This window comes from Trematomus bernacchii, unplaced genomic scaffold (assembly GCF_902827165.1).
Source record: "Trematomus bernacchii unplaced genomic scaffold, fTreBer1.1, whole genome shotgun sequence".
Classification (NCBI taxonomy): domain Eukaryota; kingdom Metazoa; phylum Chordata; class Actinopteri; order Perciformes; family Nototheniidae; genus Trematomus; species Trematomus bernacchii.
The window spans coordinates 16,066-87,858 of record NW_022988098.1 but is presented as its reverse complement, the minus strand read 5'-3'; the positions used below and the strand labels follow the sequence as shown (position 1 = coordinate 87,858).

At 40.4% G+C, this 71,793-nt stretch overlaps 4 protein-coding genes across 6 annotated transcripts; all 4 read right to left on the bottom strand.

Annotated features, from left to right (window-relative positions):
* Positions 1 to 41,016: 41,016 nt before the first annotated feature.
* On the bottom strand, positions 41,017 to 47,527 carry myorg (myogenesis regulating glycosidase (putative)). The gene is made up of 3 exons (XM_034122012.1): positions 47,477 to 47,527; positions 44,741 to 45,119; positions 41,017 to 44,589 (listed from the first exon to the last, which is right to left on the bottom strand). The coding sequence occupies exons 2-3, from the start codon at positions 45,001 to 45,003 to the stop codon at positions 42,798 to 42,800; spliced, it is 2,055 nt and encodes a 684-aa protein (XP_033977903.1). The 5' UTR covers positions 45,004 to 45,119; positions 47,477 to 47,527; the 3' UTR covers positions 41,017 to 42,797.
* Positions 47,528 to 47,924: 397 nt separating this feature from the next.
* LOC117475647 lies at positions 47,925 to 50,064 on the bottom strand. The gene is made up of 5 exons (XM_034121965.1): positions 49,927 to 50,064; positions 48,747 to 49,054; positions 48,620 to 48,652; positions 48,423 to 48,512; positions 47,925 to 48,339 (listed from the first exon to the last, which is right to left on the bottom strand). Exons 1-5 carry the CDS (start codon positions 50,044 to 50,046, stop codon positions 48,249 to 48,251), a joined length of 642 nt encoding a protein of 213 aa, XP_033977856.1. The 5' UTR covers positions 50,047 to 50,064; the 3' UTR covers positions 47,925 to 48,248.
* Positions 50,065 to 51,221: 1,157 nt separating this feature from the next.
* Positions 51,222 to 56,008, bottom strand: zgc:109965 (uncharacterized protein LOC619266 homolog). Its single transcript, XM_034121950.1, has 15 exons — positions 55,867 to 56,008; positions 54,830 to 55,020; positions 54,486 to 54,630; positions 54,303 to 54,400; positions 54,099 to 54,176; positions 53,298 to 53,401; positions 53,061 to 53,149; positions 52,836 to 52,975; positions 52,570 to 52,748; positions 52,389 to 52,476; positions 52,249 to 52,287; positions 51,736 to 51,908; positions 51,590 to 51,643; positions 51,430 to 51,508; positions 51,222 to 51,297 (listed from the first exon to the last, which is right to left on the bottom strand). Exons 1-15 carry the CDS (start codon positions 56,006 to 56,008, stop codon positions 51,241 to 51,243), a joined length of 1,656 nt encoding a protein of 551 aa, XP_033977841.1. The 3' UTR covers positions 51,222 to 51,240.
* A 1,024-nt stretch (positions 56,009 to 57,032) lies between these two features.
* On the bottom strand, positions 57,033 to 68,663 carry fam219aa (family with sequence similarity 219 member Aa). 3 transcript variants are annotated; one of them, XM_034121936.1, is made up of 6 exons: positions 68,439 to 68,663; positions 63,179 to 63,275; positions 62,464 to 62,557; positions 61,802 to 61,882; positions 60,263 to 60,338; positions 57,033 to 59,799 (listed from the first exon to the last, which is right to left on the bottom strand). In XM_034121936.1, exons 1-6 carry the CDS (start codon positions 68,496 to 68,498, stop codon positions 59,641 to 59,643), a joined length of 567 nt encoding a protein of 188 aa, XP_033977827.1. In that variant the 5' UTR covers positions 68,499 to 68,663; the 3' UTR covers positions 57,033 to 59,640. The 3 variants fall into 3 exon arrangements, with proteins under 3 accessions (XP_033977827.1, XP_033977828.1, XP_033977829.1); XM_034121937.1 differs by having other exon boundaries at positions 60,284 to 60,338; XM_034121938.1 differs by having other exon boundaries at positions 57,033 to 59,796; positions 60,284 to 60,338.
* Between the last annotated feature and the right edge of the window lie 3,130 nt (positions 68,664 to 71,793).

The following is a 71,793-nucleotide window of genomic DNA, read 5'->3' as shown; positions in this document are numbered from 1 at the left end:
GCAGATTTAATTGGAAATATAAATCCCAATGCACACACCATTACGGGCAGCTTTGATATACACCTTGCCGATTGATGCATGATGGCACCTTGCAAATGTGGAGGGTCACCCGTGTCACTTTTAAATATCACGGCACCCTGGGAAACCTGATTGGAGCGCCAACAACACATTTAAATAGCTGTCCTCGCATATTGCTGAGCGAAATTACCTCTATAACTGTCTCTTTCTGCTGCAGATTAGATTGGCTTAATTTTTTTTCTGTGGTCATTTTTTCCATTTGACAGAGCATGGCACGGCTCATGTTGTTGTTGCTGTTGTTTTTTTGCATTAATTCCACTAATACAGCCAGCGCCCTGTATTTCAACATTTCATTCTTGTATATGGGGTATGTGATAGCGTTATTATATCATTATGATATTTCATCTTGCAGTGGGGGAGCCTGTGCTGTGGTCCACCTGAAATGGCTGTAGTCTCCCTGTACATCTCCATACAGTATTGCAGCGGGGTGTAATGCTTTATCAATAAACCACTGGACCGTTTTCTGTTTTCATAATGGAGTTGTGAAAGCACGCTCTGGCTCCTAATTACCGAGGCAAACAGAGCTTGGCAGCAATTCAGAGGAAAAAGTGGAGGAGAAAGGGGTGGGAGGAAAGGAAGGGGAAGGACACGAGAAGAAAAGAGCTTAAAAGAAAACTGTTTGGCAGTTCATCCCAAACCCAAAGCTAATTATATCTGCTGAAGCAGGAGGAAGGTCTTGTTATGCCCAGTAGACCCACGTTAGAGCTGCTATCAAGATCCTATCACTGCCTTATGTCTGCAGGTCTGATAACTCTAGCCCAGTTTACATTTGCCCTCTAAAATCTCCCTTTAACGCCAGAGTAACTTTATCAGAGACATAAGTAATGTTGAATTCACTAAACAGAATCATAGATGTAGGGCTACTGTACAGCGCCCTGGCCTACAACTTAAAGTCACTTGGAAATCAGACCAAAAAATCTAAACTAAACACATTTGCAATGCTGCTAGCATGTTAGGTATATGCCTCAACATTGCCCTGACACTGCAAGCCTTCACCTATTTCCTCTTCCAGCATCTCTGCATTAAATGTCACTTAGAAGTAAAAGTAAATCAAGCAACAACCAAGCTTTGTAGACATTGTTGTTAGCTTGTTTGACCATGAACTTGTTCACAAAGTAACTTTTTATTCACCAGGAGCTATGATCATTTTGAGCTGCAGAAAAAGTGGTGTGAATACATGCGTCCACATGTATTGAGGCTGACAGCAGAGTTGGACAGCTTTTAACCCAGGGCCAGCGGCCAGCTCTAATGACTATCGACAACAACCTGAGCCTCTTTGACTTTCAACCTAATTCACTTTTGGAAAGAGGGAATCACTGCCGTAAGACCGCCAGCAACAAAAAAACGTAGGAGAAGCAAACATCCCAGCTTCGATTCCAAAATTCAGTTTGGAAATAGCTATCAGTCTACCGTATCTTTCTAAAGCCTGCCATGCTTTTCTCCTCTTACTTCTCTTTAATTATTCATGTGTCTTAAGGCCTAGTTAGAGGTCACTAAAATATTTTGACCGAGCAAACTTCTCAGATGATTTGATAGTAGTTTCAAAACAGATATGAGGTGTAATCTTTATTATAACTTCCATAACACCTCTCGTAAAGCCCCTGCACTCAGGTGGACATTGTGTTAAAAGCATATTGATCCACTAATGAAAGCACTTTACCCTATAACAACAATAAAAACTTCAGAACACTTATAAACTCAGGTGTTACTCAGGTGTTACACCAAATGACTGCAGAATAACCTCGGATTAAAACTAATACAAACAACAACTCTGGAAGAAATATTTAGTTTTTGCACTTTTAAATGGCTTTGAAGTTACGTTTTTAAAGTTTTATTTACATTAAGCCTTTCCAACCCATAGCCATAGCATTAAAACAAATAGTCATTGTTTTGTCAAAACCTTAATTGTGATGTTATGTGAAGGAAACTGTTTGATTGTTGACAAAAGTTTGAAGTTTTTATTTATTTTTTCACTGTTATATATGTGTTTTACTCCACAACTAAACCCGGCACACCACAGCACCTCAACCGTTTTCCTTGGCTAGAATGTTTCAGAAGTTGCAGAGGAGGGAAGCCAAGAATCTGAGGGGTGTGCACAGCGGCAAAGATGCTGGCACCTTGGATAATTAGGCAGCGAGGGGAGACTGACAGACAGAATGAGAGACAGACAGAGACCAGCTGCTCACATGCTCGCAGGAAGCAGCAGCAGCCAGCAGCCGTCGCACCACAAACATCTGAGGAAACCTTTTTCCAGGCAAATGAGATCAGAGTTTCGTCTCCTCCGTAGCAAAGGGAAGGGGGGGCTTTACGAAAGGCATAATCAAAGTCGCCCCAGACCGAGCACAAAGTTTCCCTTAGTCTTTGAGTGAGCGTCAATTCTCTGAAGTTTGTCCCTGCCGGCTAAACACTCAGAACACGGGCATGTTAAAGTAACCTCCTTTTATCATAATGATCATAACCCATAGCTAATGGAGCACCAAACGCCGGGTAAAATGACTCAAAAAGTGGCTTGAATATATTCAATTATAATGATAGAGTTAGCAATGGCGTCGCCGAGGCCATGGTGACTTTCCAAGCCCTAATTATGCTGCGGTCATCAAGATCATTATTTTTCACAAGTGTCTCAGGAGATGGATAACAGGACATAATGAGGATCAAATGCACACATAGAGCATGCAAAGTTTCATGCACCATTGACACACATCAGACACTTTAAACTTGACATGCAGCTCCAATGGCATCCAGAGTTTACAGGATTCTCAACGCAAAGATTTTTATCTGAATAAGATGGTGTATTTTTAACCTGTGAATCTCATTTGTTTGCTTGGCATTTCACCATGAAGATCTAAAAATGGAAATGAAAAAAACACCCGAAAGCAAAATGGAACTGTGACAACATTTAAATTGGCTTTCTTTTCTTTTTATATCTAACTTTAAATTAGAGGGATTTGGATTTGGGGAAGGGGTGTGAATGCAGGAAATGAAATGCCCTGTTTATGCCAAGGAAAAATGATATTTTCATGGGGGAAATGGCACAGAAAGTAAATAAATGCTTGATGAATTCCCTAATACTGCCGACAAGACCAAGCGAATGACATTGTAACAGATGATGATGATTATTACAATTATTCAGGAGTTTCTGATAATGTTGCAATATCATCTTTTTCGGACTACATGCAGAGATACTAAATGGTGCTAAGAAACAAACATTGGTTCAAGTCAGTGACTTTGTGTTTAATCTAATATATGTTTGATCCGGGAGTTTGTTTTTATTCTCCTACGCATGTGTATATTGCAAAGCACAGGGTGTATGTGTGTTTTCTTCAAGGGCTAACACATGGGCGGGCTGATGGTTCCCATTTTTAATTGCCATGATTGCTGTTGCCTGGTTGCCTGGAGGAGGGAGCAGGAAGGGTGCCGACACAAATATTCTCTAATGAGTATTAATCTAATCACTGTCTGATAAAAACAAGGCCTCTGTTATGGTGTCAGACCCCCACCGCCATCACTACGATAGTCTGACATTTAGGACCAAGGCATTTGCATTTCTCAAAAATTGACAAATTGAAGGACATTCTTGAGGCGAGAAGGGGTAATGATGGGCATTCAAATTACCTTTTTCAAGAAAGTATGTGTTTTTTTAAATAGTGTCTCCTTGGGAACTGAATTTGCCTGGCACCACTGTCTTCGTCATATTTAGAGTCTTGTCAGTTTAGCAACGGAAGAAAGTACATTCCCTTCAGAGCGTCTGCGTAAATGTTGATGAAGTTACTAGATGGAGCTCAAGGAAAATGTGTGTGTTTGAAAATATTTTGGCATTGAGCTTGAAAGAATACTTATCTGTTGATGTCTTACACACAATAACAACGACACTCTAACACCAGTGGGAAATATAGCTTCTTGTGTGCTTGCCTTAACAAAGAAAACAGTGAAAATTGCACCCCTGTCTGTCTTGTTTACCTCAGTAGATTGAGAGGGTTACCTCCAAGGGCAAGGGGACATGAATAATGCCCACCACCTGCACCTGTTTCCTCTGGATGCTGCGGCTTTAATTACCTCAATTAGCATTTGGGAGATTGTTTGTAAGGATCTGTATCTACAGTGATGGAGCATACGCTCGGAGGGGATGCTAACTCATTGGAAAACACAGACAAATTGTCTTCCAACATAACCTTCTGCAGTAGTTGTGACTCCGAGCGCACTTAGAATGAGTTCTGTGCCGTGCCAAGATGGAGAGATGGTGATAATGTGCTGACACGTGATCAAATAAGACGCTGGGCTGCTAAACCTTAGTGTGTCATGTGGAAGGTGTCAGCGCAATGAAAAAGTAAGCAAGGGAGCCGTAATCTCGGATCTGCAGCACAACACAACAGCATCATTTGTAGAAACAAGATGACACAAATGTGAACTAATGGAATTTTCCATCTGTCGTCCTCAATGTGTTAGTTCATAAGAAGCCTGCAATGGGAACTGTGCAGGTTTCAGCCTTTTGTTGAGCCTAGCCGGACAAAGTATACTGCACCATGATTTTGTTCCTGCTTCACCCAGTGATCTGTATCGTGTGATGTGTCCCCTTTCATTTCCATAATGGCTTCCTGAGCTCCCTCATGGAAACATATGGAGACCCCTTCTCACTGTATAGGATTTGTCCTGCGCTAATGGAGCTGAGATTGGATTCTGGCACTTATATGTGCCTAGATGATTCCTCCTTTTTAGTTCTGTTCTCCTTTGCCTCATACATAAAACATAGGGTTAAAGCAGTATTGCTTTGCAGGAGATCTCATTTATTAACATAGGAGTCTCACGGGGATCAGGAAGCTCAGCTTCAAAGTTTGCCTCAGCGCTGCTCTCTTCAACACCAGGAAGCACTTGGGATTTCCACCAACAGGTGTGAATATTATCAGGATTCAATCAGTGTATTAATTTAAATGAATTGTCTGACTGTTTTTACCAAGACATTCGCAATTTCATCTTCAAATTAGGACACCTTTTGTCAGCATTGCAAAAATAATACAGTACCATTATTTTATAGTTGGGAAAACAACATTTCTAATTGTTTTCTTTTAACCAGCCTCACTGTGGCACGTTGCTCCATGTCCAAAAACTATTAAAAACACAATCAGTGAGTCAACCATTGCACAGTGTTAGTTCATTATGATGAACACTACAGTCTATGACTCAATCCTACACACATCATGCTGCTTAATACTTAGATTAGAGCACCAAATGTGTATTAATCCACAGCTCAAAGTAGTCCCCAGCAAAAGCACTATTTAGTCCTGTTTGGGTAACCATTAGAAAGTTCCAAGCTGTTTCAGGAGATTACTGAGATCTGAGTTTTTTTTTATAAAAGTTGATTTGTGATATATGTCATATATTCTTCAAACAAATAATACAAATATAGAATAATTTCAAACATATCCTTTAATTGTAGAAGTATAAGAAGATGGTACATTTTGGAAATCTCTAACAAATAATTTCTTCCTGCCATGTTGGTTATATTTGACAAACTGAACATAGGACTCCTTTGTCTACTTCCTTAACATAGTGACATCACTACGTAACACTGCCTCTTCTATCGGCTAGCGCTCCAACACTTTGTACGTGATAGGCTAAGGGGCCCCTTTAAGTCAGTGTTTTGATCTCTCTAAGACTTTAAGGTGTGCAAGTGTGTTGTAGTCCTTGTTATCGCTTAACAAAAAATCACTTTGTGCAAGGAGCTGTTTTTTTTCTTCATCTCAGAAGTTTGAGCTGGACACTTCGACCACACACGATTTAATTTGTAATTACACGAAGACTCAGACACAAATTGAATATCTAACTGAAGCAGAAAATCCCTAACTTCCCCATTGCGTTCCGGAAGTAATGGCCTCAATCTCGTCTATATTTTCCCCAACCTGTGTCCAACAGGAGTTCTTATAAAACATCCCTTGCCCTCAGTCCGACCTGAACTCAAGATAGAACGAGCCCAGAGCAATTACCTCACTCCCTCTATACCTCCCTCGCTCACTCGCTCTCTCTCCCCAAGAGGGAGGCACATCTCCATAAGTTATTTCATTATCTCACATGCTCTGCCTTCTCCCTCTCTGCTTTGTTTTTCTATCTCCCTGTGTGTATTGCTTCCTTTGGGAGGTCACACAGAAGGGTATGGGATTATCTACTAAATAGAGGGCACTCCAGAAGTGATTTTGCTTATTTGTTTGATATAATAATCCAGGCTGCCACACGTCCGCATCATTTACAGACTATTTGCTAAATGAGTTTTAGTCATTGCTCTTTCATTTATGGTGTAGACATACTGTACCCTTGATTTTCTTCTTTGTTTCTTTTATTTATGCCTTTGTTAAACTTCTAACTCAAATCTGGAGACTAAATATGTTGGAAGGACGTTTAGTTCAAGGTTGTAGAAAAGGTTAATGCCTGCTTCAATAATGCGTTAACACAGGCAAGAAGTGAAATATGTTCAAGTGTGAAATGGTCAATGACACAATGGGAGTTTTGTAAAAATATATTCATGTATTCCTGATAGGGCTCCAGATATGTATCTACTTTTTTATTTCCTAGCAAAATCATCTGCAGGACTGGTTAGTGGGAGATGGTTTAATGACTTTGAGTGTCATTATGATGTAAAGAGTACAAATTCCTAGAAAGTGTGAAGAGCTACACAAAATCATCTTTATCTCTTGATTGTGTTATAATGTAGCGTAGGTGTTGTAATTGTGTTGTAATTATCAGTATTCGTAATACTGATAGCTGAGTGTCTCTCAATGCAGCCTCGTAGCGAGCATTACTGTGACAGCTCCAGAGGTGTTTTAAAAATAATACTTACAGCTTAACTCAAATAGAAATTACTCTCTTTTTTATAGAGCAAAACTGCCTGTGACTGTGACCGTGTTGCCTGTGTAACATGTATTTAGACGCATTTGTGGCTTTGATCACACAGGTTCAATTAAAATGATAGTCTGATGGCCCAATGAGGTGGCTTGTGGGCCTCTGTGGATTTTTTTAAAGTGTGTTTGAGAGTGTGTGTGCATACAGTATGCCTGTGAGTGTTTAAAAGTGTGTGTTCCCGCATGTCTCTGCTCTCTCTTGGTCTGACTCTGTAGTGCTTTGATTTGAGCGCGGTGATCCAGCTAAGACTCGGAGCAAATACACGGATTAGGCCGCAGCGGTGCAGATAACCCTCTGATCAAAGTGGCCCTGCTGCTCCGACAGGCACAGAGAGGAAAATATGTTAAAGGAAGAGGCACTGGGCGCACACACTGCCCGAGTCACACATTTATTTTATCTCACCTAACAGACAGACAGACAGACAGACAGGAGGAGATTGTCCCGCTTTATTTTGCTATTTTCCGACAGCTGTGCTGTCGATAGCTCGCCAGAAAATTCACTCCAGTCAGTCCGGGTATGGGTTCATCCTCATTGCTGAGGCCAATAAGAAAATGCTTTTCTTCTTTAATGGGGCACATTCAATCACTCTACTCTCTTTTCTTACTGACTGTCTTTCTTCCACACAGTCATTCTTCAGTTCTGACCAACAGCCAACGACCAGTTTGAAAACCCTAATTTTTTCAAAAACGGAAACACATCATATTATATACACAGTATATAACATTATAATCCAGGTTCTCCCAAGTGGAACTTCCTAGTCTGTTAACAAAGATATTCATTGAAATATATCATTTTTCTGCTAGAAGAAATAAAACCTCTCACCACAACTTTTATGTTGGCTTTGTTTCATCTATTAACACATAATACTATTTTTGGCATTTTTCACAGCAGATATTTGTACCTGTCAGGGCAGGTTCACACATGTGCTAATGCATGCGAAGGAACATCGCCTGCATAGGTGAGATCTGGATGAAAGTTCACCAAAGTTTAAATCAAAGCAATTCAAAGATGCAAATTTTCTCCACAGCAGGATTTTTTGCTCCTTTTCTCGCGTAGAATGGGGAATGTTTTGCTCTTGTGTGACCATCCCTTCAAAGAAGGAAATGCACAGATGTTACTAATAACGTCAACGATGAAATCTAAAAGCCAAACCGAATCCAGCCATCATTCATAATTGTATTTCTTACCTTTAATTTTCCAGTGAAAAAGTCCTTTTTATTATCAGCACATAGTTTGATGACATCACAGAATAACCAGGAAACATTGGCCCCTCACATCTTTCTTCTGACTAATCAGCAGGTAACTGAAAACAATTGATCAGAAACTCATTATCTGTGAAAGTCTTTACTTCAGGTTTACACCCTTGAAACTTAGTTGGCTTTCATAGATAAATAAAAGTCTCATTAGTAATTTGAGTAGAGATTCTACTGGCATGATTGAAAGATGGATGACAGCTCGATCAATATGTGTCGGCTTCTCCAAACTGATTATGACATGTTTTTGTTTTTTCATCTTAAAAGCATCACTTAAGTTTGTTTTAAATCCCAACAATGTCGTAATGCTGATACATGTTTTTATCACAAGTTGTTACTGTTACTACTGCAATTATCTTCTTTATTGGGATACTAAAAATAAAATGACAGCAAATTCCCAACGCTGCACACAGTGTATTGCCTACAAAAATGCTGGGTTTTTACTGATTCCTATTGTTTGTCCTAAGTGTTATTTTGATATTGTTTTAATTCTGTGGTAGGCACTTCGTTTACTATCAATTACTATACAATTTAAGTTATTTGTTTCTCATTAGTTGTACAAAACTAAAGTTATTATATATTATATATTTGTTTTACTGTAATCATTGTATTACTCTTGTGTTACAACCTAAAGGGGCACTCACTAAATGGCATCGCTGATGTGAGCGTAACAGAAAAAAGAACTTGTCTCTCATATGAAAACTGAGTGTTCTTCCAATTCAACTGAGAGGATGATGTCTATCATAACTGATGCATTTCACACAACTTGATAATGTAATAGTGGGTGTCATGCCACCAGCTAACACGACCCCGTATTTCCATTCATTACAGTGACACTCAGTCCTGCTGCCATGGGCCGCTACAGTCCCAATCACCATAGTAACTCCAGAAGGAGTCTTGCTGCAGTCCAGACTACAAGGCTTGAAGTGCTCTCCCTCCGTCGGCAGCAGCTCATTACTTATCCATGAAGGACTGTTAACCACACTGAAATGGAATCAGATCTATTCACAACAATGGTTTTAATTAGATCTGTGTGTGAGTCTGGCTGTACACCACAGTGTCTGTTTGTATGTGTACTTGTCAGTGGACAGCAGCAACCTTGAAACCTGGGAATCCCATGTGAAACGTGATGGTACGCTCCGAGTGTTTATCACCTAAGACTAATTGATTAATGTGTTTCACCGCTGATGTCGTCTAGAAAACAAATGGCCTTCCTCACACACACACACACACATGCGCGCTAAGACACACACATCGCTGAACTTTATGTAATTAACGCCTGAATGGGCCATGTTTTTCAGATGCGCCAGTGCTGATGTGGAAAATAAGGGGATTAATGCAGCCCTCTGTTAATTCCACTGCCTGCTCCAACACAAGAGGCTGACCTGATATAGACAGTGAATTCTATGTAGTTAATAGGGTAATTAATACTTAAGTCTTCTTAACACTGTACCATTTTCCATGCTAGCGTGACGCTACACCTTTTGCCCACCAAGGGTGTCCAGGGATTTTGCTACAAATCTCCTCTTAACCATTCAATTAAGAAGCTCATCTACACTTAAACTGCATTTTTCTGTTTGGCGTGGCAGCTCTTTAGAAAAGCGATATTCCAAATCAAATGTATTATTACGATTATTACACTTGTTATCACTATATCACTGCAGCGTTTATGAGTCATTGTCAGCAGTGAAAGTGTCTGTAAACATTGTCCAAGATGAATCCAAGCCTGTAAATATTTCACATTTATGCCGCCACCATAACATACTTCATTCTTCTAATGTCCAGTCAGTTTGATCTTTGAGAAACGCAAAATGTGACATGTCAAGGACTTACGTAAAGAAAAAGGAGGTAAAAGTCTCCCTGTTGGCTGCAAAAGGATCAGAGGGATGGATGACAAAGGAAATGGGGAGTGGAGAGGAGAGGGGAAGAGTAGCAGGGAGGGAAGGTGAGAGAGAGAGAGAGAGAGTATGGTGTGATTTCCTGTACGACAGAGCCCCACAGCAGGCAAAGGAGGAACAGCAGGTAACATGGAGAGAGGCTTAGAGAAACTGATACACTTTGGTTTTGTCACAACATTTGATTCAGTGTGCCGCATCAAAATATTCTTTTAATCTCCCGATTCGTGTTTGAGGTCATTATTCTGGAGAATAGCAAGGCAAACAATCCGACAGGTAAATGATATTCTAACTACATTCTAATGATAATGAGCTGACACTTCCTGCTGAAATCCCTCAGACACTCTGCTGCGAGCAGTGGGAGCATACTGCAGCTGGGCCAACACTTAATGCTAAATTATGAATCAGTGCTAAGCATTAACAAACTGCTCATCAATGGAAATAAAGCCACTGGGAAGGGAAAAACATAATTTGACTATTTTTCTTCTAAAATAATCAGAGGAGGCGGCTAGGTAATAAAGCTAAGCCTTTAGTAATACTTGAAATCCCGTTTGGTTTAAACTGTTAGCAACTCTCTTGATGACTTGTCTTTTTTGGCTCTTTTACGCTCTTTTCAAATCCCACAATGCCGTGCAAACTGAGTGTCCTGGCTCCTAACTCACATACGCAGTGTCTATTTCAAAGTATTCATGAATATTGCATCGTGTATTGTTCTTTTGTTTCTAATCCCCACAGGTGAACGGTTAAATATTCATCACTAAATCAGATCATGTAAAACTCATAGATGTGTAACAGGAAGTCACCAATGTGCTACTGTACCTTTTATATTTGATACATTATTAGATATATAACTGACTGAAAGCCATGTGATGCATGTGATGTAAGATCATATGATTTAATTGAATCATGCAGCAAGTTCCATTTTTCTTCTACTGTACATTTGCGATTGGTTACATGGAGGGATGTTCAGTCCTAATCAATCACAAAAGAAATAAATCACTTATAAGAGAAGATGCTATTTAGAAAGGCAGCCATAGATGTATGGCCATGACTGCATGTGTTTTGCAGTGTGAACTTAAATTCATCTCTCAAACGGTTCACTCTTTGTTAATGCTTCCCTTTGATTAGATTGCTTTTGCAAACGCTGGAGGCTGCAACCAGCAAAGCCAAAGATCATGTGACACATGGGCAAATACAAAAAACCTCTCTTTTCTGCTTGCATTGTAAACAGTGAAGAAACAGATATCACAACTGTCCTTGAAAAATGTATAAAATGTTCCACAAGAAAGGGAAAACACATTTAAGCCTGTTAATCAACCTGCTGTGTTTCTTTATTTTATAATCTTCCATTTAGTTTTGGCAAATCGTAATTGGAACCATGCAGAACATTTCAAAGGGAAAAACGATGATGAGAGAAAAACTAAATATGACATTAGGTCCATAATGAACAAATCAAAATGAGATTTAAAAAAAACACAGTCTCTCTTTTATAATTGTCTTTCAGATTCTTTAAAAGTGCGGGTCTGTGTTGCCCTGCAAGATATCCGAAGCTGTGTGGAGAAATATCTGATGATGGAAAGTACAAAATAATGAATACTTACTGAAATGTGTCCACATTTCACTTTTCAACACCTTAGCTCTCACAGCAAACGGTGTTCAGCCAATTAGCAGATTAGCTGTGTAGTGCTAAACTTTCTTGGTTCCCTATCTCCACCACTCTGTATTTGTATGTAATTTACCGACTGCAATACAAGTCAATTCATGCCTACAGTTTACTTTTTAGGTGCATTTTCCTAACATCTCTTACAGTAATCCGATAAAGCAGGTGAGCACAAGTTTAGTTAAAGTAAACTTAGAGGTAAATGTGACCTGCCATGTGGTTACAGTGCAGAGAGACTGAGCTCATTGTGTGCTGATGATGTAATACTGATATAGCACGCAGCACAGGAAAGTAAACAGAGGCATTGAACAACAACAAAATTAAATCAATTATATTTCACCAAACCCTATTTTGATTACTAAAATAAGGAAAGGTTTTTATTTCAGTAACATTTTAGATTGTCCTATTTCGTCAATGATATTGAATGTTGACATCACAGTTGGTGTTGTATCCTCTTGTCCTTGTCATGGAAATATAAGTTGTTGTAGGAATAAACAGTCATAGTTTTCAGTAACGAAATAAACTCTGCACAACATAAATATTCAGTTTTTTCTGGCTTTGTCATTCCAGCAGCAGACAATTCTTATCACAGTGTACACACATATACGATGAATCACTTATAAAGGTTGTTCTTGTGACTTTTCACCTTTTCACAATTGTCGATAATGTCATTTCCCTTTTGTGCATCAAAGACAGAACTTGCAATGCAAATTAGTCAGAAAAAGCAATTATGGTGAACATGTGATATCTAACTGACCTGAACAAAAGCTACTGTCTGATGAAAGTAACATCCAAATTGGTGCAGTTCACAATAAAAGTCAACTGATATGAGCGCAGACTTCAATGACACGATGCGTCCATTTAACTCAAAACTATAAAAGCTCTAAAAGGTCAGTGCGGTCCACAGAGCGGCCACAATACTCACAGACTGTGCTACATACTCCGTATCTTTGGAACAAGAGCATTTTCAACCTTTAAATATGACACGTCCAGGGAAAAGCCTATGAGACAAGTGTGACCACTCTCAATTGTGTGCCTCCTCTAAATGTGATGACTACACACAACGATGCGGCACAATAGTAAGTGGCATAGCCGGGTCCAAATAATCAGCTGAATGAATGCATTTTTCAGAAACCATTATTCGGATGTGGCGATGCGCGCACAACAAACGTAGCCCACAACAAACGGAGGCATCTGGAGGAGGGAAAAAAAGTTCCTTTCACTGAGCTGGCATGATAAGAGCGTCTGTATTTCCACTCCCTTTATCACTTCCCGTCCCAGACAATGGATTGCATTTCAAAAGCCAATAAACAAGGGAGATGTCCATTCTGCATGGCAGTTATCACAAGCCAGCGTCCCACTCTCATTTGCTCACCCTCCCTCCCTGCTTCTTTTCCTCCCTGAAATGAGTGGGAAAACGGAGATGAAAATTAAAAGTGGGGAGGGAGAGTTGTGCGAGAAGAAAAGGAGCCGGGGAGATGAGACGCCTTCATGCTCTGGCTCTCCTTTCATTGGGCTGATAAAGGAAAGCACCAAGGCCAGGAGTGGATGTGTTTTTTCTGTTAACTGAATGAGGCTTTTGAGGGTGATAGTGAGGAGCCGCTCCCCTGAGAGATGTTTGGAGGAACGGGGAGTGGTGAGCCAACATAATAAATATTCTTATCTGTTATTGTCATTGTAATGGGACAGGGCAGAGGGAGGGAGGATGCGACAGCGGATAGCTCTGTCGGTGCCAAGGGACCTGACTGTGTTGACATGCAGAGGAGAGAAAATCAAAGGAGAGACGGAAAGTGAGGAAGGAAAGAGAGAGCCAGAAAGATTTTAAGCCAGAGGGAGTTTGCGTGTAATTATTAATGGGTCGTCCTGGTGGGAAAGAGGATATAAACAAGAAAAGGTGACAATGAGGCTTTTCTCCTGCAGCCTATTGCTTTACTGTATCACTCACTGCCAGGTGTTCTCAACAGGAAGGAGGGAGTGTGGTTAGGATCGGAGGCATATCATAAATGGGCAATTATGTTGTTTTTTCTTTGAACATCACTTTGAATGAGGAAACATCAGCTTAACAACTGCGTTTAGGCTAAGAGCCAGAGTTTGTAACAGCACATTTTACATACAAATGTAGGTTTCTTTGATTCCTTCAAGAAGGGTATTGAAAAGGAGCATGATTTCAACTTTGAGACACAGCTGGTCTCCAGTTACAAACCAACAGTGCTCAACTCTGGAAAAAACGAGACACAGAGAGTCCAACATAAAGAAAACTATAACTTCATCTGTATCACACTATACTCTATAGTGGAGTGGACTGTACAAATGTGTACCCTTGAATTTAACTGTGATATCAAGTTGTTAGCAATCAAGCAACCCTGTTCCCTAAAGGTTTTAGCATCAAACGCACAATGGTTAATGTCAGGGAAAGATGTGGTTTTGGTAAATGTTTCTACACATATTTTGTTGATTAAACCAGACAATGATATGTTATAATGTAACTTTTCTTTCTACAGATGTGCATGGTACAGTATGGTTAGAGTTACGGAAAGACGAACATTAGCGTTGAGAAGTCAGAGTTCAATGAGATTGATACCACTGCCACGGGTGTGCCGTAAACATGAAGCTAGCAGCCAGTTAGCTTAGCTTTGCATGAAGACTCGAAACAAAGTAGGTCTTATAATACAATTCAATTGAAAAGAATCACCCACTCAGTTTTTTATCAAACTGTTGAACACCCGAGGAGATTTACTATGAGGAGCAATTAGTAGACAGTACGAGGGTCAGGGGGCTTATGTATTGAGCACCCATCCATCTGCAGGCCTTGACGAATGCCGCCCAATTTCTCTTGCCTGTGAAAGACCTTGCTGATGGCCCCCTAATGGAGCGTCATTTTGCACACAACTCCTCCCCTTTATATATTATCATCCAATATATTGATTCATCATCCGTACAAACTGTGCTTCGAGACTCCCATCTCCCTCGCCCTGTTAAATGGTCTGCTGTGAACAGTTAATGTGAGTTATCATGGTAAGGATCCGCCTATAGGCTTCACAGAATATGGTCTCCAATGCCCAGTGGACAATTACGGTGTCCAGTGTGCAACATTGTATTTTCAGCTAAATGTACTTTCTGTAACATATCACTTTAGCCCTGGGACTTATATATACATTCCCTTAACAAGTTATGGATGTATGTGATGTATATTCCATTTAAAGCACGCCCTAACTCTCTTCTTTATAGACAAAACGTCACGTGGAGCTTTTAAAACATGAAATAGTCGGTGTTCTGCAGGTCTCGCAACCCAATACACTGACACGTCAAAGCTCCTCTCAGGGACTGCCTGGCTTTCACTCGCTCTGTAAAGAGAGACTGAGGGTGTCTGTGTTGTGAGGCGGTGAAAAAGACTTTGGTACCTTTACTTTGTATGTGTTTGGATGTGCTTTCAAGCGTACATGTTGCTTTTAAATTTGTATTACAAAAATCCACCAACGTTATTGATTTTTGCGATAAAGCTGCACAAGAAATATACACAAACTCATGCACAAACACACAAGCAAACACAGACATGTAGTGTTCTCTATCTTATTGTGATTTCCTTGTATATTAGGCAAGCTGGCTGCCAGGCTGCATGCTCAGTCTGATCAATTATTTAAGCTACCTTGAGCTCTCTGGGTTTTCCAGGATTTATTGGGTCCAGCTGCTGGAAGTTTGGCACAACGAAAAAACATGATGCATGGAGAGAGTGAGACAAATACCACAGAGACTCGTCAGCCATGTGCCACTTAATGCGGAGCCGGGAACGTGAGAAGTGTAGCATCTGATTTTCAAAGCAGCGAATGGGATGATGTCTTTGCTTCTCAGAGGACAGCATGCTGCACGGGGACAGTTGGGCGAGTTGAGTAGCCACTTCTGTTGTGTGGGACGGCGCAAATGACATGATAGCAAACTGTGCCTGAGATATGTTGCTTTTAACTGGAAAGAATGAGAAATGGGAGAGAGACAGTGTGTGTGTGACAGTTTTAGGCCTATGTGTGGGTGTACGTGTACATGTTTCCCCCCGTGCAGTGGCTGCCTGCAGCAGTAATGAATGGGGCCTGGGGATAGCTGAGAGGATGGGAGGTGGCAGATCATAAATAATCATTTATCCCACCGTTTCCCCTGCCTCGCTGCCTGACAGACCGCTGGGTACCGGCAGGGAGAAGCCAGCAGCGCGAGCCGAGACGCAGCTGCACCGGCCACAACGCACATGTGGCCTCAATGCTGCGGGGCAGATTTTCTTCACAGCAGGTCTATCTTGCTGATACACCAGTGAAATAAGCAAAACTGTGAAGATACAGGATGAGTTGTGATCTGTGAAAATGGAAGGAAGAAAGCCAAGTGGATGAAAACACATGCGATAGGCTGCCATGAAAAAAGAGGGATGGGTATGAAGTAATGAAAAGGTAAATGAAAATCAAAAGCTGGCCTGTATTGTTATGCGTGTTATTTATTTTAAAATCAATAGCCACCTTACCCATTAACTTTTAATGTGTACCTCCAATTGCATCCTGAAATTAAACCGTGCTAGAGGAAATCAGCAGCACCTAATAGCAGAGCCCTTGGGGGAAAATTCACTCATAAACAGAGGTTGGCCGTTCCCGCAGAGGATGAGTATTGGCTTGTGAGTGGCGAAAATCTGTTCTGAACACAGGGGTGATAAACTGAAGATCTATGCTACACTTAAGACCATTGTCAAAAAGCTTAGTGCTATTAGTCAAGCGACATGAAGCATTCACAATCATTCTCAGTAGTGTAGCCTATTGAAGTGCAATGGCTTGTGCATCATAGCAGCGTGAGGCTGATGAAAGGAGATGCAGAGAAAGAGACATTGTTCTCTCAGTATCCAAAGTCCCGGAGCTCCTGATTTTGTATTGCATTTACATTTGATGAAGGGAGTTTTCTCAGACAGCAAAAACACAGGATTGAAACAGAATTTCTGAAGAAAAAGCACACTTGATTTTTATAAATTTTTTTGCTCTCTTTTTAAGCTTCTGTCAGTCCGACAGTCTGACCACACGCAGGCATATGTGTGAGCTCTAACTTAGATGAATACCATGACTGTGCTCAACTCTCAAAGAGCAGCATTAATCAGTGCTCCAACACCTCAGCCTCTCCAGCCAAGCAGAGTAAATCAGGAAGAAGTTGGACGGAGAGAAAAGAGGAAATGGCTTTGATTTAATTTATGGCTTCCGCTTTCATGTCGCCACACGCCTGACTAAGTGTCAAAGTGGCATTTATGATGTATGAAATTAAATTACGGAGGAACACCACCACACACAAAGCACAACACACCTGCAATGTGTTCCCACCTCAGCGGCTTCACTGAAAAGGGTCCCTTCATTTCTCTGTTTAAGTCTCTCTCAATTTATCTTTTTGCCTATTTCTTCACTGTCTGCAGAACACACAGAGGAAGCTAATTAAATTAGGCTTGTAATCAAATAGAGACCTATTTTGGGCTCTTCATTTGATGTGGATCAACATTAGCTTCTGATTACTTTCAGTGAGTACTATCAACATACCTTTGGCCAGCATCAAAAGTTGAGAGAAGTTCAACTTGATTTGTTGGAATTATGCAAATAAAATCAAGGTTATGTTGAACAGATGTCCAAGAAGAAACCAAACAGATGTATTGATAACCAGAGTTGGGTGTAACGCGTTACTGTAATAATATTACTTTTGTCGGTAACGGAGTAGTGTAACGCGTTACTTTTATAATTCAGTAATCACACTACAGTTACTAACATTGCCCCGACACGCGTTACTTCGTTACTTTTATAAAATCAGTCATAATCACACTGACAGACAAGAGGGGTTTCCGCCGCAGGTTTATATGTACGTAATCTGCGCGATTTGCGCGTCCACATCTCCACGTGCAGTGCTGCATAAACATGGCAGAGTCAGCGATAACTTTCGAGGGGTGGAGGTATGCCCATTATTTTGAGTTTGTCCGAAGAATAGACAGGAATGTGACGGTGAGGTGCAAACTGTGTCCAGGCCAGAAGCTGTTATCCACTGCTGCAAACACCACGTCAAACCTCAACAAACACCTGCAAAGAACACATGCTAAGGTGAAGCTAATAGCTAAGGACCCCCGAACCCAGAGTGAGGATGTTGTGAGTGCGCCGCCGCCGACTCCGAAGCAGCACAAATTAGAATTTGGAGGACCGGTAACCAAAGCAGAGATGGACAGGCTTGTAGCATCCTTCATAGTAGAGGTAATGTTGCCCATTTGCACAGTGGAATCACCATCGCATCGTTCAGAGATATACTGCGCAAAATACAGATAGCAGGAGACAGAGGACAGCCATAGTCAGAGCTATCTGGATCAGTCTTATGCGATGGAAACTGAACTAAAGAGAACATTTGAAACTTTAGCAGTCTGCGTGATCTGCCTGTAGGGAGGGGCGGGCCGGCCCTGCGAGTAAAGTAACGAGTAAAGTAACGAGTAAAGTAACGAGTTACTTTATGTAGAGAGTAACGAAGTAGTGTAATATATTACTTTTTTTTAAAGTAATATGTAATATGTAATATATTACTTTTTTTTAGTAACGACCCCATCTCTGTTGATAACTGATTATTTACTCATCTGTTGACATTGATTTGAAAATACTTTGACAAACTACTCTTGGCAATGGCCGGTGCAACAGTGATCAGAGGGGGAACTTGCCGTAAAGAACTTCTACAAGAAATAATGATGTGACACTTTATGGTTCCCAACTGAGACATTTGCTTTATGCCCTCTTCTTCCAGGTGGTTCAGAGCAGAGGGTCAGATACAGTTCAGTGCCACTGCAGCTGTAAATAGTTGGGTCATCTCCAGAAATCCCATGACTGTGTAAAGTAGAAGTTTGTCTCTCAGTGGATTTGTCATCTATGAAGTTTAAGAAACAATGCCTCTCGCGCAAATGGAGCTAACTTGAAAGCCGCCAATCCATAATGGCTACTGCAGCCATGATAGAAAAATGTTGCCATCTGGTTTGGCCTACGATGATGCATGGTTTTGGGGCATTATGGGTAAATTAATTCCTATTTTATGTTGTTTTGAATATTTGTCCTAGTTTTTAACCTAAATCTTGGGTGGCACATGTTAGCATGCTAACACTCTAAGCTGGTTACATGCATACAGAAATTAGCATTTGGCCAAAAGCACCACAATTCCTACTATTTGTACAATTTGCTGCAGACTCTTGATCGTGTTACAATTCAATTCATGTAAGAGGTTTATCTTTCTCCCCAATTAACTTTACTACATAGGCTACTACATCTGTTTACAGCATGTGGGATATATTTATGAGAGTGATGCACATGGTACTAGCATCAATCGTAATTACATCTATGAAATGTTCATGTTACCTGTGTTGCAGAGTGGATGATCATAAAGCCACAGGCTGTTGCACTTCCCTCAGTTGTGAAGTTGTTGTGGCATTTATTTACCTAACTCTCTTTTTCAGTGATTTTACAATGAAAAAAAACGGAAATTACACGAATGTAGTCCAGCTGATATCCTACCTTTAACACTGATGCTTCTGTCTGTAGCTGAACCAGCTCTAGTAGAACAAAATGTGTCCTTGTTTACGTCGGCCAGGCTTAATTATTACTTGCAAAGTCCCACGTTTACGACAAGCACATGAAGCCACAACTTGCCTCTCATATGCTGAGCTGACAGTGACAGACTGCTTCTGCCTGGCATAAATTGTGACAGTTAAACTAACAAATGAACACATGCTGCCTTCAGTTCCCTGTTGGAAATAACAAAATTAGGAGTTATGGGGTGAAGATGAGGAGAGTCTGGGTTGTTTCCACAAGCTCACAGTCATAGTTTTATTTGAAACATTTGAAGCTGCTTGCTGGGTATCTACGGACTGGTAGCAATGGGTCAAATTCTCCATGCCATGTTTTTTTACCTGCTTCCAGCCTGCATATACAGTATGATATGATATTTATTATTTATTATATATTCGTATGTCAGGTAAGTTTGGTAGAAATTCTGTATTTTTGGCATACCCTCGAGTTTGGAAACTTGGCCTAAACTTAAGGGGCTGAGTCTGTGCAGACTTTTGAATATATAGTGAGGATACAGGTTAGGTTTAGTCTTAACATATAGATATCACTATTAGGAAGTGTTGCTTTAAACATTGAGTATAGAGTAACAACAAGGGGGAAAATGTTTTCTGAAAGTTTTCTCCCAATGAAGACCTTAAAATAGAAGACAGGAGTCTCAAACCTACGAAACTACTGCTGCAGAGTGAGAGCAGCTGCGGTCCTCCATCAGTGTCTACTATGCAATGTATCACAAGTGTTTTCATAAAAAAACACATCCCAGTATGGTATCTATATAGCTACATGAACTTTGGAAGAAAATAGACTTGAAGTTTTAAAAGGCACTGCTGACAATTATCCACAAAAGGTTCCAGGTGTCAATGCCGACAGCTGCACTAATTAAAACGGCAGCGTATTTATTATAATGACTATGAAATAAAACTTTACTGGATTTTTTTAATAAGTGTATATTGTTAAATAATGTTGGTTTACATAATAATGGAAAAATGTTGAACTTGGCCTATATTGTTGCTTGTGATTTAATTGACTTTCAAGTACAATTCATCTGCAGATAATATCTTACAGCAGATATACACCTACATGTATTTGTATCAAACATATTGTTCACTTCCCTCTCTATGGTGCACTTGGTATAAACTCCAATAAACATATATTCATTGTCATTGTGAATCTAAATGCTGGTGGAAAAGCTGCATTTTTTTAACTTTGTATTATAACTTTTACTATTCCAACAGGTACCTGAACCTCTACTTAAGGCAGTTTGACCTAGCATTTTAGATTTTATGAATTACTTAGGTGTGACCATAGGCGTTAATCTTTGGCTGAATTTCATCCTGGCCCTTCCAGTCTGAATAATGAGGCTTCATCTAATCCCCCACCTTCTAATGCGTCCCCTCGTTTCCTCTGCGCTTGGACTCTTCCCACTTCAATTTACCATCCTTAATCTTGTGTCTGCTTCTTCTCACTGGCAGTGGCCACCTATTTTACAGGGCTGAAAATCTGCTGAGTAACTTCCACCTCTCCCCCTCCTCCTTCTTACTTTCTCCTCACACCACTCTCCCACACACACACAGACACACACACACACAAACACACACACAGACACACACACACACCCACTGGGCACCTAGAAAGTGATGGGAGGAAGAGGGGAGGAGAAGGTGAAGGGGGGTTGCTGCTGCTGCTGACGTTACGCGGCTCACAGGACTTGCCCGTAAATGAACTCATTTTTCATCCTGCCTCTCTCCCTCCTCCCCCTCCTGTTAATGACTGGCACTTTCCTCATACGGAGCGCCGGCCCTCTGAAGAGCCTGGCGAGTGACAGAGCACCATTCATCTCCTCATGACGGAGGATGGGGGGGGTAAGGTGAGAGCGGGAGGTAGGGCTGGCAGACGGACACGCAGACAGATGCGGGGGAAGAAAGAGACAGAGACAGGTTGCAAGCAAGGCTAGATTAAGGAACACTTCTAACAGTGGGAGCAGGTAGGAGATAAAAGAGTAGGGGAAAGAGAAACTGGTTACCACAGATGGGACAAGCACATGTCCTTCCTCTCTTTCTGATGTGCCAAACAACTCCAATGCCAGATGAACCATCAAGTAAACCAATAATCAGCATGTTTTGATATAGATTTTTTACTACTTTAATCAGAAGGACATTCATCCAGCCCCCAGTGGGTTTGATACTATTGTGGAAATAAAGTATGAACACATCCATAGAAACTATTACAACCACTGCAGTTCAGCCCACTTGTCAATCCCTTGCTTAGTCCTGGCCAAAAACAACTACTTGTTAACAACTGATGCTACAAGGCAGGATCATGCTGCTAGTGGAATAGGTTCTAGCTGGATTAGTTTGGCTCCCTACTGGGCTCTCCCTATTACCTCCTGGGACATTCACTTCGCCCTTGGTGGCGTTTGGTCAACCTAGTCTGACTGGATTGACATACAGAGCTTTACAATAGTGAATCACTGTTTATGGCTAGCATGTGCAGCAGTATTAAGGCTGTATTGTTGCTTTAAAGTGGACCTATCATGCTATATTATAATAATATAGTGTAGGACCATACCTATATAAGGCATATTTATACTTGTTTTTTTTCAAAATACCAAACAGATCATGCATTTTAGCCATGCCTCATTTCGCTCAATTTGCACTTTTTTACCCCTGTTTTTGCAAGGGCTGATTCTGTGAGAACAGCACCATCTACTGGCCTGGCATATGTACTACAGCGTCTCCAGCGCTTTCGAACGGTAATGGCCGTGGCTGTCTCCTCCTGATTGGCGGAGTTGGCCCAATAGCCGTAGCGCCACTGTCCTGACGTCAGGAAAGTGTTCAAATCTGGATCAGTTTTTATCAGATCCGTTGCAGCCCCTTTTTTAGAGATTTGGGTATGGAGGAAAATAGAGAGGGTTGTGTTTTCTGACACTTGGTGAGTTCCCTGGAACACCGGGGACACATATTCATGTATAAAAGACGTACAAAAGTGCATTTTGCATGATAGGTCCCCTTTAAGCTAAATGCTAACATGCTTACTGTGGCAATGCTAACATGATGTTAACCAGGTAATATTTACCAGCTTCACATCTTGTTTTATCCTAATTACAGGCCAAATGCAGCTGAGGTCATAAAGCAACGTTTAGGGCAAGCTGAAACATTGACATGATTTTAGATCAGAAAACCAGCAGTCATTAGGATTCATCTTCTGGGAGAAATAAATGTGTCTACAAAATCCTGTGCCAGTTCACATTACATGTAAAGCTATTTCAGGGAAAAACTATTTGACTCAACTACCTCTCTTTATTCCAGTACTTGTACATAGATGTTTCAGTTATGGCAGTTTCATGTCAGATTTTCTGCAAGTCTCACCTCCAACAGATAATAATATACTGGCATTTTTTTGTTGTCAATTTTGGAGACATTCAGCTAATTGTAAGCAAGCTAGAATATGTGGTGATTTAGCATTGAATTAAAACATCACAAACCCTGATTGTGCACGATTTCATGCACCAATTATTTTTTTTAAAGCCAATAGGCCATTTAAAATATACATACTGCACCATAATTTAATGTAAAAAACTGGAGTTTCATTATATTTATGAGGCTCCTAGGAGGAAATCTGAGCAGTTACTCCCACATAAGCTCCAATTCTACATCTCAAATATCAAATTACCATAATCGCTTGGAAGAGGTCTGCCTTTGGTAGACTAGAAAATCATCCCGAGCTCTTGATTAAGAGCACTGTGCAGATCAAATACACCCTCTCATTACATATAATGAAATAAAGTATAAATATGCATGAGCCAGTGATGAGCATCTCCATCTTTTGATCACTTTTAGGTGTCGACCTTTTGCTCTTTGGCAGAGTCTGGAACGCTGCGTCAAGGCAGGTGTTTTCCAAAATAGAACTGTTATTAAAAATTCAAGCATGCGGTGGAGAAAAACACGCCCCACTGTTCAACACAAATCTAATTGCGCTGCCTGTTTCCTCTACTATCGTATTACCTGTTGGTGGGATGACGGATCGCTGAGCCTAAACAATGCTATTAAGATAGGACGCATGCGACTCCGATGCCAGGTTTGGTTTTACAAGTAAACAACATTATTGGGATACTGGAGAACGTGATTAATTATGATTATACAATTATGATTATAAAACAGGCAATGCTGTTCCAATACCTCCGAGAACTTGTGGTATCTTGAATCTTGAAGTAAAGTTATACAATCTAAATAATTATTTGAAATCAGTACTTTTTCTTTCAGTGAAGCTAAATAAAAGGGACAGATGGATATGAAGCTGGTTCACCAAGAATAATGATCGAAATAGATCAACCAACAAAGACACAACAAAGAACGGTATGCAATCAAATAGCTGAGATCATTCTTAAGTTGCAGAATTCAATTGAAGGAATATAAAAGCAACCAAGAAAAGAAAAAAGAAAGAAAGGACAATTTAAAAAAAGAGTAACAATAACAAACATATTGTGGATGTATGTGTTTGCATGTAGAGCAACCCGATGTGATATGATGAAAAAATTAAATATATCATGAATATTTCTATCTATTTGCACATTCCACGTTTGTTTCGGGGTTTTCTTTTGCCTGCTGAGTGTGGCAGATGGAGTCAGGCTCAAAGTGACACAGCTATAAAGCAACACCTGGTGGAGATGGGCTGGTCACCGCTACATCTGTGGCCATCAGGACTGAGTGTGTGTGTGTGTGTGTGTGTGTGTGTGTGTGTGTGTGTGTGTGTGTGTGTGTGTGTGTGTGTGTGTGTGTGTGTGTGTGGTGTGTGTGTGTGTGTGTGTGTGTGTGTGTGTGTGTGTGTGTGTGTGTGTGTGTGTGTGTCTGTGTGTGTGTGTGTGTGTGTGTGTGTGTGTGTGTGTGTGTGTGTGTCCTACGGCCAACAGAAGTGTTGGCACACCATGGCCAGTGTGTGAGATGGTGCCAACCTGAATTCTCTGTGAGATGCGCCAAAAAAACAGGAAGACACATCAGCTTGAAGATGCAAAAGCAAAGAAAAGATTCGGGCAGCTGTGGAAATATTTGCTGTCTGCACTGCCAGATTATACTCTATTTAAAAAGTTGCTTTATTGCCCTTTATTTTGTTTCCAAATAGAATTTGTAACTCTTGCATGTTTTTGCATAAGAACCTAAATTACACTGCTGTTAGAATAGGAGATGAACCAGCTCATCATACTTGTGATGTGAGATGTGACGGAGCTCAAATATCTGAACTCCTGCCATGACTTATTTACCTAGTGCAATAATCTCACTAAGAGGAAATGTCTAGTTTGCCATCTAGTGTCTGCAACATTAATATTTCATGTCATCTTTGCTGGAAACACGGGGCAATGGAGAAGGAAGCAGGCTGTAGAAGTGTTCTATTTCAGTGTAAACGTTTTAATGTTTCATCATCAGCCAACTGTCGAACAACAGATTTCATATTACAGAAAATGTTTCTGATGTGGGCTTTGCGGGAGAGGTTGCAGCAAACAGAACCGCAAACTGACTATATGATAATAAGATAGGATACATCTTTCTTTTTTCATTACAAATGATCAATGGACCTATTAAACCTCACACATAAACACATATATAGTACATGCACGATCAAATAAATATATACTGCTATAGTAAAATCAGATAAGAGTAGGAAACATATATGCATTAATAATAAAAGAGGTTCCGAGTAAGAATGATTGGGCAGTGTATTTTTTTAAATGTAGGGTGCTACTTACTACTATATTAATTACAAGCAATTAAAAGTGCAGTGCTTTGTTAACTTTACAAACTATTGCGCTAGAATCTAGCGCAATAGTTTGTGAAGTTAACAAAGACCTTTTGCTTCACTGGCATGTTTAAGCTTCTAGCGGCTAGAAGCTTAAACATGCCATAGAATAAAGACGTTTTATTGTACTTATTGCTTACTCTACCTTACAAAACATATTCTGTACATGTAAATAAGCAAATGCCTGCCAACTTGTATGTATGTAGTATCAGCAGAAATGGGTTATTTATTCTGTATTTGTTTCCACATCGCTTCAGGAAAGGGGCAAGAAATTAACATATCCACCTGGTTGTCATGTTTCCATCACTGCCAATCAGAGCGGGAGCCTACACCTGTGACTACTAGAGTTATTTCTCCAAGGAAAGAATGCGATTGTAATCTTTCTAAATAAAGACAAAACCAGAGTGCTGTTAGTGGGGCATTTGTCCAGTAGGAAAGGGGTTTAACTATAAAAACCAACTGCATCTGAGTCTTACAGAACTCCACATGCAGCAGGAATAGTATCCACAGGCTAACAAGCATTCAGTCTACTGTAATGGTATTTCTTCAACAAAGGTTGCAGTTGGGAGTCAGTTGAGGTCAAGGGCAGCAAGTATGTATGAAAACAGAAGCGAACCAAGTTGCATTAAGGGCGCATTGTGAGAGTAACTTTACCTGTACTGCAAGAGGCCCTCCGAGGTCTGTTGGGGGAGTGTTAGTACTGTATGTACTGTTTTTCTTGGTTAAATGTACTGTTCGTCAACTGAAAAAACATTGTTTAGCTCTGAATTTTTGTGGATGTTGTTCTCCTGCTTGTTCCAAACTTTCAAATCCACAAAGATGATAATATATATCACAAAAAGCTGTTGACATATGTAAAACATAGGTCTTTTGTAAATACATTGTGCTTTTTTGGGAGAAATAGCCCACATTTGAATCGCAGAGTGAAGTTTTTCTGAATTGTTTTTGAGAAGTGAGTCAAGTTTCCTCTGCTCCGTCACCCGCACAGTGTTTCCCTACATGCCTCTGCCCACCTTGCTCCACAGTCAGCCATTCAGAGCCTTCCCGGTCCCAGCAGCCCACAGCCCAGCCAGTCAGAAGTCATTACACCCGCTATTAACTCCTGCTCAGCTTCATTAGGCATGCAAATTGAGGAGGGACAAAGACTTGAAAAACTTTACTCTGTCTGACGCCCTCCTCCTCCTCTTCCCTCTCTTTCTTTCGCTTTCTCCCTGCTGTTAAACTGTCACCTGTGTTCAATTTAGCCTGAATAGTCTGATGTGTCGCATCTCCAAGCATGGAGACTCTAATTGACAAAAATACACAAAGACTACTGGCTCAGTAGCATGACCTTAAAGTCTTAAAACAAAAGCGGGTGTGATTGCCATGAATGTTTTGCTTTCACTATCAGTTGTATTATCGGACAGCATACATAAATACATGTGAATTCTTCTCCGACTACACAGCTTCACCTGGCATCCTTTCAATGATTCATCAATGTTTAGTTTTATACGGGTATAGGTGCCACTTTGTTCCGAAGGCAGATACTACAATTATCCTCTTAAAATATTCATGAAGATTACTCTGGTAACCCAAACGGTGGTAATGGAATTTCAGTGGCTTATTATGTATGATCACGCAGGCCTGAAAACGAACGTGGAGATCTACGATTTATTAACTGCACCGTCTTGTCATAATTTTAAATGGAGGAAGTTTCTCTTTTCACACTCTGACCCCCATCTCTCTTAACCCTCTCTTTGTCCCTGCTGTCTAAAGCCACCAACATCAGAGGCAAGGCCAGCACGGGTCAGGGCCAATCCCTTGCTCTGACGGAGCATAAATGTATTACCAGAGGGCTGAATTACCAGGGGATAACACGGTGTGTCGCGCTGTGCCACTGTGCATCAGACAACAGGTTCAAACAGGTGGAAAATGTATTCAGAAGAGAGGAATAAAATCAGCCTGGCAGTTTGCACAAAAAACACACCTTTAATGTTATCTGAATTGAACTGTACTGTGAGAAAAGATTTGAAGTGTGGTTTTAAAATTGGGAACAATTCTTAATTTCCAATGTTAAATAATAGGAATTGTACATTTGATGAGCAGTAGTGTACAGTATGATACATGACGTCTGAACAAGTTTGAAGACTGTTACAGATGATGGTCGTTAATTTAAAATCTTTAAATGTTAATATCTTTATGCATTAGTAATATGGTGATGCTGTGATAATAAGAAAAGTCACTAAATCAATTCACATTTGTCATCTTAGCAGAAGTATTGGTAGCAACGGCTGTGCAGACGTCAGCTCAGCTATACTGTAGAGCTTCAGAGCAGGTATTCTGTAGTAAACAGTGCCTTCCACTGATTCATAAAAGAACTACACTGCAATGACATGTAGTGTAGTTTTAGATGGCATTCATTCTAAAACTGAAGGAACTCAAGGTGATTGTTACTAAGATTATCAATGTGATGTGTAGTTTTGTTTTTGAATTTTTGTATAGTTAGATTTTTGCTCAAACTTTGCATTTTTGGACGTGAATCTATAAACTTAAAGAATGACAAACACTGTTTTTCAGATGAAAAATATGTGAACAAAAGAGTGAACATTTTACATTGCTTTAACTGTTCACAATGCATGAATCCATTAAAACATTTTGAGACTTTCTTTCTATCAGCTCCACAGTGATGAAGCGTGTCTCGGTGAAAATCTTGCTAGTGCTAAATGGTGCCGTGACGCGCGGGGCCCGGAGGCCAAGGGCCAGCCGGAGGACAGGTGGCAAGCTAATCATGTGGAAAATGAGAGCCTGGAAGGCAAGTGTAGGGGTGTGGACGGGGGCTGATGAGGGGTGTCCACCTCATGCTCACAGGTCCTGGCCCGACTGGGAACAAGACCAGCGCCATGGTCCTCCACTCTGTATGCCAGCTTGCCCCCGTTCCACTCAACATTCCTACAACTCTATTTCCATGCAGTTTCTCGCAGCTCCTCCTGAAGGCCAACCTGTTGCTCCCACAGCCTTTTCTTATCCTAATTAACCAAATTCAGAAGACACTATCTCATTAAGTCATTATACTGAAATAAAGAGGATAAATGATGTCAACAGACCTGTTTGGTCAATGTTCTAATACAGTATTCTCCCTTTGTTCATTTTGTAAAACAAATCAACAAGTCATTATACAAAGCCCACACAGCACAATGACAGACTGATCCGCATTGATGCTTGACCTTCACAATTCAGCTAATTGTTACTGAACTGTTTGGTCAGAGCTTTGTCACTGTCTAATAGAGAGGTGTTGTGCTAGCAGTGGTGTTAAAGCGAGACAATGTAAAAGAGAAAAGCAATAATGTGTTTTGTTATATTGGAGGTAGGGTTTTTTTTTTCTGGTTTTCTGAGAGTAATGCTCTTTTTTTTAGTAACGCTCTGATCACATTCACTCCTGGAAGCTTTCCAGGACAATCACAGTGTGATCTGATGGCCCCTGAGCAATTAGAGTTTCAGTTAAAGCTAAAGGCCTTGCTCAAGGCGCCTCAATGGTGGAGGGGCGTTTGAATGCTTATGAATTCAATTTGTCAAAGGAGAAGAGGGGTTGCAGTAGCTGGTACTGCTGTTATCACTAAGCTTCAACCCCAACCCATGATGCAATAATTGTTCTGTTACAGTAAAATAAAATGCTCAAACTAGTGTCAGTTTGTATAAAATGATGTATTCTTAATTGCAGCCTACAAGTACTGATAGACAACACACCAAGGTTTGGTTCTGACCCAATACCAAGTATTACCAGTATATTTATTGCCAATGGTGGTGATACAAGACAGGATCTTAAAGCTATGGTTCAGAGTCAGTTATATAAAAATAACATGATGCCATCAGCGATGTTTTCCCAATGACTTATATTGGGAAAGAGATGTCTGAAAGGTTGAGGTATTTAAACCTCCCAGCATGAACACTGAAATAGCCCTTATTTAAACCAGTATATCCTAAAAGTAATTTTCTCATGAAGTGTTGTTCATGAGACAGAGCAATCAAACATTGTCTTTGGTTTCATGGGCCACTGAGCAACTTTGATAGGAATAAACAGGGCCCCACCTCCTACGCTGTATGCAGTTCTCTTCATACATCCATGCTTCAGACATGTGGATGACACATGGGTGGTAAGAAAACCTGCAAGGTAGTGACTTTCCAAAATCATATCAACTGAATGAATGATAGCATCAATTTTAAAGCAGAGGACATGTCAAACAACAAACAGGCTTTCCTAAATGTGTGTCATCTACCTGAGTCTGGAAATGGAGTACCATTGCCACCAACAACTTGATAAATTAGGTGTTACTCAAACTTTGCACCACCAAGCAGAAACAAATACTGACTTCAGCTCTCACATAACTAAAATGTGAGCTAACAAATCCAATGTAACCTCAACAACTTGCCATCCAGGTGTTAATGAAGCACAGAGGGTTGGCATCCATTAGTGAAATATGTTTGTATCTCTGACACTTCTTTTTCCTTGTTTGCTTTTGCTGCAGGCAAGTCATCTGTATGTTCAATCTCGAGATCTATTTCTGATATGTTTAAACTGTATTTTGGTATTACCACTGCCTCTGAGCACTGGGTATTGTTTTAAGGAAGTTGTGAGAGGAAAGCAGTTTGGTTAAGCAAGATACAATGGAACAGCTAATACCTTCTTTGACTATAATGTGCTTGTAATTATGTGATTCTGTAACGATTAAGCAGTAACTGGAATGGGATCAGTGTTTTTCGGGGTAAAACAGAGACAGCCCTTTATATATTTACCATATTGATCCCACTCTTTTGAAAATCAATAGTTTGCTAAATGACAGATATTACAGGATCAATAGTTTAGGTATTGATCTGTTCATCACTGCCTCACACAATCAATGTGTGCACATATTGAAAGGGCAGTAGCCAAAGTAAACAAATGAATGAAGAAAGTAAAACCTATACAAATAACTTGTAACAGCATTTACATATTTCTTATTTTTGCTTAAAATCCTTCCGACAAAAATGCAAGTAAAAGTGCTCACCACTTTGCTCCTGGCACCCAGCCCACCCCCAAAACAATAACCTATTAACCTCACAATAACCTGGCTTGATTTTGGACTCCAACAATTTTGTCAGTCTGATATTTGGTGCTGTTTTTTCTGCTGTCTTTAATGAGGTTGATAAGAGCGTTGAAAGTCAATCAAAAAAGTAAAGTTGAGCCATGTTAAGCTTAAATGCCAAAAACTCCATGAAGCTTAGGGGAGCTGTAGAGTTTTTTAATTATCTCATGGGGTTTGTCGTAATAAGCTTTCACATTCATTTTAGTCATACTTTCATTTCCATATGATTCCAGGATTGATTATATCATTTATCATGCATGAATTTGACTTACAACAGGTCGGAGCAACACTGATAAGATAAGGCACTGGAAGGAGAGAAATTGTCCTTTTTGACAAAATAATTATGATGACTTTTATGATTTAAGAGCACTCCATTTAAACAAATAAAGGTGTTACCTCAAGCTAAGATATAACACCTAGAAATAGATTTTTCAATGTTTTCTTTCAATCTCTCTCAAATGTCAGCCATAGAGATTGTATTGCAGAAGTCTAAGAAGGCTTTAAAGAAACATGTGACAGAAAGTCATGGTGTGAAAGCCAAAAAAAGCCTGCATAGAGCAGAGGGCCACAACAATGTCTGTCTCCTGGGTTACCCCTTCTTTGAGAAAATAAGAAGGCCTGCAGGGCAAGAAAAAACAGGTCAATATCACAGTGTTTTTCAGGAAGGCATATTGCTGTATATGTGTTTGAATAACAGGGGTTTATTGATCAACACTACAGCGTGAAAGAGAAAGGTCCCGCAATGGCTTCAAATTGTTCCTAAATTGCTGTCTAAAATGAATGCCACTCACATTAGGTCAGCTGCATTAGGAGGCAGGAAGAGAGAGTCCTGGGTGTGGCAAATAATTTCAACTATTTATACGTGCAAATTAGTAGCCTACCATGCATTAAGACTGTTAAAATATTTAAAGAAATGTTTTGGACCTTCTCACATTCATCATATGGTCCCTATGAATCCAGACTAAGAAATGATCATGCATTATTAAGCTCCTTATCAAAAAAACATACCCCCATTCATTAACAAGGTTGTGTTATTGCCATGTAAAAGAGTTCAGTCTTTTTTACATCCACATGAGATGTTTTTTCCACCATTGATGTGATGTCTGACAACAGCAGCTCTATCTTATCTGCGCCTCACAGAAGAAGAAAAAAACACACCAACGTTGGTGTAATAGCATGAATTGTAATTTGGAAGTATCTTTGCCCCCCTGACTTGAGAAAGCAGCGGGAAATTAAATCCTGAAACTCAGGGGTTCTTTTTCAGTGCAGAACCCAAATTAGAAATGTAGTCTCTCATCCTAGGATACGGACTCATTAATATTTATTGGTACTTTTACTTTGTGGGGAAAGACACTAAAAGTAGAGCTGTGACCCACTTTGGGTTTGATCCATAGATTAAGAATACATATTGTGCTCCATTTCAGATGCGGGAAAATATCCTCGTATTCAAAATGAGCTGAAAATAATCTCATTTACATTAAGGCCCCGTCTATACGGAGACGAAAACGAACCGAATTCGATATCAAAAAAGTCTTCCGTCCACACGGAATCATCTCAAGAAACGTGTGCGTCCACACGAGACCGCTCGACCTGCTGGAAACGCTGTAGTACATATGCCGGGCCTGTAAGTGGCGCTGTACTTCCGCCACAAAATACCCCAAAAGCAGCAAATAAGACCTCCCGAGCATGGTTGCCATGGTTGCCTGGTTGCCCTTCTGTTTATTCTCCGTGGTGGATTTAGCAACATGTAGTTCATGTTGTTCTCCATGTCCACTTGTTGCTGATGGTTGTGGTAGAGGAGCTGTAGATTTTGCACTAACATCTGTAGCATGGTCAGTACTGCGTCTGGAGCACGAAAGCAACCCTGTGATCCGCCATTGTTGTTGTTGTTGGCGAAACACATCAGCAATGACGCAGGGGTGAGCAGCAGAGGTGGGGAGAGGCGGGGCTATGGCGTCATCGTTATCAGGAAATGATCGAATAGGGCGTACACACGGAACCGTTTGGCCCCCCAGTTTCGTCCGCAGATCTGCCCACCTTGGGAGCCGTCCGGCCCGCCAGACATTCTCATCCGGCCCGCATGACGGGGGTGACTGTGGCGTTGGCGGAGTGGTTAGTGCGTTCGCCCCCTACAATTTTTTTTTTTTTTTACTACATCTCGTGAGTATTGTGCAGTACCGGAGTCCAACAGAGAGGCAGCAGCTGCGGGACAGTAGACTGCGTACTGCGTAGCCTTCCCTGCCTTGAAGAATAAGTGATCCTTCGTTGTGAAGAGTCTGCTTTATGCGCTCCGCAGCAGTAGCCCCGCTGCGACAGAGTCCAACAGAGTATGCTAAGCTCTATGCGCTCCACAGTACCTGAGCATGCTCCACTATAACCCCCCCACCCCCGGTCAACAACTTCAAAAATCGCTGGCTGTCTATTGGATACATTTTGGCCCTTGGACAAATGTAGTTGGTGATCCCTGGTCTATACGATAGAGAACGTTAGCGGATTCAACACGTTTCGTCTCCGTGTAGCCGGGGCCTAAATCCCTGTTAGTGGACACGGCAGGCAGAATATGAAAGTCAGGAGAGTGAGCGATGGCAGGGAGGCAAAGACTGATAAACAGAAAGAGAAGATGTGTTATCAAACTTGCCAGAAGGGGAATCAACTCCCCTGTCCCTATCCATATGTTACTAAGGTGATGTTCCATGACATCCATCTTGACTCAGACACCTGCCAGCCGGAGGTTCTAGCACTGTTCCCCCGCACGTCCATCTGGACCACTACTGCAGTGGCAGCTGGAAAACAGGACAGGAAGAAGATGTAAAGTAAAGTCTGCCAAATATGAAAAGAAAATAGTCTCTAGTTCAACACAACCCCATAGCACAGCTTGTATGGTATTTTACAAAAACAAATTCCTAATTTTTTGTGCGTGCCCCTATGAATGTCATGTATTCATACAGTGTTTTCAAAATTAACTTCCACTGTTTGCGTAGGTTTTAGGTTAGGATTGTGGTTTGGTTAAATATAACAGTGACGCAATTATGTGACAAATAAGCCAACATTGAGAATAAAATAATTAATAAAGTAAGTTTACTTAAGTATGGAAGTTACAAGACAAACCAAGCTGTTTTCATCAAGCCCACAGGAACAGCTCCAGGCTTTAGGCAAAACAATGTTTCGCCAAACAATGGAATTAATGTGTTCTTCCTTATTACATGTCAAGTGAGGCCATGGGGCCCAAAAAGTATTTTTCCCATTTTCTTAAAACTGGTAAGTGACATCTCAAAATCAGCCTCCTTCTCCTCCGTAATCGAAGTTTGTCACTCTTTATAATTTCTGGTCCACACATGGATTACATACACATTGATTTATTGAGATACAAATTACAGTGGATTCAGTCTCGTAGGTAAATGGACAAATGGCGTATGAGAACAGCCCGACTAATTTGTTCTTTTCCCTTTGAGAGTTCAACACAATCGTTACAGCTATCTATATCAGGAGCTATGTGGCTGTTATGAAGCATGCAAGGTGTTCTTTTTGAATGAGGGTTAATGGTGTTTTCATTCATCCCGGCCAGAATAGAGCGTTTGGCTGTACTCTAAGCAGTTCCCTGTCTGTTAAAGACAGATCAGCAGGCAAGACAAGGAGAGAAATAACAGAGAAAACAGAGGGAGAGATAGAAAAGCCGTTTTGTCCCTGTCGCCCTATTAATTTGAGGAGAACTAGGAAATGCCAGCAGGATTAAATGTGCTACTCCCACAGCTTTTTTTCCCCTTCTCTCTCTCTCCGATTTCAAATTAAAGGATGGGATGGAGGGGGTTGGGTGGGGCAAGGAGGAGGGTGGAAAAAGAGAAGAAAGGTGTTAATTGCTTGCCAATCGATAATTCTATAATTACTTTGTGACAAATGGCTGGCTTGCGGTGCTAGGGTAGGTTCAGAGGAGGGTGGGGAGGGTGGTCAGTGGGTGGGGATGTTAAAAGGGATTGGCCATGATCAGGAACGGAAATATTTGCTTTTGTGCCTACAAGCCTGGCTGCCCCAGGGATTTGTGACAGGGAATTTATGTCAGGTTTAAACGTGGAGCCAAGCCTCCCTGGGGCGGGGACGTTGCACGATGGAGCGCGTGTACACAATGACACTACACATAGTAGCTTTTTGCCTCAGCATACGTTACTTGATATTTCTCCTCAGGTTGGATGAGTTACGAAAATCCCTTTATTCTACAGTACACGAGAAAAAACTACACAGAGTTTGAAAGCTTATTAAAGATAGGTTGGCAGATTATCATTTTTGCACCATTAAATTGTCAGACTGGTTCAAGAGAAAAGTGGGCCGTTAAAGGAAAACCTGCAGCGAGTGGTTTGAATGTGGCTTGAAGACTTTGAGTCTACTGCTGCCTGTCACAGTTCACTATCTCCCAATCACAGTTTCATTATGCCAGCCAAGCGTGAAGTGATGGGAGTCTCTTCTAGCCTACGGGGGAGCTTTAGGAAGACAGCAGGTGGGCTATCTGGAGACCCGTACAGGTCAGAGCACCATGACACCTGGCGCCCCCTAGCTGCTACGGCCGTGCGGGGGAGGGTCATAGGGGCCAACTGGAGATTGATGGCCCACCTTCACTCATGTCAAATCACCTGTCAGCACGCCCCTGGCACTGAATCCATTTTGTTCCAGGCCACCATTAACCTTGGACCAGTTGGATTCATTCCCCCTCTCCATGGACCACGCCCCCGCAACCTTTGTCTACTAAAGCTGCCAAAGTAGTTACTGGCCTCAACTTTTATCATGTTCACTGAGCTTTCATCAACGACTTCTAATCGGTAAACAAGGAAACAGTTGATGCTTCCCACCAAAGTTTTTTGGGCAGTGAATAGGATGACCAGTGGCTTCATGTGTCCTCCATTGAACCAACCCATTTGATCAAGTCTCAATAAGCCTGATGATTTTTAAGGATGCATATACTTCCTTATCGGTCACTGTACACACTTCTGGCTAAGTGTACTGTATTGTGGTTGTTACATCCTGTTGTGCAGCATGATACCATCAGAATTGGAAATTGTATGTATGATCCACCTATATAAGAAGTATGGTTATGAGCAGATGTTTGATCATTTCACAGGCCTATAAAAAGGCGATTGGGCTGCCAGTGGCCGCTGTAATATTGATTGATGGTGGGCAGGTGGGGGCCACATTGCTGCCCTCAGACAGACTCTGTTTATTTATACAGTCTGCCGTCTGCCCACCTTACCCACCACAGGGCTACATTCGCTGAATTTACAGTCGTCAGGAGAGAAAAAATATGCTAATGATGCTGCGTAGCCCTGAGGAGTAACAAAAACATTTTCAATCCAAACTTTCCACAGACGTAGCAGTTGTATTTGTGTACAGTAGCGCAACCATTATTTGCTAGTTTCTCCCCTGAGGCATACATAAATTGGATCCAGTAATGAGAGGCAGTAATGATTGTCTTTGAATATTTGCAGTTGATTTTCAATTATCTATAGCTGATATTATTGTTCTGGATGCTGTGCATTGTGGTATTAAATTGAACTTCTCCGTTAAGATGAAAAAAAGCATTGTTTTTCATGACATTGTTTTCCATTTTTATATGGCAAACCTTCCAACAAGGCAAGGCAAGGCAAGTTTATGTATATAGCACCTTTCAACACAAGGCAATTCAAAGTGCTTTACAAAAATGAAAGACATTAAGAGCATTAAGAAACATATTGTAAAATGATATCTAGAAACACTCATTTAAAAGCAAAGATATAAAATGACATTTAAAAACACTCATTTAAAAGCAAAGATAAAAAGCAAAGATAATACAAGTTACAGTGCAGTTTAAAATATGTATATATCAATTAAAAGCAGCGGCAAAAAGATAAGTCTTCAGCCTGGATTTAAAAGTAATAAGAGTTGCAGCGGACCTGCAGGTTTCTGGGAGTTTGTTCCAGATATTTGGAGCATAATAACTGAACGCTGCTTCTCCATGTTTAGTTCTGACTCTGGGGACAGAAAGCTGACCAGTCCCTGAAGACCTGAGAGTTCTGGATGGTTCATAATTTAGCAGTAGATCAGAAATGTATTTTGGGCCTAAACCATTCAGTGCTTTATAAACCAGCAACAATATTTTGAAATCTATTCTTTGACACACAGGAAGCCAGTGTAAAGACTTCAGAACAGGAGTGATGTGATCCACTTTCTTAGTGTCAGTGAGGACTCGAGCAGCGGCGTTCTGAATCAGCTGCCGCTTTCTAATAGATTTTTTAGTGAGACCTGCAAAGACACCATTACAGTAGTCGAGTCTACTGAAGATAAAAGCATGGACACGTTTTCCAAATCCTGCTGTGACATTAGTCTTTTAATCCTAGATATGTTCTTTAGGTGATAGTAGGCTGATTTAGTAATTGTTTTAATGTGACTGTTGAAACTCCAGTCAGAGTCCATGACTACACCTAGATTTCTGGCTTTATCTGTTGTTTTGAACATTGCAGACTGAAGCTCAGCGCTAACTTTTATACGTTCTGCCTTGGCTCCAAAAACCATTACCTCAGTTAATTATCTTTGTTTAATTGGAGAAAGTCCTGACACATCCAGTCATTGATTTGTTCAATGCACTTACTCTTCCTGCATTGCAACAGGCTCATTCAGCTGTGTGTACATTTGCATCCACTACTACACTGTCCCACCATAACTTTATTAGATACACAGTACCCTATCAAATCTTGATAGAGTCAGAAAATGCAAATGTAAATGTCAGAGTATTCATTTCATTGCTGTGACACACACACACACACACACACAGAATGAGACAGGGGACATTGTGCTCTCCACACCATTAAGGATGCTGAATAGTGAAGTCCTTGTTCCATTCCAATTTTCTGAGCTTTGAAGGAGTCAGTGGTTGGATGTGGGCTGCCTCACAGAGCGTTTCCTCTGTTCCACTGAGCACACAGTAGCTTAGGGATCAGCCTGTGTCCCCGACAGGAATGTGTGCCACTGAGTGTTGGCCTGTCCACTGAACAGATCTGCGAGCCTCAGATCAGTGGCATTGGCCGGCCTACGGGTTGCTCTTCATGGCTGTGTCGCTGAGCGGCTGGCTCTCCGCTGTGCAGACGGCAGCCCTCCAGATGGATACTGGGACAGCGGAGGCCACAGGGCTGAAAATCCCATCAAGCAGCAGTTCCAGGCCCTTGCACTGAGAAGATGAAGCACACCAGCCCGCCAGGGGACACGGGCCAAACCCTTCTGCACCTCCGTCACCCCCCAACCCCAATCCCTTCATGCTCCTCTTTCCTTCCTCCTTTTATTCCTCCTGTCCTCTTTTTTCTTTTCTTTTACAGGAGAAGACTGCAAGCTCAACCAGCCAGAATATGGAGTGTGGCCCTCAGGGTCTGTGGCCCTCGCTTGTTAAATAAAGGAGCTGACTGGCTGATTGATAGACCCTCAGCAGTCCCTGCACCTCACATGTTTTCCGGTTCACTGCCTTATATACGAATCCTTTGTTGGCCAGGCTTGCGTTAGCGTTTGTTAAATGCAGTGTTTGATGGATGGCACCAATTTTCCTCCAAAACCCAGATGAGCCACCTAAGCACCTTTCCCCCTCCCCTGGTTTCTCCCCAGGTAAACCCCATGAGCATGAGGGGACAAGAGTGTTCTAAAACGGTATCAATCAAACAACCTTGTGCACGGCCGCAGCAGCAACGCAATATTTCAATTATGCATCTGTTGGCTGACATTTCGTTCAACCTTCTACCCCCACCGAGGCACGGAGGAAGTGCCCTGCCTGTTGTCTTCACCTCCTTAATTTAACTGTTTAGGCATGTCTGTCGCCCTTTTTCCTTAACTCTGTAGATGTTTACAATGCATCGACTCAGAATGCTATTGTCATCGTGAGCAGCAAGGAAATTACAGTTAAGTCTAGAGCTACAGTAAACAATGGCTTCAACTAATTTCTTGCTATAAAATAATTTGCTAATTACTTTTTTGATTAAGAGATTTTTCCTTTTGTATATAAAATGTCCTAAAGCTCACAGTAAAGTCATCAAAGTGCTTGTTTTGCCTGGCCAAATGTCCAACACCTACATTTTAGAAAAGGAAAAGAAGAGTCACACATTTATTTGATTGATGATGAGATACTTTAGCACTTCTGTTTGATAAATACATCAATATGTTCTGCCTATCGACTTATTGTTTCAGCTCTAGCTGAGACTTAATAAAAACACAAAAGATGATAGATATATAAACGTGTGAAAGAAAGCCAAAGAAAATACATCTAATATGAACAGTGTAACAGTAAAGATAATAATATCAAGTCTCAATAATGTAAGTGGGCTAACACACTATACTTTACCATCAAATCCAGTTATAAAGTTAACAATGTTGCCACCAGCCAACACTGACTATCTCTGTCCCTGTAATGCCAGAGGCATGCTCTGAAATCCACAAAGGCTGCCGAGGAGTGTAAGCCTGATGCAGTGCAGCGAACCGACAGGTGAAAAAGATAAACAGATGCGAGACAAGTCTCTGGGGCGTTGGGTTCATTTGTTACCTACCGAGGACAGACATATTCCTGTCAGACAAGCCGTGGCAGCACCAGATGCGAGGTCATTCCAGTTACGGAGTGAAAATCTTGGGTTAAGGACAAAGATTCTCACTTCACACAAGAGACGGCCGTGGGGTTTTATTTCCCCTGTGGTCTTCTACAATAAACGCTCTTTCAACACTTTGCTCCAAGATGCTGGAGAGCTTTTTTAATAAAAACTGAAGCGTATTCATCATTGTTTGTCTCCTGTTCATTTTGCTGTATAATTGTGATCTAACAGCAATTTTGATGATGGATTCAGTAGTTTTAACGTTCATCTACAATTATTTTACAGATGTTTAATTTGTTGTTTGCAATATATATTATTCAGTAATTAGCCAATGTGTGGCTCTTGTTAATTCAAGTATAGCTGAATTTAGCTGTACAAATTGCAACATAAATTGAGGTAGTGTACAATCTTTTGCACAATAAGCTACAATAATGAGACAAAATAATTCATTTTGACACTAATTATTGATCCTGGTCGTTTATAATTCTATTATTAGTATTGTAAGATTTTCCAAACAACTTAAGACATGATTTCTGATTAGAAAAGTTTTTAATTGCTAAAGATACATCTATGCTGGCTGTTTTTATGGTTGTTGTTAAGGGGACACTTTCTCTGTGTAATATATATGCTTATGGGGAGGACAGACAGCAGACAGGTTCATGGAAGGAGGATATTGGAAGGTACTTGAGACACACTGGCTCCTAACCAGAACAACTGGCGTCTCTCCTCTGCAGATGGACACACAGGTGGGCTCACAGGTGGGGAAGGAAGAGGGGAAGTACTGTGCCAGTTTTGTGTCCTGCTTGGTGTGTGTGTGTGTGTGTGTGTGTGTGTGTGTGTGTGTGTGTGTGTGTGTGTGTGTGTGTGTGTGTGTGTGTGTGTGTGTGTGTGTGTGTGTGTGTGTGTGTGTGTGTGTGTGTGTGTGTGTGTGTGTGTGTGTGTGTGTGTGTGTGTACGCGCATAACATCTGGACCATGGTCCACTGGCACGTCAGAGAGAGAATTTATCAATGAAGCTAGACTGCACCCTCCTGGACGTTTGCAGCACCACATGATCTTTCACAACTAACCTGTGATTTTTTTTAATATACTTTTTTTTATTGTTAACGCCCTGTATCATAGCTTTATGCTGTAACCTCCACTCGTACTGCTATCACAGAAAGCAATTCAACAAATGAATGAAATACAGAACAGTAAAGTATGTGCCTAAACACACTGGACTAAGCACAAATATAATGAATGCAGCCCACGTTGTTTTGGCATAAAATATTTCTCTCTCTTTCTTTTTTAAATGTTCTCTTTTGTAACCCTCCTTTTAGATACCTCCAAGCTCCCCTTAAAGCTCCTCCATAAATGACTTGTCCAGACTATCAAAAGACGGGCAGAACCAAACAATATGATTGCAGAAAGCAAACCAACAAATAATATTGATCCCTGCAACACACAGACAGCTAATCAATGAATGTATGTCCTCCCTGCGCAGGCTGCAAGCCGAGATCAATTCTGAAGAAAGATGAGGCATTGGCAAATAAAGTGAAGTAGTTCTGAAGCATACCCGCTGTTTTGAAATGGAATAAATTCCCCAAACATGAAACATCGACTAAAGCTGTATGAAATGGCCCTGCCAGGCTGTTTGAACAGAACAATCATGCTTACAGCTGTAATTCCAATAAATATTGTTGCTATTATCTCCCACTGAAGTTTATTTTCTTTTATTCTTGGTGTCTGGTCGTTTAATATCACTTGCTCTATGGCCTCACATCGTGAACCAGCAGATGATTTATTGATCTGAACACGGCCTCCAAATAACCTGCACAATTGTTTCATCACCTTGTCATTATCACCCTGTGATAAGCAGGGTGCCAAAAGTTGGACAAGTCCCTCAAGTGTGTCTCTTTCAATACTGAATTGATAGAAACATTAGTTATTTTGTATTCCAGACTCGTAAAAGTTTAAAGGTGATTTTTGGCTCAATGTTTGCACGGTCAGCTTAGTGACCTTAATTTCATGTCCATGTGTCTTTTCTTCTTGTTATATATATGTAGGTGTTTAATAAGTGAAAGTTGGGTATTGTCAATTTTACATTCGCTATCAGTCATTTAGTAGTGGTTGTCATGTAGCTTAATGTGATGTTCACTTTTAAAACAAATATTTTGTTTCGTGTAAATCAATCACAACAAAAATGCTTGCAAACAGGATTTCCTTTAATACATTCATACAAAATGACATAAAAAAAGCACTATTGCCATGAATGCAATGTTCAGTTACAATAACTCAAGGCAAAGACACACGCTAAGTCGAAAGAGCCAAAAGGCAGAAACATTCAGTCCGAGAAATACTGCCTCTCAGTCTCGTCGTAAAGCAGACCGTCTGAAACAGAAATAGCCTCAGAGGCTGGCCTGGCCCAGATGCTGAAACTGCTATAAATAGGGAGTGTTGTTATGATGAAACTATGTCAACAGAATCCACTGAGGTAAGCCATTAAGATAGCTTTCAACAAAAAAAAAATGCCAACTGAGATCATTGCACCATAATAATGTGGACGTTTCCTTTCATTACTTCCTAGTAACACTTTATTGCCGCTTCAAAGCTAATCAGAATCCACCCAAACTTTATTACCATAGGAATCATAGGGATTTTAATGTTAGAATTAAAGGGTCTGGGATTCAAAAGCCTTTATTTCTATGGCTGGACAATGTAACCAATACTATTCTTTATTGGTTTAACTTTGAAAGTATAGTCACTTGCTGCCTTACATCGAGTTTGATAAGACAATCAATATCCGTTGCATCTGTGCATTTGCAATATCACATGCATGATGTATTTGGAGCTTAAGCTACAAAAAATGTTTAAGACGTTTTAAGACATCATTTTTAGACATTTAGGCATTTGTGGTAAAGGTTTAACTTGACCCATTAAAATAACAATAAAATTACATAACAAATGTAACAACATAAAATATCCAATGTATAGCAAAACAACAAATCACATACATAATGTGGCAGTAATTGTTATCATGGCACTTAGTTAGAAAATATTCACATTAAGAAAAACACTGTGCCATTAACATTTGATAATAAAATGCTGTCAAATTCATGGCATCTAGACTTCCACACTGCGTACAAAGAAGGTATAAAGTAACCAGACCATTTTCACTTAGGTTATTGTGTTCAATGTATTATACGCTTATAGTATGACTATAGCTCCCTAGCTGTCAGCCAAGCACAATAAAGACAAAGACACAAACAGACACTTTAAAACTCACTGCAGCCAGAAAAAGCTGTTACCTGAGGAAGAGCATAAAATATTTAGTACCTAATAAAAGGCATCTTCTCCTGCGTTAAGAGTAGTTACATGACACTGAGTTCCACAAATGAGCGCACATGCAGTTTGTAATGATTAAACTTCAAGCATTCATCCTGATAAGTGAAGCATTAAACCTGACTTCCTGAAAAGTACCTCGGAGCATAAACGTAGAAGACGGTTTCAGGTAGCCTAATGACACCCATTCAATTGCCTCCCAAAATACAATCCGTGTGGCTTATTCAACTGTACGCCATACGGCATACAATGGCAACTGTGCCTTACTTAATCACAGTTTTGAGTATTCCCTTTTTAAGAAATGTTTCGTAAAGTGGCTGCCAGTGAGCAATTGATACACAAAAGTAAAAAAAAATTGAGTGTACTGCTTAGCCATCTCACATAAAACCACAAAGAAAATGCAAAAAAAAGAATTTAAAATTCATATGTTAAAATTAGATTAAAATTAAGATAAGGTTCTGAGCATGTTTGAACCTAACAATTTCACTTTAGTGATGTAATGAGTGGTTGTTTAAAAAGTCTTTATATATTGAGAAAAGCTTTTTTCGTAACAAGCATAAAAGCTGAATTTGAGAAGCTTGTCTTACCAGCAAATTCCAGCAAAGGCTAAATCAAGTATGTTCAGCTTGACATTCACTTCTTGCTACACCCAAACAAAGTAAGCAATTTCATCCAGGTCTACAGGATAGTCTGTGAGATGGAGGGGCTCCTTGATATCAAATCGCTCCCCCTTGTAGCTTTTCCAACGGCCGGCAGGGAGGTAGATGTCACGCTCTTGCTTTCCCGGCTCTAAAACCGGGGCTACCATGAGGTCATCCCCAATCAGGAACTGTGAGTCGATTTTATAGGCTGTTTCATCACCTGTGGCAATCCACCACAGGGGCCGTATGATTGGGTCCCCGGTGTCCAGCACCTCACTGGCCAGCTCCAGGACCCGGGGTGCCACAATACTCTCATGAAGGGCTGTGTATTTTCGTGCAATTTCAACCACCTCGTTGTCGTATTCCCATGGCGGAATAGAAAACTGCATGGAGGGCATGAAGGCTATCAGCTCCAGCCAGCGGATATAGAGTTCTCGATCGGGTAAGACATGATTTCCCTCTGTGCGGTTCAAATAGGCATTCCCTCCGATCATGTCTGGCAGAATAAACTGATAGCCAAGAATGCTGATGGTAAGCACGGTGGGAATAATAGATTTGAGACCTAACTCGTAGCCCCAAACAGAGTCTCTGTCAATTGGTCTGAAGAAGCAGGATATGTTCTGGGACTGGTAGCCACTGCGCAGCTCAGCTCTATCATTGTAGGGAATAGCCATTTCCGTGTAACGTCTTGTGAAATAACTTGGGTCCTGAATGGGAGTTCTGGTACTGAATTTCCATGGTAAGAAGTTAGTCTCTCCTGCGTCAAATTTAAAGGATGACACTCCGTACCTGGAACGCAGTGAACGTAGCTGGGAGGAAAACCAATCACGGGCTTCTGGATTTGTGAAGTCCAAAATGCCGCCAATGCCATTCCACCAGCGCACCAAGGCAGGCAACTGGCCTGTAGGCTCACGGACAAACAGCCCCCTCTCTACGCAAGTATGAAAGTTTTCCGAGTCATAGTTAACAAAAGGGTGAATCCAGAGTGACGCCAGAAATCCATCTGATTTCAGCTTCTGGAACATGGCGGTGGCATTGGGGAACTTAGTGGGGTCAAACTCATACTCTCCGTAGCGCCTTGTGTAGCGATCATCTATTTCCAGTTGGCTACAGTTAAAGTTATACTTGCGTATGTTGGCAGCATACTCCAAAACTTTCTCTTGGTCAATATCAGTCTTATGTAGAGCCCAGGTTGACCATATAGGATGGCGAAACATGACTTTGGCAGGCACTTTGTTTGGTTTGTTGAAGTATCTGCGGACCATGTACTTGTGTATGGATGTCACATCCAAGCCCACGCACACTCTGTAGCTGAGTTCAGCACATGGCTCCTCTCCTGGGTTTGGCTTGAAGGGACTGTCATTGTATCGTGCCTGGAAGGACATGGTCTTCTCTGTGTCATTCCAGCCCAGGTGGAAGGGTACTGAATTATTTATCTTAATGGCTGTAGCATTGGATGAAAGCCAATAACTCTCTAAAATTCCTCCAAATTCATTGCGGTTTGCGTAGATGTCACTTGTAACAAAGGGTTTGGGAGCCTGTTGGCCTTTAATGGAAACAGGCCAGTGTTGTATTGCTGACACAGCACCACCATACCAGTGTGCAAACGTGTATGTCATGGCATGCTCAACAGGAATGTCAGGAACCAGTTCTTCCCAACGCACACGGTAGCATTGTACCGTGTCCTTGGGCCGCACCGTCTCGATGAAGAAGTTCAGCTTTCTATCAGTGGTTTGTCCGCAGCTCAGCATCTCCCCCTCTTTGGAGCATGAATCCAAATCCAGCGTACCTGACCTGCCAAGATTTAAATATATTTGGATTTACAAGCAATCTCACATTTCTTTTCAAAAACGACTTGATTACATATACAGAAATATTGTAATGAACCTGAAATATGCATCATTACAAAAGCTTAAAAATGTGAAGACCATTGTAAAATACCAACCTGAAATCCATTCTGAATACAATAGACCCTCCCTGGTTGCGGATAATGTAGCCATCTTTATTCAGATCCAGGAGCTGAGTCTTAAGCAGCTCAGCTTTGCGTATAGAGGCTATATAATAACACCACGCAGTCACTGCAGCAACTACCAGCACCAGGCCGATTACCCCGGCTCCGACTAAGGGTCGAGTGTCCTTGCTGTGTTTCTGCTTGGGGATAACATCTGTAATTGTGCCTCCTGCTCCTCCTGGTACAACTTGGTACATGACTTCTGCTGTTCAGTTGGCAAATCTGAGTGTTGCTTTTTAAGAGCTCATAGAAATATTTTCCAGGGAACCTTGTGTGCCGCACTCTGGCCCCCCCTTTGTGTCTGTTTGCCTGCCTGTCATGAGAGAGAGATAACAAGCATTGAAAAGTCAATGTCAAAGTCTTCATTCAATATTTGCTTTTCTCATTGAAACAGTATTTATAGAGAAAATGCATTGAGGATCAAATAACAAGGCATCCTGTACCTTTAGCCTTTGGACAGAACATTCACGTTATATATCTTACCAGCTGTGGTTAGTCGAGATTACTTTAAATCACTTAACTATCAGGTCATTTCAGGAAAATAGCCCCAGCCAGAAAAACACTAGCTGCCAGCCTTGTTCTCAGACTATTTTGTTTCCTTGTCAGTTCAAAAGCCTCTATTACATGTATGGCATTGTCTGACATGCTCTGCATTGCTGCACAAAGGGATTCCAAAGCACTTGGAGGTATTACGCTGTCAGAATGTAAACTTTTAAGATGTGTGATTTAACAAAACAAATCTACTGCCAATTACCCGTAAGAGGATAAAGTGGATGTTCCCAGCAGTAATTCTAACATACGAGTTCAATTGAAAAAAAGACTAATTTGTATGTAAGGAAGTAGAAGAGCAGAAAAGGGGATTTTGGCCTTAATGCTCTGCCAATGCCGGGAGGGAGAGGAAAGAATACTAAGCTTGGAGGGTGTGCTTCATCACGCCAGATCAACCAAAACTGCCAAAAAACAGTTGTTGTTGATGTTAGTTTCTATTTCATTTAGACCAGTCTGTCCCTCCCAGTAGGGATACAGCAAAAACGTTTACAGGGAATTAACTACCTGATGTTAGTTATTGTGGTTTTGGCTAATCAGAATAGATTAGATTAAGGTGCATTGCCGACAGAGGGGAGTTCAGTCCCCTCCAGAGTACTCCCTGTATGCTGACTTGTCCTAACTGCAATTGACCCTCCTGGTCTGCACTGGCAGCAAAGGTCGATAATAAAAAATGCTTGCTATTAATTAGCAATCTAATTGACTAATTCTGTGTTCAACCACCCTTAGTATAGATTTCCTCCAACAACAGGACTGATAACATGAGCCCATCATTAATTAACAGAGAACTAACTGTTGGTTCCCTGGAGATCCACTCTGGCTGCAGAAATTGACACGGTGGTTTACTGTATTCATATATTTATTTATATTGAAGAGGACATAACATAATCAGAATTTGTTTTGCATTTATCTAATCAACTTTAAATCAAAATACATGTTGTTATTAATCAATCTGTTGTCTGTTGATGTTTTTTCATTGAATTTAGTCGATTCAAGTGTAAAAACAGTGTGTAATATCCACTGAAGTTCCCCAAAACGCAAGGGGATATGTTCAAATCGCTTTTGATCAACTATAACCTAAAAATCACAACATTTTTTAATTAATTAAGAAAACCAATGAAACATTATTTTCTTAATTAATCAATTAACTTTCTTTTAAAGTGAAAATTTGAGAAGCTAGAACCAGAAAGTTTCGGCCATTTTCGCTTGAAAAGTTACTGAAAATGTTATAGTTTAAACAAAAATACTTTTTATAATCAATTCCTCGTTGCAGCTCTACAGAAAATATTCATATTTGTAACCAGAGGACGCTGGAGGCCGGAATGCTAACTTAAAATTATTTTTTAACAAAACAATGTAATTAAGTAATTCTATAATTATTGAAATGATCTACAGTGTGCATCAACCTTTTGAAAAAGGTTTTCAAAAGTGTACGTCCCTATAACTGATTAATCTTAACACTCTTTAACTACACACAAAGACAACCCACCCTGTTTTCCATGCCTATAGTGGCTTGTTTTTCTCATTGAAACAGTGTCAACAGGCAGACTCGGAGCTTTCTTTGTTTATGCTGTGATAAGGAGGAGGGGGTGTCAAAGCTGCCACTTCAGCCGATCCACTATCTTTTCTGACATGGAAAAAATAGACACAGAAGTGCTGATACATTCGGAACGGAAGTGTGAGAAGCCTCACTATACCGTAAGAAGCACGCGCGTGTTTGTGTGTGCGCGTGAGAGTAAGCGTGTGTGTTTACAGTTATACTCAGCTAACTTAGATAAGCACACGGCAGAATTTTACAGAGCTACAGTAAAGTCTCACTGTGAATTAGTTTAACTTTTTACTTAAATTATGCATATTTAGTACAAATATAAATAAAAATGTAGGCTATAATACATGCATTATTATGTTATAGCCGTACTGAAAATAAATGTTCCTCGCTAATGTACCCACAGCGTCTACATACAGAATAGTCCGATTTATAGAAAGTCGTTGTTTTGCGCAGTAGTGCAGGAAAGTTAACGGAGGGAAAACAACCCGTAATCCGTGAGAGAAAAGTAGCATAGTATTATCGTTTACCCTCATGCTAAACTTTTAACTGTTCATTATAAATAGTTTGTTGCCTACCGATCTGCAGCTGCTCCCTCTGCACCTCCGAGCACAACGTGTTTGCTTCAGTTCACAGAAAAAGACCAAGAGGCATCAAGGCATGTTGATTGATGCGTATCCGCCTTGAATACGCCCACCGCAGCATGGGAAATGTAGTCCAGTAGGTGGGAGCATTACTGTTTATTTTCTCATTATGTATCAATTACACTGTAGTACATAATTCAAACCTGTCACACTAGTTAAATTACAGCGTTTTTTGCATAGCAAGTGAGCCTAAAACATTTTGTTATGGGGACTTGATTTATATGTTATGTCATATAATGATGACCATATAGAACTCAAGTCATTATATGACCATACATAGAACTCAAGTCTGCTATAGATAAATAACATATGATAATCCCATAAAAAGTCTATAAAGTTTCCTTGTTTGCAGAATTTTTTTAATGTTTTAACCCCCCAAACACGCATTAAAGAATTCCTTTATCAAAAGATTATATCTGTAATAGTAGGATACACTTCTAATGCCACAGATTGAAACACATTAGAGCCACATTGCCTCACTCTGGGAAGATCTTTGCTGCTTGATTTAGTACTGAGTTGTAAAAGTGGCCACGCTGTGAAGGGATATAATAGTTTTAAGAGTGCCGCCTACAGTTACATTATTCATTCTTACACCTTGTCTCGCTGGGTTAATTAGTGAAGAATTAAACAATAGTGAAGTTAACAATCTCCATAAAGGACCTCAGCAGGTCCCCAGTCGCCGCTTTGGTAAACAGTGCTAATGGTCCTAACGAAGACACTCAGACACAAACTCTGGGTGTATGATGTAGTGTCCGGCCTGGTAGGGCTTCACCACGTGGAAGCAGCTGTAGCACCCACTGTAGAGAGACCATCAGAGCAGAAATTAGACCACAATGGTTCTTACTTTTGGCACACTTTGACAGATTCTTTCAATATTCACCTATTATTCTGGCTGCTAGACCTTCGTAGAGAGTGGTATTGAGGGTTGGTGGTTTGGGGTCTTGTTCGGAGCTGGGCCCCTGCATGTTGCCTGTCCATAACAATGTCATTTTGTCAGGATGAATCATTAATATTGCTCATTAACAAACAGTATCTAGGGTTTTCAGGGTCTAAAGGTCAGGTCAAGAGGTCTCTTACCTGAGTTGCGGTGCTGATAGTGGATAGACAGCCCTATGAAAGTCAATTTGAATGCAAAGAAAATCTATTAGAATCAAGTTTGGTTAGAGGCTTCTTTAGACTGTGTATAAATCCAATGTAGTTCTACCTTGCTGTTGGCTTCCTCCAAGCTGCATGAAGCTTAAACTCAGTGCCAGAAGGAGGCTCAGTCAGTTGTAGTTTCTGCAGTGCGTCAGCAGAGGGCAGAGCTTGTGCTGGGGATGGGTTGACAGGAGGCATGAGGTTTGGTTTGCCTGTTATCAGGTAGTTGTCTGGACAAGTCACAACTGGACTGTGGAAAGATAAATGTCTGACAGGGGGGAAGAGGGGACGGCCAATGTCCGCAGGGGGCGAGGGGTGTGGTAATGTGCGGCGTGACCTGTAGTTGGACTGAAGGCTCTTGGGAAACAGAAAGTCCTGTAAAGACAAGGGATAAAAGGTATGGGTAGAAATAGAAAATAAGAAGATAAGGTGATTTAAAAACAATATGTAACTGTCGTTCTTACAATTAGTTCTATATATCTTTTTTACATGTACAGCAACTCATATTGATATGATTTTACTATAATAATAATAATAATAATAATAATAATAATTTAAAAAGCAGCTTTAAAATCCGTCTTTACAAAGTGCTTGGATAAAAGCAAAGAAAGAAAAAATATGTTATACATTAATACAATAGTTTTTAAAGGAATAGAAATATGATAAACGGAATAGAAACGCAATAAAAGGAATGTTAAGACCACATAAAAAGAACTGTATTTATTCAGTTATGTATTCTTTTTGAATTTACCAAGAGATTTCAAGATTCGTTGAAGATTATGTCTTTCTCTCAGTTCTCAGAACGTAAAGAACATTCATGCTTTAAATTAGTTATAATAAATTAAAATGTGTTGAGTAGGTTTTAGGCTTTTTGTTTCCTTTACAGAAGGATGACTATACTCTCTATCTCTCCTGATCTCTGTTTACTCCATGTCGGGGGTGAATAAATAGGCATTGAGGAAGTTCTGAATAATAGATGTGATACAGCTTTCATCCAGCAAAGGGAAATGTAAACAACCAGCCACCAATTAGAGTAAGGCACAATAGTGTGGCTTAATGAAGATACTGCCAACAATAAGTGACCCAATTAGCCTTGTTTGACATCGAATGCATAAAATGTTAAATTATTTCAGTAGCTAAATACATTGATTATAGGAAAACCACTTCCATTTTCTCCAGAAACTGTCCTTGCACAATCATAAATAAATATCCCTTTAAACCCATGCAGTCCATGCTGTTCCTCTTACCGGCCGGGGCTGGGGGTTGTTCCTGCGGTGGGCAGAGGTGGGTCGAAGCTGTTCTCGTTTTGCTGTGCCAGGAGAGGCAAACTGCTCTTTGTACATAGTTAAATAAGGCTGAGGAGCCATCTTCGCTTATCGTCTTTTCACCTGCTCCGCTCCAGTCTGTTTAAAAGTTATGTGCATCCTTCTCCTCCCCTGTCACCTGGTAGCTCCTCCCCTCATTCGTGTGCATCTGTTATTCTTTTACCTGCACTTTTGGTATGCAAATGTCCTGACGTGTGTGTTTTCTCCACTGAAAACTGTTGCTGGGTTCTGCACGCCACCTACTTTATGTGTATATATTACTCTTCCTGTGTTTAATGGATCAGAACACAGCACGTTTGCATGCATCAGTAGCTGTAAACCCTGCTTGGATCACCGAACAACTACAGTAGATGGTAAAATCTTTGTTATACATGCAGCTATTGTGATGAATCTAGGCTATATGTTGTAAGAGACGGGTGAAGAGCATTCTTGGTGAACCAGAACATCTCTTTGTGCCACCTGAGCACTCGGACACTAATCCCCTTAAGCACCACAGGCCCCCTGCAGAGACACACATACCTGGGGTCACTCTCCATGACTCCCTCCCAGGGGCCCTCACAAAGTAACCAGCATTGATCTCAAACATAAGGCTTCCAGCTCTTTTGCTGGCTCAAAGTGAAAGCAACATAAGTCTTATCTGAGCTGCAGAACTGGATGGGATTTCTAAGAATCTCCCACCACCCAGGGTCACCTCTATCCACTGTCAGCATGCCACATGAGCATCAATAATTCACCAAAGCGCTGCAGGGTGCCATTGTGTCTCCACTGCTTTCACTGAGTTATCTGTGACAGGAACTGGCTGTTCATCTTGCTGCAGTGGTCAGGTCTGGTTTGACAGCCACGTTAAGCCCAGTCAAATCCATGTCAACAGATGCAGAGAGGACATGGGGAATCATAGTAATGATGTGGCAGGAACGACCTTCACTGGGCCTCTAAATCAAATCCAATCACTAGTTTGTGTTCCCTTCTGTAGTATACTTTGACGCAAGGCAAATCCCAAACTCTTCCTTTTATTCATACTCTCTACATCTCTTCCAAACAACAACAGTACAGTGTATTTGATCGAAAAATTGATAAACATTTCAAAGCAAATGCATGCTTCTTTAAGTTATGCATGATGATCAGCCTCAGAAGATTCTTGTTGCATGGCTTTCATGTTCTGCACAGCCAGTGAAGCAGAAGTCCAACATGTGCGATGCAGACTTCAAAGCCCTTGTCATAGACTCACAGTGTTATTTACTCGTGCTTGTATTTCGCTGCCGCTTTGAGCTTTATGTAGAGATAATCAAAATTCTGTAAGAGAGAACAGACAAATGCTGTGAGAGAACAAACCGGAAGTGTCAAGTGTTCAAAGCACAAGAAGAAATGCAGGGTGCTATGCAAAACAGTATGAATGGACAATGTAAAAAGGGTACATTTACGGACCTGTATGGTGTAGTAAACGATTGCCAAATAAGCCGCAATGCAGCCGCCGAGGAATAGATCAAAGGCTGCAGGCTTCACTCTGGAAGAAAAAGCATTTGAGTGTCCAAACATATTGAAATAAAAGTAAGCACAAGATGTATTTGAACACAGAAATATTTACCTGTACATCACAATTTGTTGGTTCATTTGATCAAAAAAGGTAATGTCAGGGTCCCTGTTTGAAGAAAAATTGTTGATCATTAGTGATATTGTTGGATTTCCTCCTGCATTGATCAGCATGTGTTTGCTTCTTCTTCTACAGCGTACTTCTTGTCCTGTCGGAAGGTGTGTCTGTGAACCTGCTGCAGGTAACGCTTGAACTCGTGCTCCAGAGAGTTAACCAGCAGGATGTGAGCCGGCTCCTTATCCAGCAGCTGGGTGGCCCGAGGGACCGACGTCAGAGAGGACATCAGACTCAACATGCGACTGTCGTGAAAGTCCTACAGCCACAATTTAGACGTTTATTCACCAAAAGAAGAAAGTAGGAAAGGTCTCATGTTCCATTGCACAAAATAAAAGTTGATGTATGGTCAAGGTGTCTCAATATTGACCCATGAGAAACCAAATTCTTTACATTTTACACTCCAATATATATTTAAATAGTGGGTTTAGTCAAATGCCTCCAATCATTGAATTAACTGAATTAACAAGCTGCAGTTAATACTAGGACCCAGGCCCTTGATATACACTGCAATTCCCATAAACTAACACCAGAGGTCAGCAATTGTCAAAGATGCATTATATAAATGATTATATTTACCAAAATAACCAGAAACTTACCAATTGGCCCTTGAACACCTGCATATCTTTTGGTGAACCCTTGTGAAAATAAAGGGAGATCAAAAAGATTAATTACAATGAAATGCAGATGAAAAGTGTCAATTAGGATGCATGCGTTATGTTTGTATGCATTTAATCACCTTGTCAGAGAGATTGTACATATAACGTGCCAATGTCTCTGCTACAATGATGCCATTACGTTTCATTTTCCTGAAGTCCACTTGTGACCTGTGGGAAGACACAATACAACTGTTATGTGTTTCTTTGCATCATCTCTTCATATCCAGTGTCTAATAATCAGAATCAGAATTAAGAACCCACATGGTGTCTAGCATGGAGCCACGGAGCTCAGATTTGGGGTCTTCAAGACGAGACAGAGTGAAACTTGGTATCCTGCGCAGGCTGTAGCGCTCGTGTTCCCACGCTACTGAGGACTCCACAAGATTGATCTTCTTATGGACCAATCCCACCTTCACCCAGGGGAATCTGGAGGACACCACCTGCAGGAGAATTCACACATTTGAAGTCCAAGAAAACTGAGATAAACCAAGTCCATTTCTCTGGACCTAGCAGTAAAGTTTCTTTACCTCCTCCAGCTGTTCAAGGAAAGACTGTATGGGACTGTCTGGTTTAGGAGGGCGGGACACGTGCATGTACAGTTCATCACTGTTGGCCAGTGTATCCAAACACAGCACAAACGCCACATTATCATGGAGCAGACTGGACTCTGCAGAGAAAAAGTTTGGAGGAAATATGTAAATGGACTGCTTATGTTCAGATATAGTAGTCCAAATACTTCAAGAAAAACTCACCAGCGTGGTCCAGATTATCTTCAATCCATCTCTTTGTGCCAAGGAAATTGTATTTTCCTCCTCCAGTTAAGGAGAACATTAAATTGAATCTAAAAGACCAAAAATAAATCAGAAGCTTGTTGTACTTTTATACTTATACTGTAAGCATCACTGGGAAATTTGGACACATATACACACTAACTAGCTTATTTAACCTTATTTTAAAAGATCCTTTTGTTGGGGGGGACTGTAACTCACGGTGGTTTGGTGCCTGGGCTACTAAAAAGCTTCTGGAAGAGACGAACTAACTCCAGCAGGATGGTGACGCCACTGCCATTAGAGTCTGCTCCGTACGACAACCACTGTGGTAAAAACACAAACATATATATGAATGGAGAAAGAATTATACTGCAAATGTAAAAATAACCCTTGACCCCTTTTTCAAGACATATTTGCATACAATTATAAAATCCATACTTATTCCACACATTAGTGTCCACATGTATTTTAAAAACACAAGTAAAGTAGTAATAAAGTAAGTTAAAATACATATGTTTCAATGTTAATGCTTTACTGTACATGTTGCTGGGTAGCTAACGTTTTAGCTTAAACCATTATAATACATTATACATTATTTTCTAGATTGTTTCTGTATTATAGATATTAATCTTCAAAGTAAATTAAGTTATCAAATACATTTGATGCAGTAGACAAAATACAAGTAATTAAGTTTATGTACTTACTGTAGTGCACTACAAGGGTATGTATTTTTGTCATTGCTAAACTCTGTTTTTTGCGTCGTCTAAAGGTATTCATAGATAAAATACAGAGTAAATACAAACTGTTTAGATTGCATCACATTACTGCAATTATTTCCTGTATTTATTTTCTGTTTTATTTCCTAAAAGTTCCTCTTTTCATGCCCCTGGAGGGTTTTATATACATTTTCCTTGACAGTCCCGTGCAAAACAATATATTGGATTTGGATATTTTTAGTAGTTTGCATAGAAACAACCAAACAGTACTGAAAATTGGATTCATAATTTGTATGTAACTCACTGGTGCTAGCCCGTAGGAATCATAGTGGGCGGTGATTACGATTGTGGGTGCATCCTCCTCGGCTCCGGGAAGCACTCCCTGAAGAAAACATCAGCAGTTATACATGCAGAAATAACGCCTAATCACAAGCCAAACTAATCCAGTTTGAAAACTGAAGAATGTCAATCAAATGTTTTAAATCATCTGTCCTGGTCCCATACTCACCTCCAGTGTGGTGAAGGTGGTGTCAGTGCTGCTCTTTATAGCAGCAGTGTTGCTCAACGACATCTGAAAGGCTGTAGCTGTCACCATACTTCGAAGGACTGCCAAAAATGAAAAAGCATATAAACCTCAGTGTAATGTTTTTTCAGCATCTTCACAGTAAAAATAACCTCTTGCACCCCTCACCTCTGACAAATATAGACAAGGTCCTGGTGGCTGCAGCTTGCTTGACTTCCTCATACATGATAAGCAGTTTCTCATCCTCAGGCGCCACATATACGGGAATGAGGATCTCCTTCAGCAAGACCTCACTCTCACTCACCATGAAGGACTGCGAGGGGAAAAGAGGATTGTTGAAACTATTCTTTTGGATGCCCTGTGGTGTGGTGATCATTAACACTTGAGCAGGCTGTTTACCCTGGAGCACTAGGATGTGAGATATGACATTCAGAAACTGCTTGATGGATCAGAAAAGATGCTGTATTATGTGTACTTGTTGCCTTGCAGCATGTCCTGAAGCAACTTGTTACCTGTATTGAATCGTAGGGGACGGCAGAGATATTTGTGGGCAGCAGGATGAGGATGGCAGCAGCATTTTGCCTCTGGGCCTCGAGGTATTTCTCTGTGGTGAAGTCTATCACTTTCATGATGACGCAGCGGCGGGTCAGCACCGGCTCGTCTGCTGAGCGTGCCTCTGCCCCCAAGATGGCTCCACGGCAACCTGAACACACAAATAAAAGACGAGTGTGAAATGAACACAGGCCACTTAGATTTTAAGCTGTTCTTCAAAGCAGAAATACAAAAGGAAATAATACGTCTGTCACTAAGTTCTTTAAGTTGATACTCATCCTTTTTAGCCATGGATGTACACTTATTTGACTTTATTTTTTGTATTACTAATGTGTGCTTTTCTTCTCTATATTAAGTTAGCTTTTGCCTTTTTTTACCTATGTCACTTTTTACTGTAACACTGTACATTTCCCCACTGTGGCACTTATAAAGGATTTCTGATTCTGATGATTCTGGTTTTAGAATATTGTAATATTTTAATCTGAGCTTTATTTATTTATTATAAAAATGTAACTGCAAACAATATCAGCTTATGTGATACTATACATTGCTATAAATGAGACACTTTATTAGTTTGAATTGGCTTAATTTCAATTAGCAACATTTTTTAAATTAGTGCATCTGTAATAATTATTCACCAATAAATATTGACTTTACACCAATGATCTTATTTGACGTGGCGATTTAGTGTGATCCCATCTCAATCTTATTGAATCACCAATCACGATTGGTTAGCAAATGTAACAGTATTCATATCTCTTTCTTAAGTTTAAGCTGTTATCCCTTGTGTTATTCACATCAACAGCATAATCATATGTTGCTTTATGTTAAATCTAAAAAGTAACTTGTGACTGCAACTCTGAGACATATGCAATGGAGCACAAATTCGAATAGAGGCGACTAGAAGTAAAAAAGCAGCATAAAATGAAAGGTAAACTACCTCAAACTGTAAGTAAATGTACTTTCCAGCACTGGATGTGCAACTCTCTGAACTTACCATACTTCTGTTGTACTAAGTTGTACTGTTGCATCCTGTAGGCAGTGAACTCATGGGAGGAAACTGGATGGAAAGCAGAGCCATGCAGCGACTGGACGCAGAGCAGCAGCACGGCAGCTACACTCAGCTCTCTCGGCAACATGATGTCACGTCCTGCCTTCGTCCTCTTATAGCCTCAATCTACAGTATGAGGGAAGGGTGACGTTACAGGAAGCTTCATTCAATACATTACATTTCATTGAGCTGCTGTTTTTATACAAAGTAACTAACAAAAGGTGCAATCAACCATGAAGTAAGATATCAACTGAAAATAGCAAAAGAAAGTCCTGCAAGTACATTAGCTTTCAGTATGCCAAACCATTTTAAGTGCTACTGCATTGGCTTCAATTAACGACAAACCTTTCTGATAGATACAGAAGTGCAACTTTTTTTAGGTTTTTAGAATTGTTGGCCAATGTGTAGTCGAAACAGGTGGGTTTTCAGTCTGCAATGGAAGTTGTGTTGACTTTCTTCTGTCCTGATATCAATAGAGACCAGGCCATATATACAAGGCCAGTCTAGACACATTCAAATGTACATACGATTTCAATAGAGTCCAAATATTTTTTTATAGCAAGGATATTTGCTGTATTTGAAGTCTAAAGGTTGGCTATCCATATGGTCACGTAGAGTGTACCGTAGTCTCCATACTGTAACACTGACAGATATCTATGAAGTTCCACTATCTTTTTTGTGTGCAGGTAAATGTTCCTCACCAGTCTCCCAACGCTCCTCTCTCATGAACCTTCGTCCTACTCCTTGCTGCTCGGACATGAAACTAGCTCCTGGGATTCAAGGCGTCTCCTGTACTGTAGGTAAGCCACCATTCGCCATCTGCTTCTAAAGGATCAACTCAAGGCTAATCACAAATACCCAACCCCCCACCCCTTACACTCACTACTCCTCTATCTTTCTATACCCTCATTCACTTGAGTAGATAATCACACATCACCCGCAGAGACTCTGTGTGGGGGGCAAAAGGTTTCATACAGTAGCTATGTGTTGCATCTCCTGCAGGGACAACAGTTGGAGAGAGTTGCACTTGACTTACTGTCTATTGGTGACATGTGTAAAAGATTGCTTAAAAATAAAATGGCATAACAAGGAATTACAAAAACCAGACACCCTCCAACTGCAGATATCTAATATTTATTTTTTGATATGTTGCACTATACACAGAACTTTGACACTGTTAAAATCTAAATGGAACCAGTTCACAATCATCATTATAAGCACCTGACAAACAAACAAAAAATAAAAAGCTTCAGTCTGGATATGGATTATTTCCCATTCTTGAAAATAAATTAAAAAACGCACAACTGCAAATAAATAGCTTATGTTACAACACATTATTCTAGAGTCAAGAGATTAGTGAAGCTACACAACCCAGTGACACAATGTTGGCCTGCGACAGCCTGTGAGTGAATCAAATAGCATGATGTCAAAGAAAGAAGAAAAGAAACTCAGCACCATTTCCTCAATGTTGGTGTTAACTGTACAGTTATAGTAGCCATTTTAGTCACCTATTGTACTATTCGTGTATTTTTTCTACTTAATGCAAGTCGTTTTAAAATCTACACACATGGCACCATAATTTGCTAATTACATTTTTTCAAATACTTTTGTAATTTCAATGCTGTAGAAATATTGGGGCAGTATCATGTAAAGGAGATGCCCTTTTAAGTGTTAACAGATTAACAGGTTTTAGCATTTTTGTTCTCTTCCCAAGTAGCTTTTAGTTCCTTTACTCTTTACATACGTCACTATTCAGTTATTTCTTTGACCAGAGCAGTAACACCTCTTCCTTTGTTGACCATTCTTACATGTACGCAGATCTGGCACATCTTTAACCAAAAAAGCTCAAAGAGATGCTCTTTTTCCGCGGTTGTATCTGTATGGATTTTCATGTAAATGTAAACAAATTGTAAACGTGTAAACAAAAATCAACAGTTATGAAAGATGAATGCAATGTTTTATATAACGCTGCAATATGTGCACAAAGTGAATCAAGATCAAGTTGTTCATAGTAGATGTGCGCAGTATTTCAAAAGTAATTTCACATCCTAATCTCAAGTCCCTTGAATACGAGTCATACAGAATACACTTCAGCTTGTCACGAGAGAAGAACTTGCACCACAGTGTAAAGTGCACAAATACTTAGAACTGTAGTCATATGAAAAGAAATAAGAGTGTATCTAGGTTCAAGATTAGCTAAATAGAAAATATTTTTTTAGGTGTCATCAGATGTGCATTTTGTGTTTAGGGAAACGATCTGTTGTTTCAGAGTAGATTCACATGCAGGTGACTTAATCTTCTAGATATGTCTTTAGAGTGATGTAAACGTGACAAATAAACAATTTGCGTTCGGTACTTCCTAAAAACGTACTCTTCAACGTTGTGGGAAACATCCATCGGCAAAAAAAAACATTGACAATACACAGCTGTGTCCTGTGCTACATATACACTTCCTTTCCACAAATCAAATCAAATAAATCGGTTATATTAATACCTAAAGGGGAATATGCGCAAATGTACAACCATACAAACCCTGTACACTTCAAAAAAAACTAAATCTCATATCATTTCCATTCTGGCAATATGGAATCACTTTAAAGACATTCTTCTGAACCCACAACAGGTATGGCCAAAATTGCACAATGTTCTATGTATTTGCACATATTCTAAGCCTCGTATTAATATTCCTATTAATATTTTGTAACAACATTCATGGTGCTGACTGCCTTTGTGCTCCTTGTACACATTCACACACGTGGGGGCTCACATGGGCAAACACAAAGTAGATTCGCGCTAACTTGTGAGCGGTTCTGACATTATTTTGACAGTTTCTCTCTACCTACTGAAATTACAGTGAGTGTACCTACATTTGAACTAACTTTGTGTTTTTTAAGAGCACGCCTCACATAATGTATCGTCAGCACAAGGATGTGTTAGGAGGTCGATTTAAACTGCGCAAGCCGGTCATTAGGACACAGTGTTAACAGGCAACATGCAAAAACTATTTGTTTTCAGCTTCTTTTAACTGAATATGACACAATTAAGCAATGAAAACAACCTTGGTGTAACAGAAAAACTTGAAAAAGAAAACTGGAATTACTCTCATAGTGTTTTGAGTGTAAGCATTAGTGTTTCATCAGCAGCTTGATGGCAGAGCACTTCCTTCTTTGACATTTTCAGACCCACATGTCTTTTGACACATATATACACAGCAGACTGGCTAAAAGAAATGAGAACAAAATGGCCACTACAACACTTCCAATCTCTTCTTGTCCATCCAATCTGACCATAGTAGTAGAAGTCGACTCCATGGATGACACGGTAATGTCGCCTTGTCACCATTTCAGGTATTTTGATTCCTGTCAACCAATTTTGTTTCGGTTCTTCTCCAACATCTTTCATGGTCCTTATCCACAAGCATGAGATGGACGTCAAAGGAAGAAGAAGCAAAAGTAACGTGTTTTCCTTTAGAGGTAATGTTTCTGCCATCAATCGAGTAAGATGCACAGATCCAACCATAGGAGGAACGTGCACAGATACTGTACATATTGACTCTTCTCCTCAAGACCTATCTACATCTCTTAATTTAGCCTTTATAAAGCCTAGTTTCCCCTTTGTGCCTCTGCCAGCCGATAGTTCTTCCTCCTTTCTGCCACTCTGGTCAGTAGTTGGCCTCTGTGCAGGTGGAAGGCAGGAGGTTTTTTTTGGGGGGGGGTGGTGCTACTGGATTTGACAGGCTGTGGAGGGAGCAGCCTGGCAACACATGCAGGTGGGGTTGACTGCTTTGGGGGGGATCAGATCCAGATCCTCGTCATCCGGGATCTCATCGAGCCGGTACCCATCCTTCAGGAGCTGGATGTTCAAGTCCTGGTTGATCTGCTGAGGATGCAAAAAGAGCAGTATCAGCAGAGCTTCGGGACAATTTTGACAAATCCTTCAGCCGGGAGACACCTTGTTGGTTAAATTAGCCTTATGTTAATTCCAAAAATCTTAATATAGGTGTTCAAAACAATGGTGATCCGAATAAATTAAATATTACAGAAACAGAAGGCAGCAGTGTATAGTGCAGGCAGATCAGTGGTGGCAATGAGGGGAATCAAGAAGCACAACATAACAAAATATATTCTACTCTAAGAGGAAGAAATGAAACAGGAATTTGGATATGACTTATGGAGAGATAATTACAGATGATTGTGACTATGAGTCCTCCGAGAAGACAGTATACATTTTTTCCAATGGGTGCACAGATACCTGGTGTGACAATGGAACTGGGTGATCAGGTGTTGATGTTTGGGGGTTCACCATATGACGCAGTGAAACAGTATAATGCGTGTATAGATACCTGGTCCCTCAGACATCTCACCTCGGCTGAGGAGTATCCTGATGACGAGTATCTGGACATGTCGAAGTCATCGTCACTGAGAGACAGGAGACAGCAGAAGTTAGACACAAGACACAAACATATGACGGTCCAAACAATAGTAACATATGGTCACTTTTTTAACGAGCAGTTCGGAGCAGCACATGTTGAGATATCCTGACTTTTAGGCGAAGTATAGGTAAGCCAATAGAAGGTGGCTCCTTCATTACCCATAATGCAATTCTGTAAGCTCTTTTGTCTTTCAAACTATGTGGTCCCAGTCTGTACTGCAGACTTTCTGTTTCAAATAAGTAGAATGTATGTATTGGTTTTTTTTAAGGTTTGTTTTTTACAAAAGGATAATATACAAAAGAAACTTAAAATGCAGTTGAAAAACGCAACACAGACAGATCAGATATAAGTTATATAAATACATATTGAGAACATAACATTTGAATATTAGAAGACTTAAATAATTAAATTAAAAAAACTGGAGTATGAAGATATGAAGTCAGTCACTATATATATTTTTTTATTGTTAATAATTATCAGAGTGAATAATAAAATCTTTAGTGTAGAAAGATTTAGTAGCTTTTAAATTAGTGACTCCCTATCCATCCAAATGTATGGGATATTAGTAGGTGAGAAATTGTTTTCGGTATTCGGTTTCCAAAAAGGTAATTCAAGGTTATTGTATATTTATTTATTTTTAACTTAGTTTTCTTACACATGAAAACATTACAACCGTTTTCACAGACTGAGTAGTAAGCCACATGTCCCTTTAAAGAATACTTTAAAGCTAACATGCTGCTGCCGTCTCTTGAGTCCTATGAAACGATTGGCTTTAACAATGAGGCTTGATGTTCACACTGTAGCGACATGTTCAACAAACTACAGGCAACAATCAACCCTTTTTAGTATAGATATGTTCTAAGAAGTAGAAATATCAGGCCAAAACAGCAAACAGGCTTTTTCCACTAAATGAGTAATCTGCCCTCGTCACTGTAAACAAACAGAACAGAGTGTCATTGTATAAAGCCTCTTCACGTGAAACTAAAATGTGGACAATAAACAAACGGGGGTCCTGTGTGCCAGAAAGCTTGTCAGAGGGTGTGTGCATGATGCAATACATGATGCAAGCGTGGTTAGCTTGCAGAGTGCTCATTTCACATGAGAGAGTTTCCCTGGTGAGGACACAAAGGGTGGGACTCATCTGCGTCAAATGCAGACCTGCTGGTACAGAGTGGAAGGGAGCACACATTTCCCTCTGAGCCGCTTTTCCCCGTCCAAATCCTCACCCCGCTATCCGCTAATCCTGCGCCCTGGGAGAGGCTTTACCCCCTTTTTGGGATCCCTTCTGTTAAGAACTCTCTCAAGTTGCTCTATGGATTAATGTTACCATGATGACAGAGGGAGACCTGCAAAACTACAAGATGGAACATGTCCTGTCCTTTAGGTCAGCCTGACAAAGTTGTTTTTCATACAGTGTGATATTTTAGTGTTATGAAATAATGTACATACCTGTCAGTGTCCAGTGCCACCAGGGGCTTCTCATCTGGGCTCTGGTCTAAAGAGGAGTAGCCTTTATTTGGCACGACCAACCTGAATATGAGCACAGAAAAGGAGACAGACAGACACAAAGAGGACAGATTTGAAAAAGCAATTTTCACCGGGCAGTCAGATGCATTCCTACTGAAACACCCACTAACATAGGAAGATAGGAACAGTATAATTGTACTGTAAATGTTGCTTTTCTAACGTGTCACAAAACATAAAAAATGGGGGCTAATCTGTAGCTTTCAGACTGCAGGCGTGTCTAGATTATCTTTTCCCTTCGGAGACTCTGAGTCCAGACCAGTCGGTAGCCTTTCTTATATTTCCACTAATCCACTGGGGAGTAGGATTAGACAGATGAGCCAGTTGTCAATGTTGTGGGTTGTACTGGGTTTATGCTCACCACTCGCACCCCCTTCCTCTCAACAGCTTTGTTGTGCGTTGTAGCAGTAGCATTACGAAGTCAAATGGCGTCTAATGACCCAAGCAGGTTGGCAGCTAATAACGGCTTCATTAGCAGGCCGAGCGCAGGTTACAATAAAATATTGCTTGAGATGCTAATGGTTGCAAAGTGTAACATTTGTGCTGGAGGACACAACAGGAAATGAGCAGGCGGTGGAAGCTGTTACCTTGTCCTGGAATTCTTCTTGGGCTGCTGATTGACAGGACTTCCCACAGTGCCATTCTTCACTGATCCCTTCCTGGCAAGATCCCTCTGTTTCTCTGGGCAACCACAGGATGTGAGGTCATCATTAAATGATTCAATACACCTCAACTTCAAGACCGTCAGTTGTGGATTATTTAGTGTAGGTAGTTGAAAAAAACATTCAAATATGTTGAAAAGAAAATACTTTTCATTGCATCTGCTCTACAGCTGCTATAAATTATACAGTCGAGTCTCTGTAGCCAGCACAGGCAAGACATTTGATTCATTATAAATGTCTTTTACAGGATGCAATCTTGAACATTTTTGAAGTGCTGACTTCAGGGTTTCAGAAAACAATATTCTTTGGCAATGTATTTGGAACAGAGCCCTTAGGAGTAAATAAAAACAAGGAATGTGGAGTGTGACAAGGCTTTCACAGTGTTGTGGCAGTACAAAAACAGTGGCAGCTCAGAAATGTTATGGCACCTGTGACAGTAGAAATAAACTGACAATGACATATTATACTCTCTGAGCATTGTATGGTACTAGATCTATGTTTAACTGATGTCGAATAGACTGATGTGTAACACAAATCTGCATACAGAGCTTTCTATTCTTTGCTACTGCTCCTGTTAAAATGTAATTATAGTCAATGTAAAGGCATGTGATATATTGATTTTGCAGTGTATTTGTGATACCTATTTGGACTTGCAGTGGTGAGGGCTTGTAGTTCATGGCCACAGACTCTCCCTTTGTGTCAGGGTCTGCCTCTGAGGTGGAGGATGCAGCTGGGTCCTAAAATTGAAAGCAGAGGGAATAGTTTTACAAAGCATGAAATATGAAATTAAATCAATTGACAACAGCTAGCAATGTTACAATGTTATGTATTAAGGTATCAATCAAGGATAGATTATGCAATATGATTGATGCAAAGTAAAGACATCTATACACGTCATCGTCTTAACGAAGCGCCTTTATTTTGAGATTCCTGTGGCACGTCTGGGTGACCATTTCTGTGAAAGCGCACCTCCTTCATGAACATCAAACAGTGCTTTAACATGAGAGTAGTGACACAGTATATAGGAGGTATCTTTTTTTTTTTCTCTTTTTCTCGAAAATTATTGATTGTTTCTCATTTAAGTGTCTGGAAGAACCCAGTAATAAAATAATATTATAATTGCTTTTTGTGAGTTGATACAAATATATTTTCCCAAATCGATCCCAGGCCCCTGAATTTTATCTAATCAAAATCGTATCTTAGCAGACTTTGTGATACCAGAATTATCGTACTGTTATCCAAATAATCTATATATATTGCATCATAGGGACACTTGCGATTTACACCCCTAATAACAAACGTGAACAACAAACATGTGACATCTTATTTTAGAACAATCTCATATATCTCAGATACATATCCTGGGGTCCTGTCTCTTCATAGACTACATTGTTTGCTAATTCAGAAGCCGACAGGAATTTAACTTTGACCCAAGGCTTTTACTAGTAATACAATTCAAATCCACTTGTTCTATACTGTCATCGGGCACCTGAACACTGTCCTGAGGGAACACTCAACTCAAGAGCAACCATCTGATTCATCACCAGCTAGCACTGGCCCACATAGACCACAAAATGAGCTCTTTTTTTAGGACCCGCATGTGTCCAATACCCTGGCAAGATTTCCCAGGCCTATGTGCAACTATAGCTGCCTGGCTTGCAGCATCAATAGGTCTGAGTGTTCTGCCTCATCGACAGCTCCGTCTCTTTTATGTGTGAGCAGTGATGCCATGGGGAGGAGGCCGTGGGAGAACAGGGAGGTTGCTGTTGGAGCCACGGTTTCCCCAGATTGAGAGAGGGGAGCTGGGCCGCGCTAGGCCTGCTCCGTGACAGAGCTCCACATTATGTTGTTCCTACAGGCCTCCCCTTGTTGCACTCTGAGGGTCCCCAAAGGCCACATGGGCGAAGGCTACCGAGCATTTGGCTGTCAAACACTCTGTATTCTCTCCAGAGAAATGGCTGCTATATTTAAACGATCAAAATTAAATAACTGGAGCTGAAACTCAGAACACTACAGTTGAAAAATCACATGGGATCAGATCACTTCTCACATACTTGTATGCTACTTGTATTCATATATTTTAATAATGTAAAATACAATCTATAAGTGTTTGATATCTATTTTAAAAAACACTTATTTTTTTTTAATCATTGATCTTAAGTGTCTCTAAAGATTGCAGGGGGATTGAGGGGATTACAAAATAAAAAGGTCTAGAGATATTATAGGAATTCAGGCCAATTCCATGTGACCAATAAAGCTTATCCAAAGCTTGATAAAAAATGCATGAGTATTTAGCAGGGACAGTGAGAGGCTTATTTGGCATATCAATTTCGACACGTTTAAAAACAAGACGCCTCCCAAAAACAAAATCTGGTAAAACAGCAAAGCACAACACGGATACATGTAATGTCAAGGTAACATTTGTAACATTTCACTCGAGCTGAATTGATTCTCAGAAAATAGTAGCCAACTATTTTGATAATGGTTTATTGGTTAAACAAATTACTCGTGCAAAAAGGGCAGCTGTTTGAGCTTCAAATATGGAGATTTCATGCTTCTTCTTGGTTTAATTACATAATTAAATCAATGTCTCTGAGTTTTGTAATGACAAAACAAGACATTTAAAGACTTCCTCTTGGACTTTGAGAAACTGGGCTGGATATGTTTCACTATTTATGGATATTTTATAGACCAATTCATCTAGAAAATAATCAGCAGGTTAATTCGATGATGAAAAAAAAGAGTCTGCTGCCAACCTTAGCAATTCGTCTCTTGTTATAAAAGAACATGTCCCCACTTCTCTACAATATCGAGAGATGAATGACAGCTTGATGTTTTTTTTCTTCAAACTGTGATCCACTAAAGCCATTCACCTTTAATGCATTCAATAGATGTATTCTAATCTAGCGATGAAGCATTGCTTCATCTGGCTGGAATAATTCATGAGAGCTGCAACAGTGAACTAGGAGCATGAAAGCACAGCACACAGATGAGGCCTTCCCACTGTAACGAGCACACACACGCTCTTTCTGTTCTGTGACAGGCCCTTCCCTTAGATCATTAAGGCTTACCCAAAGGATCTTCTTTTTCACACTTTTCTTCCACCATGGACAGATACTGTGATGAGGTAGGGTCAAATTGTCTGTCAAGTAAATCCCTTTGAAATTATGCAGCAGAACTGGCGGTTATTAATGAAAGAGACTAAGTATTATGATGTCTGGGACAGAATTCACTGCCACTTCTTCAACATAATATGCCTCCATTGCTGATACACACTACCGGGGTATATCCCACAATAAACAAACCTGTCTTAGAGTAAAACAGCTTACACGATATCAGTTTAAAATGTGGCCTAAAAAATGTGAAATAAAGTTCAAAAACCTATACACAATAAGGATGTAGTAATATTATGTTTACTCATCCTGTACAATTTCTAACACTTTCCATTTTTTGATATGTATTGTGTAAGGAGGTAATTGGACAGTATTAATCACTTATCTCGGTTTGCACCAAAAGTAGAGCTATGATATTGGATGTCACAGGAAATGTGATAAATGCAAATGCCGATCCCACTGTTGTGATTGCAATAGGTGGTGTGTTCTTCATAGTATGATGCTTTTCCTAAAATATATATATTTTAAACTTTATATAGATAAATGCTTAAAGTAATCATGATCTATTTAACTGTAACCCCTGTATCATGATAAATAATGTATCGCCAGAACTTGCCAATACTCACAGCCTTAGTATAAAAAAAGTCCTAATGCACCACTATTTTGAGGAGTTACTCACAAAATGTAGTTGAAAAGACCCAAAATGTGATAGGCTGTTTATATATTAAGAGCCTATAGTTCCTTGAAAATCGTACGAAAGTGTTGACAACAACTAACAATAATAACCTAGCCTTCGACTTTTGGGATGACACAATGGGGGTTATAATATATGAAAAGTCCAACAAGGCAAGTGGCCATGACCTTTAACATGCATTACCTTAACCCTTATGCATTGCGCTCACTCATAGTCTCACACACACACAAAGACATATAAATGAGACGACCTCTTAGTGTATCAGTTTCACCAGCCTGTCCTCCAACTCCTTTACTGCCTCTGATGATGAAGAGCTACAAGGTTGCTGACACAGCACAGACAGCAAGCGATTGCTAGGATTATACATCACAGCCGACCACTGGCCAATAGCAGTGTAGACTGATACATCAGGTGACCAATAAATCAGCTGCTTGCTATCCTTATGACAATGTTAGCCGGGCTCTCGATGTTGCCTACAGTAATCATTCTCAAAATGTCCTTGTGCTTAATGCAAAAAAGGGCATGTTTTAATAAAGTGTAGGTTAATAAGAAATACCAAGTGAATAATTACATCTAAAGTTTGAAAGGTATTTTATAAAATACAATATATCAGTGATTTAAATCCCTCAAATTGCAAAAGAAGCTGTTTTATTTGCGTGAAATTGGCAGAAAAACAAGGAGGCAGGTGCCAAATGTATTCATGTTGTTTTAGGAATCACAATGAAGTTATTAGCATTCAAATGCAGAGCCATGTGTGCCAGAGCTACTGTGACACAATCAGACACGGTTTAAATGTGAGGGCCTGTTTCAAAGGATGGAGTTGCACATAAAAGCAAGGTAACATTTAAGATGTTGTTGTTCGACTCTACATTTACATGAGGTGATAAGAAATAAACTCTGTAATATCAAGAGTTTTCTGACGAAGAAGACACTGCCGCACAATCCTCTGACTGATACTGGATTTCATTCCACAGAAATCACATTGGATGAAACATGAGAGCAGACTGATCAAATCTTCATAAGGAGAGGCATTTGCAGCTGCATTAAAAAGGAGACTTTCTGTTTCACAGAAGTATGTTCTTCTGTGAAATCTGCTGCGTTTAGCCTCAGGGGTTAGGAGGGTTGGGGAACACAGGAACGATAATGAACAGTAGAACATGGAGTTCTGCTTTTGCCTTTCAAAGCAAACACTTGAAAAAAAAAAGGGGGACAGCTGTTTGAGATGGCTTTGTTTGAAGTATGGAGGCTGGTGTGTCAGAATGATCCATGGTCATCTATAAGCTGTATGGGTAAAGCTCAACTCAACATGAAATGAAGGGAACAACAACAGAGGTTCAGTAAGTTATTGCCGGCCATGACTTTTCATTTCAGATATTGTCCAGTGTGCAGGTTTGGCCTATTTTATACCGGCATCCAAACACATATGTATGTTATAAACAGTGAAAAGGGGAATAAAGCACGGATTATGTCATCACTGGCTGCAGCTGCAGTCTACCGTAGTCTAATTTTACTGGCAGGTCTGTCCTATAATAAATCATGGAAGGAGACTATTCCCCTACTATGGGCCTGCTCGAGCTAACCATCCTGAGGATTGCAGTCTGCAGCATCGGTGTGGATAGATATACTGTTCACTCGACCATATAGGCTCACAGCTCGCATCCTGATCCAAATGACACGTCACCAAATGACGAAATGTAAAAAAAAAAAAAATCCACTATGTCAGATATTGATGTAAACAGGCGCATAGTGACGTTGATTGTTTTTATAAATAATTATTTTAGCCAAATGCGTAGCTTAATTTATATGATAGAATAGAGTAAAGGCGTGTTTATTATTTAACCATGATATGTATTATTTATGTTATCACTGTCGGAAGAGATATACCGTTAGCTGCTATCCTTCCATCTTTACAATATCAATCTACACCCATCCCAAAGCTCCAGTTTGTGCTGAAGATGAAGATTGCTTATCGGTTGCTCACAAACACGGATTATGTCAAACAGCTGTCACACGATAAACCCACAAGCGAGACAAAAATGTTGCATTGAATAGATTAATTTGCATAAAATGTGTTTTTGTGTTTGCTCCCTTACCAAAGGCTGGGTCTCTCCGTTGACTGGAGGTACTTGGAACCGGTCGATTTCTTCCATCATTTTGGCAAAGCGTTATATAAACAAATACAGCAGTGAAGATAAACGGTGACTTGTGTCTAACTCTCCCGGTGGATGATGCTCGGTTGTTGGGATCCTTCGATTTTCAGCATGATAGCAGTTCGTTTTCCTCCATCCTGACAGAGGTGACTCGACAGCAAAACAGCAGTACCGCCCCACTTCCGGGTCTATAGAATATTCATGAGACGTCTGTCCAATCACAGAGCAGATCATATTGAAATGCGCATGAAACACATTCAAGCAATGATAGGACATTAAAATATCTTGTTATAGGCACACTACAAATGTTAACTTAAATAATACCACGTTTTCGAATGAAGTCCATATTTATTTTTGTGACCTTATATTACAGATAGTTGTGTCATTGCTCATGTGTTTGTCTATTCAGCCAAAGGTGGGGTAGGTAAGTTTGAGAAACCCTCGAGATACACTTTTTGTTATATTACATGGAATGCTCTTAACATCCCGATAGCAATGAATATCTTAAGTGCTTTGACAAAAAATCCATTAAAAAATGTCATCTGTGGAAGCCGTAATACTGTAAAAAGTACGACCAATCCTTTTAGCCGGCCCGGCTAAAATAACTGGATGGCCTACCTGCCTGTCAGCCTTCCATCTGTGCACAGACTTATCTCGTGCCCTCATTGGTCATGTGCACGTTCGTGTGTGTTGGAAGAGCGGCTCTGTAAGCAGTGGCAGATTTTTTCCGGCTGTGTATTTTCAAATTTTAGCGCACTCGAGCTGGTTTCTCCAAAATTACCTACCCCACCTTTCAGCCAATATAAACACCATTTTGCTACTATACATCACTTTTTTCTTTCAATCCTAGCAGAAATTACTGTACTCTCAGCTAAAAAATAGCAGGAGCTCCAACAAGCCGTTCTTATTATACATCCATGGAAACGACTCACTGGTATATCGAGCTGAGCGCTCATTGGTGGTTTTTACCCCGTGCTGGTGATGAAACTCTCCAATTGGTTCCGCAAAAGTTTGTTGTTGTTTTGTGTCAGTTTTACGTCGCCACTTCCATTCACATTTTTCATCATTGTTCCACAATGTTTATCATCATGAAATTAATATAAATGTTATACTATACTTGCACTGCTTACCGTTTTCATACTTTATATATCTTAGCATATTCATACAAACTGTTAATACTGTTCATACTGCTCATAGGCTACTGTGCTACTGTATACTGTATCTATAGTGTATTCATACCCCTCACTGTTTATTCATCATTCAATTCATTCTATATTTTATTCTGTAGATTGTGTACATTACTTTTCACTTTACTGCTTTTTGCACTCCTTGTTAGAAGCTAAACTGCATTTCGTTGTCTCAGTACCTGTAATCTGTGCAATAACAATAAAGTTGAACCTAATCTTGAGCAGGAACAAATGTATTTACTTAGTACATGTCTGACATTAACGATTAAACACATGTGTGGATTCTTTATGAATGCAAACCGAGTTAAGCCGACTCCGAGAGGAGAGACACCTCTGGAGATCAGAAGAGAGAAACTTGCTCTGTCATAGGCCTACTGGGTCAGGCTAGAAGGAAGTGGAGAGGAAAATATCACAAACAGAATACTACAGGATTGCTGTATACAAAGTTCCAGGGGCGTGGGTTTGGCTGGACAAGTAAGGAGATAACGAGGGCATATGGAGTGGAGACCATCAAGTTTGTCAAAGCAAGCCCATTTAGCAGTGTTCCCCCATGGCTTTTCCCAGAAGCTAATATAGATGTGAGGCTATCATAGAAAGGAAAAAAGAGTGGCAAATAAATGAAGTGGGAATTAAAACGAGTATGTACCCGAACGAAAAGTATTACAATTACCTCAAAATGTATACAGATGGATCTAAGAAGCAAGAATGCGTGGGGATAGGCGTGTATATACCAGAATTCAAAATATCAATCTCAAAACGAGTTGCACATAACTTATCAGTTTATACAGCAGAAATACTAGCAGCAATTATTGGGCTACAATGGGTTGAACAGGTCAGACCTGATAGGGTGGTGATATGCAGACTCACTATCTGCTTTGAAAAGCATACAGTCGACAATAACTGTTAGAGAAGATTTCATTATTGAACTTAACCATTGCTTATTGAGACTTCAGAGAAGGGGAATAGATGTGCAGTTATGCTGGGTGCCTGCACATGAGGGGGTTCAAGGGAATGAGCATGCTGATAAGTTAGCAAAAGATTTGTTACAGAAGGAAATAGCAATACCATTTCACTTGGAAAAGGAGAAGGAAAAGCAATAATTAAGAAGAAGGGTATGGAAATATGGCAGAAAAGGTGGGAGGAAGATCCGAAAGGGAGGAGATACCACAAGTTACAGAAATCAGTCACAACAAAGATCTATACAGAAAGGAACAGACGGGAGGATATCATCATCACTAGACTCAGATTGGATCATACAGGATTAAACGGCACATTGTTTATAATGGGAAAAAGCGAAGTTGAAGAATGCAGTGGAGTAAAAGAAAATGTGGAACACATCATATTACACTGCAACATGTACAAAACAGAGGGGATCCGCGGGAAGATGGCGGAGTGAGAAGTAACAACGTTGCAGGCTCGTAGAAAAAGTTTAGATTTTAGTCCTTGACTGTAAAACTGACAGGCAATAGCTTATTCATGATACACTTTAAGTTATTATAGAAGCTTAAATAGTCACATTTTACTTTAATTCTCCAGTTACCAACACTTTTGACATAAAGTGCCTGCTAGCATGACCGACCACGATTACAACTTAAAAGTTCTCCGTGAGGCGTGTGACGACTCGGATATTGAGGACATGGAAGCGGACAACTCTAAGGGACACAAAATAAATCGGGACCACACACCAACTAAAGGACCGAATCCAAAGAAATCGAAGGTTCACGGCGAAACACAAATGGCAGAGGATAGCAACAGCACCATTCTCCAGGCAATTCAAGTCTTATCCGGAAAAATGGATGAACAGACAGAGCTGTTAAGAAAGTTTGAAAAACGCATTGAAGCAAACACTGAAGCAGCTAAAGAAAATAAGAAAGACATTTCTGCTCTTCAGAAAAAGTTTGATGATCTTCTAAAAGATAACACTTTACTACGTAAGTCTGGCGAGGAGCAAGCCCGCTACAAACGGAGGTGGAATCTGAGGATGAATGGTCTGCCTGAAAAAGAAGGAGAAAACACAAGAGAAGCTGTGATCGGGATACTCACAAGAGTTGTTCCGCTGTCTGTGGAGAAGCTGCGTGACTCAGTGGACACTGTCCATCGGCTGGGTATGA

Coding starts and splice junctions, on each gene's coding strand:
- zgc:109965 (XM_034121950.1), bottom strand. CDS start 56,008: ATGTTGCCGAGAGAGCTGAGTGTAGCTGCCGTGCTGCTGCTCTGCGTC. Junction 52,288..52,388: donor TGTACAATCTCTCTGACAAG/GTGATTAAATGC, acceptor TATTTTCACAAG/GGTTCACCAAAAGATATGCA. Junction 51,909..52,248: donor AGGTGTTCAAGGGCCAATTG/GTAAGTTTCTGG, acceptor TTGTGGCTGTAG/GACTTTCACGACAGTCGCAT.
- LOC117475647 (XM_034121965.1), bottom strand. CDS start 50,046: ATGGCTCCTCAGCCTTATTTAACTATGTACAAAGAGCAGTTTGCCTCT. Junction 48,513..48,619: donor CTATCAGCACCGCAACTCAG/GTAAGAGACCTC, acceptor TGTTATGGACAG/GCAACATGCAGGGGCCCAGC. Junction 48,340..48,422: donor TCTAGCAGCCAGAATAATAG/GTGAATATTGAA, acceptor GTCTCTCTACAG/TGGGTGCTACAGCTGCTTCC.
- myorg (XM_034122012.1), bottom strand. CDS start 45,003: ATGTACCAAGTTGTACCAGGAGGAGCAGGAGGCACAATTACAGATGTT. Junction 44,590..44,740: donor GTATTCAGAATGGATTTCAG/GTTGGTATTTTA, acceptor AAATCTTGGCAG/GTCAGGTACGCTGGATTTGG.
- fam219aa (XM_034121936.1), bottom strand. CDS start 68,498: ATGATGGAAGAAATCGACCGGTTCCAAGTACCTCCAGTCAACGGAGAG. Junction 60,339..61,801: donor GTGGCACTGGACACTGACAG/GTATGTACATTA, acceptor CCTGTCTCTCAG/TGACGATGACTTCGACATGT. Junction 59,800..60,262: donor TGAGATGTCTGAGGGACCAG/GTATCTATACAC, acceptor TTGCATCCTCAG/CAGATCAACCAGGACTTGAA.